Here is a 72,089-nt window from a genome sequence, read left to right on the forward strand (position 1 = left end):
AATTTCTTATTATGTTAAATTAGACCCCAAACTTTCATTTTTTTTTTATTAAAACTATGTTTTTTTTATGTTTTCAAATGTTTTTATCTTTTTTAGTCGAAACAAATCTTGGTTTTAAGTTTTTTTCGTAATCTATTGTATTTTTTCATTATTTTATTTATTCTCGTTTTTTCATCCAATTGATAATATTTTGTTTTGATATTTTTCAAAAAATGTAATGTATATGAATATATTAAAGTATATTACAACTATAGACTTTAATATTTTTTATAGTGTTATATTTTTTTTTTATAAGTTTAGTTATTTATAGTTTTTCTAATGTGATCTTTTTTTAATACAAGTAAATGGAAAAATTTTAACTTCAAGAGAATAAAAAAATATAAAAACAAAAAATTAGAAGATATATATATATATATATATATATATATATATATATATATATATATATATATATATATATATATATATATATATATATATAGGTTCAGGTTCATTTGAAACCATTCTAATTTTGTGAGACCGTGAGACCAAATTTAAAAATAATTTTAAAATGGAAAATAAATGAAAAAATTCAAAAATTCTTTTTTTTTAAATATTATTTTCGGAACTTGAATTAACTAAAAAAAATTAAAAAAAAAATCTCGTTTTTTTTAAAATACGTGAAATATTCTAAATAGAATATTACACTGACATATTCTAAAAAATAACTTTAAAATGCAAAATAAATGGAAAAAACTAAAAATTCTTTTTTTAAATATTATTTTCAGAACTTGAATTAACTAAAAAAAATAAAAATAAAAATCCTATTTTTTATTTAAATACGTGAAATATTCTAAATAGAATATTACACTGTATATATTCTAAAAATAATTTTAAAATGCAAAATAAATGGAAAAATCAAAAAAATCTTTTTTTAAATATTATTTTCGGAACTTGAATTAACTAAAAAAAAAATTTTAAATTAAAAAAAAATAAAAAAATACGTCTCACGGTCTCACAAAATTAGGCCGTTTCAAATGAATCTAACCATATATATATATATATATATATATATATATATATATATATATATATATATATATATATATATATATATATATATATATATATATATATATATATGGCTCAAATAAGTAATAAATAAATTTACATATAAATACTTATATAATTATTATTTTCGCTATAAACTTAATGTATACATGACTAAATAAAAACATAAATATAAAAATAAAATAAAATAACTTAAAACTAATTGTTTTCTTTATATTTGTTCACTCTTTTGAATTTATAAATCTTTTTCATTTACTTGAAAAAAAAAAAAAAAAAAAAAAAAAAAAAAAAAAAAAAAAAAAAAAAAAAAACCGTTAGAAACACCATAAATAACCTAAATTATAAAAAATAGAAAAAAAAAATGGCCAAATTTATAATATACTCTAACATATTTATATACTTTATATTTTTTTAGAAGGTCAAAATTTGATATCAAATTGATAAAAATTAAAACAAATACGAAAACAATTGTAACAAATTAGGAAAAAAAATTTAAAATGAAGTTTAGTTTGACAAAAAAAAGTTGGAACTAAAGAAACTTAAAAAAATTATTGTTATATATATATATATATATATATATATATATATATATATATATATATATATATATATATATATATATATATATATATATTGTCTAACTTAGTATGATTAGAATAGAGTTCATGGTCTAATTTAAGATGTTAAGTAGTTTACGGAATTTGATAATCGGTTAGGCCCGACGATGTGCTTAGGATAAAGAGGGGAAAAAAAAAAGTTTCATCGTGAAACACAATACCGTGGATGAGGGAAAAAAAATAAGGAGTGTTTATCCCTTATTTTCTCTCTTTGTGTGATTGGTCACTACTTTTTTATTTTTTTTCTTTCATTTTTTAATATTTATTAAATTATATACCTATTAAAAATTATAAAAAATATATCAATATTCATGGTTTTTAATTTCCTACAAAATGAATATAATATTTGTATGAAAAATATATAATTTAAAAAAAAAAAACGTGAAAGATTCTTCCCATAGACACTAAGTTTTTGTTATGGAAAGAAAAGTAAAGAAATACTAACGTAACAGACAAAAAATATCTCACACACATTTTCGGGTCTTATTGTAAGGGGCAAAAACGAGGCAATTCAGACTTTATGGTCTAATTTAACCTTATCACATTTTAAATAGTTTTGATACTTCGAAAGTGAGATAAGTCAAAATCCAAACATCTAAGATTAGAAATATATTAATTTTTCTGAAATTCTCTTGCTAAATAAACGAAGTGACCACTTAGTAAAATCTCTCTATTTTAATAGTAAATAATTCTCCACTTCAATAATAAAAACACTATGTAAAAGATTAAATTTATATAACTTAAAGAAAAAAAAAATTACAACATAGTAAGAAGGTAAGAATTGTATTCTATTGTGGAAATATGAGATGGGATTTAAGATTTTACTTGTAGTGGGTGGGTGCTTGTGTTTTAGGACTTTTTGGCGTCTAGGGAATTGTCTTCTACGCACCCAGCTTCAACATTGGCTGCTGTTGTGTGGCTCATTTCACAAAAGAAAGCATTAGATGATTGATAATTCCTATGCTTAGTTTTGTCTCCTTTCAATATACACACAGTGGCACACCTTTTTCTGCTCATCTTGCTTAGTCTTCTTCTTCTTCTTCTTCTACACTCGCATCCGTCAAGGTCACCTTTTGAGTTAATATTCTTGATTCAGTTGCCAGAATTGAAGAAGTATTTGAAGCAAATTCATACGATCTCAGTTCAAACTGTTTGTACCAAGCTAAGGTGACTTCAAAATTGACCAATCTTTCTTTCTCCAGATGCAAAGTTTCAAGAATCTTAAGCAAACCCTTTTGATTTCTCTTGAATTTATTTGTACCCATGATTCTCTTTTTCAAGGAAGATGCCAATTGACCATTCCTTCTCTCTCTAGACACCAAAATTTGAGAATTTAAAGCATACCCATTTGATTTCTGTTAAAAAAGATGCTATCTTGATAGATTGGTTTCCAATTTGAGCCCTTTTTCCTCAAAAGTACCAATTCATAGCCATTAGTAATCAGAATTTTGGGGAACATGAATTGAAGCTTCATGGATGCTCGTTCTGCTGTATATCTCTAAATTCTCTGTAAATTATACTGTTTTTTTAGTTTGATGAACAAATTCTTGTTGATATAGTGATAGGTATAGATCAATTTGATTCTTAGAATGTTGTTTCACAATAATACATGCGGGTCAAAACTGCTTCTAGCTTTACCCGATGATATCTTCGCGGTTGTAACTCGATCTCTCACACCCAGAGACGTGTTTAACCTCTCCATCTGTTGCCGGAGTCTGTATGCTCTTGCGAGTTCCGATAAAGTATGGTTAACACAATGCGAATTGCTTGGTGTGATCCCCCATCGAGATCTTATCGAGTGGCGAAAAGGGGTTAATTCCTACAAATCCCTTTGTAGGTTTCTCATAAATGTTCAACCAATAATCGGGATTTGGGTTCACCAAAATCCCGAACTAGGAAATGTCGTTTACGTCATGCCTGGTTTTATCTCCGTTGTCGGATGTCGAATCATCCCCCAAGAGCTCGGACCTTTAGGAATCGAAGAAGGCCCGATTTTATGGTCACCTGTATTTGAAATCCTCGGGAATGTCGATGGATCATCTGTGTTTCTTCTTCACGGAAGAGAGCGGGAAAACAATTATATATATCCAGGCTCCATGAAAACTGTAGACAGAAACTGTAATGTGTTATTGCTTGAAGTTGAACCTCGACTGCAGAAAGACGGAGGTAAATTATTCCATAGCAAGAGCTTTGCTGGAAACACAGTCGATAAGGAGTTTTCAAGAAAGATTTGTCCATCTGAACGTGGGGTTTCCAAATCCCAAAGGTTTCATGGACAAAAGCCACCTGTCCCATTCAGTAAATTAGCATTTGGTGACAGAAGGAAGCTAATTGAAATCGTTACAAGTCAAATTCGAGTCAAAGTGCCACAATCAGCAGAAGGGTTTTCATTTCCATGCTCAGAATCTGAAGATTTTAGTAGATTAACTGAAAGGCGATCAAGGGTAATGCAAATGTATAGTGATAACGGGTTGGATCCAGATCCAACCCAATCAGATTTGGGTGAAGTTAGAAAGTTTCTTGATCGATCTACCGGGTCTACCCGTGCTCAATTTCATCGAGACATATATCGGACGCAGAGTTCAAAAAAGAAATCACTCGTGGGGTATTTCCGTGATAGTTTCAAACACATCATTGGGAAATCAAGCTCCATCAATGGCAGCCATGAACATTCGAAAAGCTCCGAGAACAATAAACAAGTGCAATTTCAAGAATTTTTGAGATCTGGAGAGACAATAGGACTCACATTACATGCTTCAACAGCGCGACTATCGTCTTATCGTGCATGGCCAAACATGCACGATAGCCGATTCGCGCTGTACAAGCTGCCCCAACACGAGCCCGTGGCTGGTCAAGAGCACGCGGGCTTATGGGGCGGCACTTTCGGATGGCCGCCTGGGCGGCCATCCGAAAACAAGCCAGGAAAAGCTTTGTTTTTCCTGTTGCTTTCATATGAAGAATCACAAGGGACACGTAGTCTCATTGGGACAAAAATCTTGGAAGGAACTCATTATGTTTTGCACCCGAATGGGTCGCCTATGTTTATAGTGAACATTGATGAGCCTTCGGTTGAGCCATTCCCATGGGAGAGTGATGGGGAGTCCAATTTTCTTGATTTGAAAGAGGCATTTAGCGGTGAAGGGATTGCGAATGGATACGGGTTTAGGTATCCGGGGTCTAAACCGGGGTCGTTGTTTGTGTTTGAAGATGGGATGCTTGTGTTCATGTGGAAGGAGTCTCGGGCTGTGTTGACTTTGCAGAGGGTCAATTTGCAAGACCTTTTGAAGAAAGGCGAAAGGGTGCCTCCTCTTCCACCTATTGCCAACTTTTCGTATTTGACCAAGTCGTATTCGAATGTGTATGCGGGATTCTCAAACGCCCCGAATCACGCGTCTTCACCAAGGTATGGATTTTATCTCTTTCACCTCTTTTTATGTGTTTTTGTTCATTGGCTTTAAATGTGATATGATATGTGATGATTCAAAACATACTGAAATTCTATCAAGTTGTCTTTCATAAGCTATCTTTGAAAGATATATTTGTTTGGATGTGTGTTAGGACGTAATGGGTATGAAGTAGGCTTTTGTAACGAAGAGTAGGATGCTTGTTATAGTAAACAAGGGTAGATTTGGAATTACAAGGAAGACAAAAGTTATGGTTAGAGTAGTCTCTACATTCTTGCCCTATTGGTAGGGAGATGAGAATTCATAAGTGAGGTCTCAAGTACACTGTGAGTGGTTGTGGGACCGATTGGTGGGGGATGCTCACGGATGGCATCAACCCTTTTGAAAGATGTTAAGGGAGTTTTTCTTATGTCACTTTCTTTCTATTGGTTTAGGGGCTTTTTCGAGGAAGGGGCACAAGAGGATGGAGTTGAAGAAAGGAGAGAAGTTGTATTTACCCGAAACTCAGTGTCGGGGATCCGTATTAGAAGGGGATAGGAGTTGAGAATTCTTCAATGTTATATTTATGTGCCAAGTTATATGTAATAAAAAGTTTTTCAATGCATATCTTACATGTTGGTTACTTAGAAAGCTTGGCAAACAGTTAAACCTAGGGTTAAATGCAAGAAATAGCAATGTACGTTCATTTATTTGTGTATCATAGTATCCTATTACAGGATTTTGTTATTAATCTATTTTATATCAATACATTGTACTTTGAAAACCCTACTCTATTATAGAACTGCACATTCTGTTTTTCTTTTCTTTTCATATTGGAGCATTATGCTTTGAAAGTCTATCCAATTAACAAATCATTGAAAGTACATTTCTGTTTCTTGTATTTTACTCTTTTAGATTATAATGGTGATCCCGTGTGTACATTTTGGCAGGTAGGATCGTTCATAAGACCGATGTTGCCAGTGAACCATGTGGACACCATTGTGATGATGCTCGATCTTCTTTCCACATGGGTAGATTTTAAGGTGACCTTGTATGTATGTGTTGCATGAAGCATACTTATATATATATATATATATATATATATATATATATATATATATATATATATATATATATATATATATATATATAGCATTGAAACTATACGATATGTGACCTGATCATATGGTCCATTGATCTGAAAAATCCAAATAAACCCGAATCTTTCTATGATTATATTTTGTAGCTAAATATTGCAAGGGAACTCTTGATTCTTGCTTTGTAGTATTGTTGTATATTGTAAGAAGATCATGATCATGGTCCATTGGTGGCTTTCTATGTCAAACTGGCAATCTGTTTGTGCTTAAAAGGCCATCTTTTTAACAACATTTGTCTATGATTCTGCTGTTTGCTTTTACGCCTCTGGGCAAACACATGTCACTTAGGCATGAAGGCAATTCGGTTTAACTTGGATTTTGTCTAAAAATGAGTGGAACTGGAAATATTCGATATCTAGCCACAAAAAACCTTTTCTGGTTTTCTGGTTTCTGGGATGAGTTGGATGTGTTATCATTTTTCTTTGTTTTTTGTGTCTTCGGTTGCATAAAGATAAAATTTGAAATCGGGTACATGGACTTGTTGAAGTCTAAAATCTAGTGAAGAATGAAGATATTTTGTTTAACTACGCTTGTATAATATATAAATAGCAAAAGAACATTCTTGAAATTGATATTTATTCATATAATTCAATAGAGTGCAAGGAGAATAGATAAGTTCTAAAAAATAGTTAATCAAGTAAGAAACATGTACACGTTACAAAAATGTCTTATCATACATGTTACATCCCATACACAAGTACCAAGACTGTTTTTTTTAAGAACTTTTTCCAGTTAGTTATTTATCTTATCCGAATACACTTCTGTATGAAATTCTCTACTTGAGTACCCTAAACTACATAAATCTGATGGCATATCACTACGCTACTCTCACAACATCAAAACGCATCTACTCTAATAAATAAATATATTTTTATCGCATGTTATATTTTCATTCATTTTGATATATGTCATTTTATGGTTAATTTAAATTAATTTTCATTTCATATTTTCTTTCTAATTTCAAAATTACTTTGTTTATCTAAAGTATTTGTTTAAATTTAAAAGAAAAAAAAAACACTTTAATTTTCATAATTCAATATTTTTTTTACTGTTTTTAGAAATTCAAATTTCTCAAATGTTTAGAATTTCATATTTTTTTTTAAATAAATTCATGTAATACATGAATTTCACACCTAATATTGAAATAAATATATATATATATATATATATATATATATATATATATATATATATATATATATATATATATATATATATACACACACACACCACCATCTCTTGCATATTATATATTTTTTGCACAAAAATAAGGTAAATAGTATAGAATATGGTAGAATATTAATTTTGTTCGACCCATAACATTATTTTGAACATTGAAAAACTATATTCTATTTATATTATTTTTCTAACTTTTATAGATTTTCAAGAGCAATATTTATAGTTAGTAGTTTAATACAACTTTAGTCCATCTTTTTATTTTAATAACAATATAAATTATATTATTCGATATTCATATCAAAATAAATTATTCATATACAATTATTTATGCGTAATACTAAGACAACCCATAAAATAGGTTACTATACATAATAAATTAAATTTTATAACATATTGATTGTATGATATTATGTACTCTATATATAGATAAATGTTACACATATGTACCCTCTAGATTAAGATAAATATAAACATAACTGAGCAAGTCTAATACATCCCACAAGCTAAGGGTATTGACGTCATGTAGCTTGGACCATAGGAAGAAAATCTAAGAGTTATTGTGGTTTTGTTAAGATGTACAAGAAGACTTCCTTAAGCACTACGTCACACCTTAAAATGGGAGTTGAGGACATACACCAAGTTCATTAAGAAAGAGTCCAAGGCCTAATTTTTTTCACTATATATTTTTCTTTAAAAATAACCTTTGAAAATATTTAATTTTTCAGGCCTAGCCCCTGCATAATTCTGTCCCCTTTCATCCCAATTTTGAGAAGAAGTCTTCAAGGTGTACTCTCTGGAAGATGAGTGGTGTTCATAGGCTCGTTATAAGGCAAACAACCAGAGATCACAAGTGGTGACGTCGCTGACATGGCAGAAGGAGGCTTTGTAGATGGTTGACATAATCAATACATGAACATTTGTATCGTTTGATGTGTTTAGATGATCAACATAGATGAATAAATTGTGTCTGAGGAAGGGTTAAATCATGATCAACATACAACGAAAACTGTATCATAAAATTTAAAATTTGATGTTAACGGATAATATAATTCAATAATATAATATCATCTACCGGATTGGAAAAACTACATTACTTTTGCATTGGAGTTCTCGCTTATTTATATCGACTTGTAAAATGCAAAGTAATGCCAACAATATAAAAAAAAAGGGTTCGCTGTTTATTTAGTCCACCAAGCGTATAGACAGCGCATTTTAACCGATAATTACAATTAACATAGAATTCTTTACAAATTAGCTTTTTAATCACCTCTTAAATCCCATTTAGAACAAAAATATAGGAACACTTGCCCCCTAATACCACCATCCATATTCCACCATTCCATATATCTCAAGGAAACACGGGCAACTGCAATGGCAACACACCCCACTGATGAAGAAAGCCTTCACCAGTGCTGACTTCCAGAAACAGCAAGACAATAACCGCCAACATAGCCGCTCGACCGTTCCATGTCTCTGCACTCTTGGTCCAACCCCACTCCCAAACCGTAACTGGTGCTGGCAACTCCCTACGTTGCGAATCATACGTTGCCAAAAGCTCCTCTACACTCCCTAGTGGAACCAAAGACTGCACAAAACCATATTATAAACTTAATCTTTTTTCACAATAATATAAATGTTAGATAGGGTTTAGTTGAAATCCGCCATTTAACTATTCGTTGTGTCCACGTTTATTCCCTCTCGATTTTTTTTTTTTTTTTTTTTTTGTACATGTATGGTCCTAAAGTTTTTAGGGCTATAGCAGGTGGCTTGCCGGTCATAATGGTATAATAAAGCTATGTTTGGCGTAGTAACTGAAAGGTTAGCTGTTAGCTGAAAAGGTAGTTGATAGCTGAAAAGCTAGTTGCCTTCTTATAAGCTAGCTGATAAAAAATGAAATTTTGTAAAACAAGCTGAAAGATATAAAATGACATAAAAAGGCATTTAAGAAGGCATTTAGAAGAATATGCTTTTTATAATTAATTAAGGGTGTAGCTGGAAAAAATTTAAAAACCTCCTGAAAAACTAGTATAAGTAGCTTAAACCTTTGTTGGACAAAAATTGTAGAGTGGCCAAATGTGGAACAGCATATAGTTGATTATTAATATTATATATTTTTTGTATACTTACGAAATTATATAAGATTATATATCTATAATCTATCTAATTTTTTTTAAAAAAAATTGTATTTGAATTAGCTTTCCAACAATTGGGTAATTATTTTTTATGTATAATGTTGTAACAGGACAAAATGAAATTAAATGCCATAACAAACAAAAAAATAAATAAAAGTATATTACCATATCATGTATTTAACCTTAATTTGATAGATAAAAATATCATAATTTGCAGATAAAAAAAAAATATTCATAAATTAATAATCAACAATTGGCTGTCCACATTTGGTCTGTAGATTTATTTTGTCCATCAAAAGTCCTTAAACTCTTTTTCTTGTACAGATTATACCATTGCTATACCCAATCATAATGGTATATTTGATACTAAATTTTTTTTAAAAAAATACAAAAGAAAAAATTAATCAAAGTGTTTTACCTGTCGAGCTTCAAGATTTGATACAGCCATGGCTCCCACATACGGGAGGCTTTCAATGACTGCATCTGCTAAATCAAGAATGAAGGTGGGTTCGCATCCCAATGCAGGGACACGACCCCATTTCTCTATACCAGATTTTAACGCCAATTCTTTGTACTCCACATCAATTTCCTCCAATGTTTCAATATGTTCACTCACAAAGCTGCAACAAAAAAAATTTTAAACTCAATATATATATTTATTTAAGAAATAAAATACAATTATGTAACATGTTTGAGAATTAAGTACCTAATGGGTACAGCTAGAAGACTTTTCACCCCTTTTTCCCCAAGTTCAACGATTGTCTCATCGGTGTAGGGTTTCAACCATTCCACGGGCCCCACTCTACTCTGCATCAAATAACACAAGAAACCAACACCGTCCATTTTACGTGTTAAAACGCAAGAAATAGCAATGTACTTTCATTTAGATGTTTATTATAGCATACTTCCACTTCTTTGTTATATATAGTGTTACATTTCTTAGTAGCTCTAAGAGAAATAATTAGAAGTACCAGAAATGTAATAAAATATCAGTGAGGGGGCAATTTGGTAATTTTCCTTGTAAGTCGGTTTAGGTTAGTTTAAATACTAGTTTGTGTTGAGTTGGTCCGTATCTTTGATTGTGTTAAATAGAAGTGGAACTTTGGGAGAGACTTGCCTCTCGAAAGCAAGAACCCTTTGTATTCTTTGATTTTAGTCTATAATTTTGCAATTAAACCCTAGATTACAGCATATGGTATTGGACTTTTGAGTCATCCAAATACAAAGAAATTTTCACGGCTATAATATGGTGGAGAAGAAAACCGATAATGAAAATACAATGCTACAATAGCATATATTTTTTCAAAATGAAATGCCTTCGTAAGAATGAAATAAAAAGTATAATGTTGTAATAGAAACAAATGAAATTAAGATGCTAGAATAGACAAATAAATGGAAGTGAATTGTTATTATTACATTCACCCATTGTATAGCTTCGATCCTAACACCTTAATTTAAGGAAATAGTTCGAAGAAAAGATTTAGATTAAAAATTGAAACACTATATATGAATCACCTGATAAGCCAGAGTATACGGATTATTTATCTTTCTTCTCTGTAATTCCTCCATTATCAAATCCACACATTCTTCCATTTCTGCCTTATAAGGATCACCAGCTTCTTCAACATATGCAACTGGCACCCCATGAGCACTAAAGAAAATCATCACCTATACCCATCATATAATATATTCATATTCAATCAAAATCTTTACAACAAAAGAATATGTATCTATTAAAATACAATTATGTGGTACCTTTTCAGGGCGTTCGAATCTTATGAGTTCTTTTTGAATTAAATCAGCCATGGCTTTAATGTATCCCTCACGTTGATACCATGAAGGTATAACTGTGTGTTGCATGTTAACAAGGTATTCATCCTCCCTATGAATTCGATTAAAAAAAAATGTGATGAAGATGTTTGGAGAGGATATGTGATTTGAAGGAAACATGATGAGTTGTTTGTTCATCACCTAAAGATACTTTCAAGGAGTCTAAGGCTTGAACCACTTGTTGATATTGAGAATTGAGGATATAGAGGAAGTACAACCAGCTTGTTCACACCATCTTTTTTTATCTGGAAATAATGGAAAACAAAAGTTTAAGTGTTTATAATATACAAAGGGGGAAAAATAATTGAGATTGAATTACAACATATAGAGAAAGAAAGGGAATATGATAACAAAGATAATTCTTTAGGCATTGTTCCCTTTTCCTGTTAAGTTTTTTTTTTTTTTTTTCCTTCATTTGTGTATTGATGAAGTGGTTGAATAGGTAATGAAGTATGTATGGAAGTCTGGATAAAGTGTTGTATGCATAAGGTCTGTTTTTCTTTTTTATAGATTAAATAAACCTTCTAGATGAGACTAAATGACAACTTTACCCTTACATTTCAAAAAACAAATTTCACAATATTCATCAATTTTAATGTGACAGGAGTTGGGAGGAAAAAGAAAGAAGGGCATGTAGATAAAGGATTGGTGTCTTAATACATTAAGCCGTGCTTTTTGGCTTAACCCATTTAAGCCATTTTGTCTGGATTAAGTCAAAAAAGAAACAACCCCCAAATGTTGTCTTGAGATGATGTTTAAAGTATTTGAGAAAATGGAAGGAAAAACCAAATGTGGGCAAATTTGTAAAAACTAAAAAGTTAAAAGTGAAGAAAGTGAACCTTCTTTCCCTTAATTTTTCTATTAAGTTGTTCTTTCTCTAGTTTTATTGTAGCGTTGATAAGAGTTAACATTTTACCACATGAAAGTGAAGAAAATCTATTACATGATTTATTAGATGAATAATTGTCGGAATAGCACATAGAATGAGACACCTCTAATGAAGTTCACTTTTACATTCAACAATATCATCTTGTTAGGGTTTACAAAGATGATTCATGTAAATTCATGTCATATATCTAGATCTTGTAAAAAAAAATAGAAATGATTTTACATGAACGACCAATATCATCAAGTAGACTTTTGGAATAGATTCATGAATGCTTTTTTTTTTTTTTGTTCAAACTTCCATCAACAAAATAGACATTAAGCCAATATTTTATTCATATTTAAGTTTCATGGAGAACTATTTCCTCCTTCAATGTCAATTCCAATATAACTCTCATCTCATTTCTGAAGATCATTAGGATCATTAATCCTACTCCCTTCAACCAAAACAAAATAGTCCAAAATGCACTTAACAAAAAAGAAACATGAGACAAAAAAAAATAGAATCTTTAAATTCATATAAATGCATACCTGCTCGATTGCTTCTTCAGTGAAAGGATGCCAGTAACGCATACCTACATACACTTCTGCTGGAACATTCTTTTCATAAAGTGCTTTCCTTAACTCTTTAGCCTAAATCAACACAAAGTACCAAATAAACAAAATTACATTTTAAACAACACTAAACGTGGCTTAAATTTAGCGAACTCTTCCAATTATTAGACAAATAATGACATAAGAATATGTTTAAAACAGTGAGTATCATGCCTGATCATCGGTGATCTGGCGAAGAGGGGACCCACCACCAATTGCAGCATACCCTTCCTTGCTTTTGGGTGCTCTAGCAACTGATATAAATTGTGCCAAAGGCTTTTGAAGAAAACGAAACAATCTTGGTAGTCGAATAATATCCTGTTGTGTATTTAAATTGTCAAGATTTACACACATTTCCACAACTAGAATGTCAAAACAAATAGAGGGATAAATGCAAGAAATAGCAACATACTTCTATTTATTTGTGTGTTGTAGCATTCTTTTTTCATTTCTTTCTATTAAAGCATATTACTTCCAACTTCTTTTTACTTATTAATGCATTGTAATTGGAATAATCTACCCAATTATAGTAGTGAAATTTGTTTTGTAATCGGATGAAATTTCTATAATTGGATAGAATTCTCAAAGTAGAATGTTGTAACTGTAAGAAATAAGTGAAAATGACATAAAAACCCTTAAGTTTGCAAGTTTTTGTCGGTTTTACTTTTACCCAAAGTCGTATTTTAGGTCAATTAACGCCTCAAATTTGCAACTTTTTTTTTTTTTTTTCAATTTTAACATTTTTGCAAATTTATCCAGTAAAACTGAAAATTTCTGCCAAACTTGATGGCTTTATGAACCAGAAAACCAAACTTAAGGGTATTTATGAACCAAAAAAAGGGTACAACCGAACATTTCTGCCAAACATAAGGGTTTTAATAAACTAGAGGGTAAAATTGAAAATAAAAAAAGTTGCAAACATCCGTTTCAATAAACCTAAAATCCACAAAAGGGTAAACTCGACAAAAACTTGCAAAGTTAATGGTTTTTATGTCATTATCCCTAAAAAATAAAAGTAGAATGCTGAAATACACAAACCATGAAAGTATGTTGCTATTTCTTGCATTTACCCAAAAATTTAAAACAAAAAGCCTTCAACTTTACAATAATCTTTACAGAAAGATACTAGGGAATCAAAATGTTTACTTAATTCCTTAAGAGGTTGTCTGAAGAATAACCCTTTTACAAAAATTTGCATAAAGTGTACAAATCGGGGGAAAAAAAAAAAAAAAAAAAAAAAGAATTGTAAGAAATAGGAGTATACCGGGTCTGCAAAAAGGTTGAATAAAAAAGGTTGCACATCATCAAGAGTTTCTGGGCCTCCAAGATTGAGCAACAACACTCCTATTTTTCCACCATTGACAACAGAAGCGGATGTGTCTTGTGTGGTGGATGACAATAATGCCCTCAATGGCTTTAAATCTTTCTTGAGTGGCTGTTTTAACAAGGAACGTTTTGTTGAACACCCAAAGGCGCGTTTATGTTTTGAAGTTGTAAGAGATGAGTTGCTCGTATCAGAAGAGACCTCCATTTGCACCACAACATTGGATACAACTTCAGAAGAGCAAATTGCTCGTGGCAATATTCTGTCAAAGACAAAGAATCGATTCAATAAACTATAAATTATAATGCCCTAGGGAATACAAATATGTAGTAACGTATTTGGGAGAACAAGGAGAAAGAATAGAACCCAGATAATAAAACCCTAAATCAAGTGAATTGACGAATGTAAGAAGAAGAAGAAAATCACCCATTGAAGAAGTAAGCAAGAAATAGCTAGTTAACAGATAAAGAACAAAAAATTGAGTAAATCCCAGATAAAGGAACCGAGGAAAACAACAAATAAAACAAAACAAAAGGTGAATCTTGAGAAATGAGTATGATATAAGCAAAAGTGCAAAACCCAGATGAAAAAACCCCAAACACAACGACCCATTTCAGCAATAAGCGCAAAAACAAAAAGGTAGTAAATTATAAGTACAAAAGGGCACTTACAAAGAGGTTTTCTGATGGAATCTTGGAGGAAATGCAGAAGAAGGAGAAGGGGGGCATGGTGCCTGAATTCGGATGTTCATAGATTGATGATTCATCGTTTTTCTTGTATGTAATAGGCAAAAAAGTATATTTCTTGGACTGGTATATCTTTACTATTTATCGAGGATTTGTGGATTAGGGGTGTATGAAATTTTGTGAATTGGAATTTTGGGAGAAAAAGAATGCAAGAAAGTGGAGAGGGTGAGCTGATAATTATGGAGCTGATAATGGTATCGGCCATTAAAATCCCTACACTTTACTCACCATTGACAGTACTTGAGCATCTCAAATACTGCCACCTGTCAAAACTTATTATCCTGTTTCCCCTTGCTTCTTATTAATATCACGGCCTTTCTTAATGTTTCGGTTTCTCCATCCAAATACCCAAAAGTTTGAAGAGTGGGCAACAAAGTACAACATCAAATTGTGTCATCTCACATTCTACATAAGCAAGTGGTGTTATAACCCTCAGTGGAAAAATGGGCAACAAAATGCAACACCAAAGGAAACAAAAACAAAAAGTTGGTGTTCCCCCGTAAAAGCTTGTCGTTTCACTTCGTCACAACGCCAACGAGGTTCGCCATGACGAGATGCAATGAGTTGGGTCCCCCGTTACAACGACGTCGAGGACTGCCATCTCATCCTCGTTGCTCATTGTCGAGGCCCATACCATTCGCTCTAAGAAAAAACTACAAAAATATGTAGAGTAAATTACATGAATGGTCCTTGTGGTTTGGTGTAATTTAGATGTTTGGTCATTTATTTATTTTTTTAACTCGGACGGTCCTTGAACTTGATTTTGTTGCGTGTTTGGTCCCTAGTACTAAACATAAAAAGACAATATTGCCCTTATAATATTATTTTCCGATTTTTTATTATTTGTCTAGGCCGTTGAGTTTAAGTTATGAGTTCTGACCTGAGCTAGTCTTTCATATTAGGCAGGGAACATGAGGGACAGTTCCTTACTACCGAAATTCTCTTACAGTTCTAGAAGGTAAGAGAAGCTAGGGCTTTTGAGTTCCAGTAATCAAGCCAAACTGGAGTTCTGGAGAGAAGGCAGTGAACGGAGTTGGCGGTTTGAGTTCTTGGTAGGACGGATAGGACCCAGAGTTAACAAGTAGCTTGGCTCAACCTTCGCTTTCCTTTGACAAGGCAGCTAAGGCTCCAGCTTCGCTTTCTACTTCGTTGCCTTTCTCTAACGAGACAAGTAAAGTACCTTAATTCACTTATAGCAAGATAAGGTATTTCAAGCGGGTGAAAGTACAGAGCTACCAACCAGAGTTTAAAAAATATATTTATTAAAACAATCATATGGAACCCATCACCCTTCACCTTTATCACCGTCAATTGCCTCCCTCACCCATCTCACCATCGACTTGAATCTACTTCCTCTCCTATCCTCACCAGTGAGTTGCATCTTCTCCCTCTCCCCTCTCCTCCTCTCACTTCATCGTTGATGGAATCATGCAACCCCTAATTTACCCATTTGTGACATAAATACTTCTGCAATCTTGTGACCCATGTTGGTCGCCTCTTCCTCAATCTTCAAGACGACCACCATCGTTTGTGAATCATGACAACGACCTGTCAACCCGACCATCGCCTGCCCCATCGCTTCTACCGTCACTCTTTGATGTGTGTAAAATGCACTGGTTTTAATCCTACTTTTAAATTATAAATTTAGCACACAAAGGCAGTGAACCTGTCTTTTAGTGGTATAGTTGGATAAGTAGAGTGTCGAACTCAGGGAACGGAAATTAAACTAATAACTAATTTTAACTAAGCAAGTAATAAAAGTAAAAGTTTTTCTCTAGTTTTACAAGACTAGAAACTTAAACACACCACCTAACAAGTGATTAACTAACAACTAAAAACAAGTAAAAATTCACTAAATTTGATAAAGAGTTTTTGTTTAGGTCCAACCAATTCACTCCTATGGTTATTTGTATGATAAATTGATTGTTATTGGTTACCAACTATAGTGGTTAGATTCATGTTCACTATTACTAACCCTTAGAAAATTAATCAATTCAAGCAGTGGTCAATTGGTTAAACTAATTAACTCCCTAGTTTATTTATTTGGATTAAATAAGATTTGTAATTGGTTAATCAAGTTGGTGATTCAATTAACCTCTTGTTTGTTGGTTTCTCAAACAAGCTCACACATTAATTTACCCATTCTCTAATTAATCCTAGTTTCATGTTCATTAATTTTAGACATATGATGAAGTGTTCACATAAACATATGCGGTTAACAACTAAGAGATGTCCATGCAACTTAATTGTCTTCCAATTAACATAAAATAGTTATGGTCAATGCATAAGGTTCTTTAACAAACTTAATTTAATAAAATCACCAATAAACAATCAATAGAAGTAAGAATCAAACCATAGGAGTAACTTGGTTTTTCCTAAATAGAAACAACACGAATTTAACTCATGATTACAGTGGAAACAAGCTCAAAAACGGATTTAACTAAGCTAGAAATGATTCAATCCTAAGATTAAGTGTAAAATATAACCTAATTCGCCTTGAGTCTTCAAAAGATCAAAGGTTAGGGTTCTTCAGGTCTCCAAAGGGTTCTTCAATCGCAGGTCTATCTCCAAGAAGCCAGAAAAAGTCCCCCATTCGGATTAAGATCCAATATTTATACTTATCACAAAACAGGGGCAACTCAGCGAGTAGGTCCCCCAACTCGCCGAGTAGGCGTGTAAAATCCGTGTACGGCAAGGATTCTTGACTTTTCTTCGGGAACATTCTCATGAACTCGCTGAGTTGATCCGTGTACTCGCCGAGTAGGTGCATGTGTTTTCCTTTTTCTTCATTCTTTGGTCTCTAATTGCTTTTCCTTATTCCTTTTCACTTTCAAGCATGTCTTATGGACTGAAAACACAATTTAAGCATTATTAAGTACCTTTTGTCCACATTATGCACATAATTAGCTAAAAATGAATAAAAATCTATACTAAACATATGGCTAATTATGCAAATATCACTCTCCGTCGTCATGAAATCGTTGCATCTAATTTTCGTCATCAAGTAATCGTCGCCGAACTCCATCGTCAAATAACCGTCCACATACCTCCATCGTCTTCAGGATCCTTTCAACTGACATATCATCGATGCTCCGACAAATAGAAATTAGAAACCAAGAACACTCTCCTCTCTCCCTCTTAACTCTGGTGAACACACACCCCACTATCACACTTCTACTCTCATTCTCTATTCTCCAATCGATCTCGAAACAATATCAAAAAACATATTGTTGCATCAGGTTTGGTTCACTTTGATTTTTAATTTCATTAGGTTTGATTTAGGATTTAGTTTTGTATCGGGTTTGTCTGCCAATTTTTTCAGGTTTTTTGGTTGATGCAGGTTCATCTATGTATTTTTTTTAGTGTTTTGTTGTTCTAGGTTTGTTAAAGAAGAAAGGAAGGTGGTTGTCACAAATTTCATCGATGTAAAACACCATAGAGAGTGAAAGAGAAAGAGGGGGAAGCCTTGAAGAATCAATGTAAAACCTTGGTTTCAATGTGGGTGTTGCATGTTGGCAATGCTTCAAAGCAGTAAATCAAGGAATTTGGGGAAGGGTTTCTGGTAATGAGTTTTTATTCTAGTATGATTTATGGTTCGATTGGATTGCATGTCTGAATGAATCGATTATGGTTTTAATTTAAGATTTGATTTCCAGTTTCAAGTTTTTTATTTTATATTTTATTTTGGTTTGAATGGATTCCATGTAGTTTTTATTTTTCGATGTGAGAAATAGTGGTTATTTGCTTCGGTGGTATAGTGACGGTGATAGTTTCTTCTGGTGATTGTTTTGGCAAGAGGAAACTCGGTAAAAGAAGGATGAAGGGATGATCTGTAATTTCTTGATTAATTTATTATTATTAATTAAAAAAGAAGCACAACAATAATATAATTAAATAAGAAATAAATTAATAAGAGCATAATAGTCTTTTTAGGTCAGTGACAAAACGCGTAACAAAAATGAATAATAGGGACCTTTCCGAGTTAAAAAAATAAGCTAGGGACCAAACGTACAAATTACCCCAAACCATAAGGACCATCCGTGTAATTTACTCAAATATATAACAAAATTTCATAAATGGTTTCTTATGGTTTAAAACATATTATTAAAATTGTTTTTATTAAAAAAAAAAGTGTACAAATGGTCCTTAACTTTGCATTTTGTAATATCATCGATTTTTATGACAAACATAGTTAGTATTTTTAATATATCCAAAAGAAAATTATTTTTTCCCTCTTAGGATATTAGTAGTATCCATCAGTAACCATAAATATGATGGGTGTCACATCACTTTCATGTCATCACTACACACAACCGCTATATTCATATCATTGTATTAATCTCTAGTCCCAACAGTTTAATGATCATAAACTAATTAAGATTCAAATTAATGTAATTAGATTGGTCCTAAACGTAACTTAGCAATACACAATAAAAATCATAACTTTAACATGATAGGGAATGTAATCAATCAAACACTAATAAAAACCAAATAATAAATTTGAATCATTGAAATCAATACATAGTTTTGAGATTCATCTACTCTAAATGAAATTGAAAGGTTTTAACACCCTAATTCTAAAAGTAAAACACAAATAGAAACAATTGGAATGCTAATCATGTTCATAATAGCAAACCAAATTATTTATGTCATGAATCAGCTCTCGAATCCTTCAGATCTTCAATACATATCGACTTAATGGCTCTCTGACTGCCTCCTAGACTCTCAAAATCGCAGCTCTGTGGTTTATAATGGTATAAAACAAATGGAATTGTAAGATATTCCATTATGGATAATTTTCGGTTTAATTTATAGTTTACAGTGTCGACATGGCATGGTAATGCCTTTGCCACGTTGTCGTGGTAGGTTTTCTTGTTGCACATGATCATATAAATCGACACGAGAATTTTTTTTTTCATGATTTTTGATTCACCACGTCGTGGTAATGACTTTTCCACGGCGTGGGAACTGGAATTCGTATTTGGAACGAACACAAAAGTCATCCAAAATTTTGTCTAGTTTTCAGAACATCTTGAAACTACTTAATCAGAGTTACGAGTCATTAGATATGGTCAAAATACTGAAGAGAAGTCAATATGTGAAGCAACATCCTTTTTGTGTATTTTTTCAGCTCTGTCCAACAACATCCTTTTTGCGTATTTTTCAGTTTTCGTTCTCCCCCTTTTGCATGCTAATTCTGATTTTAACTATAATTGAACATTTCAAAGCATATTAAATATCAAATATCTTAAAATATAACATTTTATTCAAATATATTAAGATAATGACCTCAAATATATAATTAAATAAGACCATATCAAAATACCCCACACTATATTTTTTTTTGTCCCCAAGCAAAACTAGATTCGTTGTGATTTCATTTTAATACCATCACATCAAAATCTCGCTTACCAATATTACAAAGAACAATCTGAATTGAACCCACCAATTATACATCACCTCAATGCATATATTTGTGTCTAATTCCTAAATACTTTCCAAGTCCTAAATACTCACAATCCTCATAAATATTCATCACTCAATTTGAACATCATTCATTTTTGCATCCCTTCAATATATTCCCCTTTATTACCCCTTTCATTTCAAAAGTTATTGCGGAGCTCCAAGTAACACGACTTAAAAAAGAAAATAACATATATAAATATCCTAAAAATATAACTAAATTTCATTGTATCATACTATTTTTTTGGATACCCTTTCTCTTTTTTCATTTTTTTACAACTTTTTCCATTTTTTTCTTTTCTCAAATTTCAACTTCCACAAATAAACAAGCAAACAATTCTAACTTTGTTTCTATTTATAATATAGTTCGTGCCTTTCTAAGAAATTCATTGGAGTACTCAGAATCTCTTAAGCAGCTAATGGAGTCCATGACTTTCGCTGAAACTCATGTAACGACTTTCTTCCCATCCGACCCGAGCTTTTATAATTAGGTGGATAGATATAGATATCCTGCGGAGAATACTAAATGAGTCAGATTGACTCCACTCCTAAACTGTTACTAGTGTATATAACTAGACTCAAAGAAAATAAACTTGGAAATTAATGTGTTGTTTGTTTTTTCGAAGCGAAAATGTCTGAAGTCTGCGGACCACCTCTGCAACCCTCTGTAGCAGAAGAGGTGGAACAAACGGCTGCAACATTTAAAAAAAAAAAGTCCGTTTGTTTTTTAACGTCTGCAGACTGCTGCAGTAAGGTAAGGTAAGACGTGAAGAGGTTTGAAGCAACTGGTTTAGTGTTGCGCCACGCAACACACGCGCAACGGTTTTTAAGTCATAAGTCTTCTGAAAAACAAACAACTGCGAAAGACCAAGTGTTGCGTGTGTGCTGTGCGGCACAACAATAAGAGGCAAGAAGAGGTTTTTTAGAAAAACAAATAGCACCTAAATCACTCTATTTTAACAGAAAGGACTCATGTGATAAGTCTTCGACCGATAGCCTTTTTATGGGGTCTAAATATATACAAAATGCAAAACATATTATGTCCCTCAAACTACACAAGTTTGCGTTTTTGCCTCATGGTTTCACTAGATCTGGGAAGCCATAAATATACCATAACATATTGGCGCAACAAAATCTTATAAATCTCATCAAATTATCTCACATAACACTAGTAACTTAGTCCTAACGCAATAATATCAAAACAAAATTAAATTTTCTAGATTTTTATAAATTAGACAATTTTTTCAAGTCTTAATTTTCAATTTTTTAAAATCTAGCATATACTTTTAAATCTAGCATGATTGTCTTTTTTACAATCCACGTATCCCCCACACTTAAATTTTACAATGTCATCATTGTATATAACAACAATTAAAGCATATAAAATAAAATAAGGAGAAAAGAAAGGAACTCGCATTGGGTATATAGTTGCGAGAACGAAATCAAATGTAGTGGATTTCTTCGAAATGTGTGCTGAAAAGATGATGCTTTGGAATTTGCCAGAAACTGAAAATTGGATCTGCTTTTCTTTTCTGCTCATATTGGGACTTGGTACGCGAAATGATCGGCGAAAACATCATATAGTAGTACAAATATAAAATTCAAGGAACTGTGTAACCGCTTCGCGCTTTATAGTGGCCACGACACACTTTTCGAGTATCAGGAATCCTCATCACGTAAAAAGATGACACTACGTTGTGGTTGTGCACATTATACAACGTGGAAACTGAACAATAGTTTTTTTCGCGACTAAAAATCAACTCGAGTTGTGTCGGCCTAGCACTCCTCTCGTCTCTCGTATATGTTCCTCCCTCTAGTAATGGACTTTAATAAAGTCTTGATCCCTCTTTCGTGTGGGTAAGTGACCCCACATTTATGTGATGCAACACTTCTTATGACGAAATCGCACACAATCCTAATCATTGAAATCACTAAAAGCATCCAAAGTGCAAAATATTTCTACAAAGATCTAAACAACAAGAGCATCAACATGGAAAACAAAATTAAAGAATCTAAAAGTAAAAATATAATAAAAACACACTAAAATAACTAAAAAGGATATCACGATCACTCGTCTTCATTGGAATCATGCTACAATTGTTGATTAAATCCCTTTCATGCAAGAAGTGGTTTGTGAAAATAAAAACTTCCGAGACCTGCCAGGCTATTTCCTTTGGTTTCTTTGCACTATTAACTAACAAGTAGAACAAGAGTGACCCAACTAGTCAAGAGTAGAAAGAGTTCAGTATTCTGCTTAACCACCCCGATACATCTCATTATACTACGTGTGATATCCCCATTTTCATGACCAATTTAAAACCTTTTCTTTATGCTTATTTGAATTCAGAGTATTCATTAAATTGCTGAATTTGTTCCCAAAACGTAACTATGAAGTATTTCTGAAGAAATATATTTCATTGATATATAAAAACCTTGGGATATCATCATCAATACAGATATATAAGCATAAAATTGTTTTAACAGGCCTTACAACAATTTATTATACTATGACCAAACAACTCCTCAAATCACTTATCAACCATGTGCCTTCATACCGATAACTGTGATACAAAGAAATTAAATGGGTCAGGCTTGGGAGCCTGGTGAGCACATAGGGTTTTCAACCCAAAATAATTAAGTTCTTTAATGATATAATTCACATCAAATAATTCAACCGATCACCCATTCCCGTTATTGTCACGTACCGATCCTAAAATATTGATCTCAAGGGACCCATCCTAAGGATTACCATCAACAATGGGTAGATAATACTACTTGGGGGATTCCTTTAGAAATATATGTCAATAAGGCAACCGTGGGGGATAGAGTACATCAAATGAACAGATAGTTCATTAACACCTACAAGTTGCGAGCCTGCCAACATTTCCACTGGACTGTCTAGAATTGTCTATGGTCGTCATTTATACTCTGCTAGACAACTGGTTCATCAATCGTCAAGTCCATTCATCATCATCTCATCATTTTCATCACCCATCACTAACCAATGTATTTTTATATATGAAAATACATATACAATTAAATCAAGTAAAAATCACATAATTTATCTAACATGGATATCAAGGAATACATATAATAGGCACATATAGCATTTAATCATCTAGATACTTTATATCTATGTGTAAGCTGAAAGTAACTATGCACTCGCTTGTTAAAGTGGATGACTTGAAAGTTGGACAGTGCTTCGCTTCAACACTTAGCCTTTCCTTTGATGTAACCTAGGTTCAATTATCACTAAGTCTTTGTTTATTATTTCTTATGACTAATGATAATCTAGATTCCTCAACAATCCCAATGTATACAACAAGATGTATCAAGTAAGGAAGAACTAATCATGATCATATCGGAGGTAGGGTCTATTTGGTATATAGAGTATACTGTTCGGAAATCCCACTTTAAACACATCACTAAATCCAGCCTGGACATCATCCCTATAAGTAGATCAATCAGTATAATGACTTGGAATAACTGATAAATCTTATTTATAAATTCATAATAACGACTATAAATATAAATATAAGTTACATTGAAAGCAATATGAGTGTAGCTTAACTTAAATAGATTTTCCCTACAAAAGTTCGGAAATTGCACTGGCAGAATTCTTACTCGATAGATCCTAATTATTGGGATCTCAGGGACCACAGGGCTTCGCCAAATTACCTTAGATAAATTACCTTAGATACTGAGAATTTGCAGGATAAGGGTTATAAACTTGAGCTCAATGATTCAAAGCTTTGAATCTCCTATAGTGGCTCCCAGATGCACAACACACAAATCTTCGCCAAGATCTGAGATGGTTAATTAAGTTACAAGGTAATCTCTCCCTCTCTCTATATATTCTTTTGTGTCTCAAATTTCATGTGAGATGAAGAAATATGGGAAGCATGTTCCTGATTTCTCTTTCACTATATATCCAATAAATGCCTTAACTTGTGTATGATATTTGGATAGGTTAAAACTGTATCATTTAATTTCTTTAATTTATTTTATTTTTGTTCGACATTTGGATTTATTTTTCAAGATCCCACCATAAGAGATCTATCAAGGTTTTCAATGTGACAATACCAGGTGTGTACTTTTTTTCTTTTCTTCCATATTATTTTTTTTCTGTCTTTCTAACTTTGTTGAAGAGTATGTTTAACTCTAATTATTTATGTTTGTGTTTTTACTTTGTTTTAGTGGTTTCTGATGTAGGGTTTGAAAGAAATTTGATTATGTAGCGGTGTGAACCTGCTCCTTTTTAGGCACGGCTACTTTCTATTGGAAGTGGTAAACCTGAATTTCTATCCTCTTCCAACCCTTCTCACTTTCTCATTCGATCAATTTAATTATAAATTTCTTACTTTGTTTTCTTTTTTAAATTCAGTTTTTTGTGTTTTTTCTCCTGATATGCACAGTTTGCTATAAAGTAATCTGTAAATAAAGATTTGAAATCTGGGTGTAATTGTATAAGTTTTGTAATCTTTCTGAAGCAACCGAGAAACACAATGCACTAAACTATTTTGGCAACCAAGTCAAGCTACTTTGAATTCTGTTTTCTAAAGGCTTAACCTGTTTTGTATTGTTTATATATGGTTGAAACTTGATTCGTATATTTCTTTAATCAACTCTAAATTAAAATGATGCTTCAATTAATTTTTTACATGTCAAAATCTCACCCTTTACTTTTGCTCCATTCCAGCTTTTTGTTTGTGCCGAAGGAGGGAAAACTGATGTAATGAAGATCAAATTTGGTTGGTACTTAGCTGCAACTAGATCACTTTAGTGGCTAATGTTTGAAATAATTAGTAGTTAAATAGATAATTGTTGGTGAGTTGTTGGATAGTTTTCAGATTTAAGTCAAATCATAATGTTTTTTTTTTATTTATTTTTTTATTTTTTTTGTAAATTTTGGATTTTGGTTGAGTATTTATTCTTTTAGATTATCATGTATAGTAAAATAGAAGTTTAATTTTTTTTTTTTTTTTTTTATAATGAAAAGGTTTAGTTTTGTAAGTTCAATGTTAACCCATTTCTTGATTCTGTGCATTATTTTTTATTCAAAAGATAAAAAGAGATTTATGTTCGCAATTTGTTTTTATTTTTTAATTATTTTTTGGAATCTCATAGCAATGTTGGGTATTTCAAAGTAATGTTCAATATCATTTGTGATGATAAAGATTATTGTTTTTTATTAATTTAAAATTTGTTTGTTGTCCAAAAATTTAAATAGATGAAATAATGGATTTAATAGGTAACTTGATGAGAGTCAAGTTGATAAAAAAAGAGATGCAAAATACGATCAATTTTTAACGTTTAAAATTTTATGTTTAAAAAGATACTTTTAATGTGAATGTTTTTTTTTAATGTTGATCCTTTAAGGATGGGAGGGGACAAGTTGGACATGCAATTGGGCCTGAGGATATAGAGAACAAAGATGAACATGAAGATGGGTCCTAGGGGCATTCAGAAACTATGATGCTTGTACCTCTGAATTGGTATATTTGGTATATTTATTTGTAAATCTATGTGTCATTTTTTAACTTTCTACATCATTATACATTGAAACTAGAACACATTCTGATTTTCATACTTTATTTACATTTTTTATAAACTGTCTATACTTTGCTTGTAAACTAGAACTTCATAAATGAATTTTGGGTGTAGATTGGTAATATTTGAGGAATTTGAGTGGTTTGATGTGTTAGTATTTTAGGATGATTAAGATATGGTGGTTGAAACATCTGGTACAATCACTTTCAAAATCATATCAAATCTATCTCGACCAATATAGTGAAATAACATTTTATTAATTAATGTTAAGACAATTGCAAAGAAATATCAAAAAATTTCATGTGATTGCTTCAGAGCAAAAGAGTAGTAATGGTTTTGTTAAATGGTGTTAAAATATAATCCATATCTATTTGCTTTATAGAAGAAGACAAATGGTTGTGCTCCATTGTTAAATTTTGTGTGCTGATTCTTTTGAGGGTGTTAACATTAATATTCATTGAGTATATTATTCAAGTTTTTGCTATTCAATGTCAAAAGTTATAAATCGCCTATAACATCAATAATAGACGAACAAATAGTTTAAATTTTATATTTGCTTAAATACTAATATTCTAACTTTAATTATGCACATATTCAACGACAATGATAAATTTTAGACAAAATTGCAAAAATGGTCCCTGTGGTTTGCATTTTTTCAGGAAAAAAGTCCAAACCACGAGTTTTTTGGTTTTGTGGTCCTTTTGGACTGGTTTGTTTGTGAGAATGGTCCCTATACTTAACACCCGTTAAATTCCATCCGTTAACCCCCTCATGTGCCTTGCACGTGAGGGTATTTCTGTCCTTTTACTTATAGGGACCATTTTTGCATATGGAAAAATAAAACATCCTTTATATATCGTTTTCTTTTCCCAGCTTCTTCCCCAACAAATCTTCTTCCCCAACGTTCTTAATTGTTCTTCCCCAACGACTATTATCTTCCATTTCTCCTTTCCTGACTTGCAATCGAACAATGGTGGTTTGTTTTTGTGGAAAGCTTGCTTTGGTGAAAACGTCTTGGACACCACTGAATCCCGGCAGGAGGTTTTATGCTTGCCCTACTAAGGATTCTGTTTGTGGGTTTATCGGGTGGGTTGACCCACCTATTTGTGCTAGGAGTAAAACCATCATACCTGGTCTTCTAAGAAACATAAATACATTGGAGGAAAGATGTAATGGGCTGGTAAGAAGTATCAACATGTTACAGGAACAGTGTAATGGACTTTTGAGCAGGAACAACATGTTGGAGGCAAGGTGTGATGCATTGAAGGATGAAGGTTTCAAGCTGAAGATGTATTTATGTGCAAGTTGGTTTATGTTTGTGATTGTTATCTTTAGTACTTGGTCTATGTAAGGGATAGGGTTAGGCAAATGTGGGGATTTTTGTTGATCAAGTGATGCAGGGTAAAAATGGTATAATTTTGTTGTAATTTGACTTCATCATGTTTGTAATGAATTCCAAAATGTGTATCAGTTGTGTTCAAAATGTGTATCAGTTGTCAGATATAAGCACATAAATAGAACCAAAATGTAACAAAAGTACATTACCAAAATACATGTCATAAATTTACCAAAATGAACATTCCATTAACCACATGAGTGGAACCAAAAACCATTACCAAGTTAAGCATACAAGTGTCTGTGCACCATACATAACCACATCATCAAACCATAACTAAAGTTTTCAAAAACAAACAGTTTTTAACAACAAGAAACTAAATAGTCATTGCACCACAACAAATAACCACAATCACTTCTTAGATTGATTCCCTCCTTGCCCTTTACAGGTCCTAGAGTTGTGTCCTTTATTCTTGCATTTGCTACAAGTAACACTAACATGTTTCCTTGATAGCTTCTGCACTGCATCATTTCTTGGCCCTTGGGAATTTTCTCCTTGCATCTCATTGACTCCATCACCTTCACTTGCCTTCTGCCTTTTGCTTAACCTTTCACCCTCACTTTGTCTTCTTTTTTTCTTAGGCCTTCCCACCTGAGTGTGATGTGGAGGAGGGATTAGCTTTGTTGGACAATTACTTTTAGGCCACATGGGTCTCCCTTTAATTGGTTCCACCTTAAATGAATAAGCTTTTTGCCATGTCTCTAGCCAATACACCTTGTGTACCCACTTGTAAATGTCAAGCTCAGCCTCAGGGTCTTTGCTCATTTCATTCAGAGTTGCAATTGCATGCCTGCAAGGTATTCCCATTAATTCCCACTTTCTGCAAGTACAGGTTTGGTTCCTAACATCCACCACATGTTGATCTTGCAATGCTGCAGTGACTTGATACTTGTTTGCCCCATTCCACCTAGCAATATATTGTGAAGCACCTTTTTTCCTTGCATCTAGGATGTCTGTTGCTGTAGGTGTTAGTGGACCTTTAGCCTTCTTCATTGCCTTCATGACATTGCATATCCTCTTCATTAGATACTCCCTAATGAACTCTAAACATGAAATTACAGGTTTGTCCCTGCCTTTCTCTATCTTCCCATTAAACACTTCACACATGTTTGAAATCAACACATCAGAAACAGCTCTTCCTACACATTACAATAACATACAATTAATGCTGATAAATAACTGAAACACATAATCTTTACCATATGCAAACATATACAATTACCTGAGAAATGACTCCTTGCCCAATGTACAGGAGGAATTTGCTTCAACCATTGACATGCCTCCTTATCATACTCACTAAACTCTTTCATCAAATGTTCAAACTCAGGAATGGTGGTTGCTGATGCACACCTCCATAAATGGTCCCTGTACTCAGTTTGCCCCCACTTCTTTCTCATATTGTCATGAATATGTCTAATACAATACCTATGCTCAGCATTGGGAAACAATTGATCAACTGCAATTTGTAATCCCTACATGACTCAACATACAATAATTAGAATTAATTTCTTGGTAAAAAAACACAATCTAAATGATCAATTGATGAGTTTTAATTTACCTTTTGCCTGTCACTTATGAAAGTATAGTTTGAGTTGCTCCCAAGCTCCAAGTCATCCCCAAGGTTTTCTAAAAACCACTTCCAGCTAGCTGTGTTTTCAGACTCAACAATTGCATAGGCTAAGGGATAAATTCCATTGTTGGAATCTAGACCAACTGCTGTAAGAACCTGACCAGGGAATGGGCCTTTCATGAAGGCACCATCCAAACCTACTAAGTCTCTAAGACATGCTTTGAAACCTTTTTTCAGTGGACCCAAGCATACATAAATCCTTCTAAACTGCCTTGTTGGGGATGCAGGGTTGCCATTCGGACACACATCTATTTTGACTGTTGTGTCTGGGTTTGTAGCTTGAAGTTCAAGAGCATAGTCCCTCAACAACTCAAACTGTTTTGTGTAGTCCCCAGTTACATGCTTTCTTGCCATATCTTTTGCCCTAAACACCTTATCCATTAAAATACCCACCTGGTAGGTCTTTTGAAAGTGATCTTGTATGGCTCTCAAAGGAATCTTTGGATCTGCCTCAACTTGATTTATGATTTTCTTGCAGATTAAAGAAGCAGTACAAGCTCTGAGTTTTCTTGTTTGTAAGCATGTATGAGTTTGGTTTAAGGTCCTTATAAACCAATCAGATTCGGGGTTTGACCTAGATGCATGTATATACCAACCACATGTTTCTTTTTGTGTCTTTACTTCTTTGCCCTTGCTTTTTGAAGTGGTAGGTTTAGTCCCCACTTGACCTTTATTGATGACAGGTACAACTCCTCTGCACTGTGCCCTAAGCCTTTGACTGTCATTTTTTTTAAAGAATAGATTCCTTCTTGTTTCTAGTGCGTGCACATCAATTAACTCCTTTAATTCTTTTTTACTTTTAAACTTTTGCCCCACTGAGAATGACTGTATATGTACTGACCCAAGGTTGCACCTTTTTTCTTTTCCCAAATTTCTTATGAGAGCTCTTCTTTCTCTGTCTTGGTCTGATCCTTCATCCAATGATTCGAACTCCTCATTGTTGATCACTTCCATATCTTCAGGTTCATGACCATCATTAATACATGCTCCTTCAACATCACTTTCAACATTTAAAAAGAAGTCTGCCATGTCCACATCAACATCTTCTATATTGTTCTCCTCATCCATTATGTCATCCACTTTATCTTCATTTTCTGATTGTTTCCCATCATGATCATCACCTTCATCCTTTTCATACTCTTCATCACTCTCTTCAGATTCAACATCCCCTTCATACTCTTCAACATACTCATCACTTCCATTTAAATTTTCCATAAGGTTGTCAAAAAGTTCATTATATTTTTCATCATCATTAATGGGTGGGGTGTTGTAGCATCCATCAATATGGTCATTATCATGAACCCCAATCATCTCATCCCCTACATTAGCAATATTTGAAGTAACTGGATTGTAGCATCCTTCAACAACAGTTGCAGCCTCATGAACCTCCTTAACACCCTCATTAGTGTTTTCCTTCTCTTTTAAATCATCAATATCCTCTAAATTAAGCCTCTTGCTACAAGAACCTTCCTCTCTTTTTGAATTCCCAACTCTACCCCTTCTATACTCTGGAGAGAATGCATCAGTTTTACTCCCAAAAAGAATCAAAGACATGTACTCACCAATTGGTTCATCATTGACATGGTTCATATTTCTCAATGGAGATTCTACATGAACTTCAGCCTCATATTTAGCCCCTTGATCATCATTTTCTGGTAATTCCTCAATGAAAACTTTACCCTTTGCATTTGGAGACATGAAGTATGTGAGTAGATTTGTCTTCCCATGTTCTGTGTACACTTCAATCAACTTGTTATTTTGAATAAATTTAGAAAGATTGATAACATCCTGATCATTCCCTAAAGCTCTAAGACCAAATTGAAAGTCACCATTGGGTATCCTGAAATGGTAGTATATCACTGGGGATTCAACACTCAATTCAATCATCCGTGGGTCTGGGTAACCTAGGTCAAGCATTATGGCATCAAGTTCATGTACAGAAAACTCATCTATGTCCACATAATCAACATAACGCACTTCACCTCCAGTATACTTTATGTCAGGTAACTTAGTAAACTTCCCACCATGATGAAGCTTAATACTAAACCATGTGGGTGCACCCGCTACAAGTCAAAATTGTACATGATAACAAAGTCAAAATTTGGCGGATTTTAGTATAAATCAAGGGTAAAATGAAAAATAGGAATGTTTAAGAAAACAGAGCAACTTACCATATAAGGATGATACGTCGACAACTTCATTTTTTGGTCTGATCTGCCACATTACGTACACCATTTCGACTTTAAAGTATGACCTTGTCTCCTTTTGCTTCGATTAGGTTCTTTCGATAACGACTTTTTTTTTTTTTTGCAGGTTTAATGGAGCAGAAGGAAGAAGGAGGGAGGTGGGGAGTTGACGGGTGTTTGGGATTGTAAATGAGGGATAAAAGGTAGAAAGGAAGTGTTGACACTGTAAGTAAAAGGACAGAAATACCCTCACGTGCAAGGCACATGAGGGGGTTAACGGATGGAATTTAACGGGTGTTAAGTATAGGGACCATTCTCACAAACAAACCAGTCCAAAAGGACCACAAAACCAAAAAACTCGTGGTTTGGACTTTTTTCCTGAAAAAATGCAAACCACAGGGACCATTTTTGCAATTTTGTCTAAATTTTAAATAAGATAAACATGAGTGTTATAATTTGTGGTTCATCCGTAATTACCTCGGCTACTAGCGAAGCGGTTAGTCTCCCTAAAAAATGTAATCGAAGAAACGAAACAATGCGCCGGAAGAACATAACCGGAGAAAAGAACATAATCGCCGAAACAAATCAACTTGCCGAAAAAACTATTATCCGCCGCCGCATTGCGCGGGTACACTACTAGTATATATATAATACATATATAACTAGAAGATGAAAAGTTTTAAGACCAAATCTTAAAAATAAGGAGGTTGCATTTTGACCTTTAGATGTAACTTGAATGGTCAAGATATGTGAAAAAAGGTTTAAACAAACAAAGATACTCTTTCGTTATACTCCCTTCGTCTCAATATTATTGTCCACAGACAAAAAACACATAGATTAAGAAAATCATTAATTACCACTAACTTTATATAATAAAATGATAGTTTTGCCTTTACTTTGCATTTAATGTTGCATTAAATGCTTAGTTTGTTAAGTAATAATGAGGGGTATTTTGGTAAAAATGTTATTTATTTTTAAAAGTGGACTATTATTTTGGGACAAACCAAAAAGGCAAGGTGGACTATAATTTTGGGACGGAGGGAATATAAAGTATTGATACTATAACTATTCGTATGTTTTATCTCTTTAGAAAATGCTCTCTCATCCCTTTGTCTAAAATGTAAAAACCCTAGCCGGCTCTTACATCTGCAAACCCTAATAACTCTCACTTCCTCTCTCTCTACAAACCCTAACCCCTTCTTGCACCTGCAACACCACCACATGCTGTCATTTTCAAGCCACCATATTCCTTTGCCCTTTGAAGAAAATGGCATAATCCCTACCATCGGACAACCACAACAGCCATCATTTGAGCCTTCAACTAACATTCTTTTGCCTTCTTCCACTCAAATATGCTCTCCTAACCATTTTTTAAACCTTAGATCTAAAAATCGTTTACAGCCACACTCAACAACCTTCCTTCTAATTACCGTTACATAGACCTTCACCACTCACATAAAAACCACCACCACTCTCACCACATCATTAATCCCATTTAGATATGAGAAAACGAAGGAAATAGAGAGAGACAAAGATGAGAATAAGTATGGGAGATATACTTTACCAAACATTAATCTTACTTTTTCTGTTGATAAATTTTAATTATGTCGTGTAAATGTTGAATATGTAATAGTTATGTTTAGATATGTAAATATTCGTGTTGATAAAGAAAATCACAGTGAAGAAGCGTCAAATTTGAGTTCTTTAGTAAAAAAGGTTTATGTATTATGATATTTATTGTATTTGTTTGGGTATTGTGTAAAAGCTTTTTTAGATTTATGTAGTATTTGTATTAGATGTTGAGGAAAATCTCTTATCAGTATCTCTATCTCTAGTCTCCGGTTTCTAATCTTAAGAAAAGACTCCTACACTAACCACCTGTCATCTTTTAAGCATTGCTTTATGCCACGTGTCATTCTACCATCATTCTACTATGTTATCTTTTAAGTATTGCTTTATGCCCCGTGTCATTCTACCATCATTCTCCTCTTTCATTTTCCCGCCCATTGCACCATCATCCATCCACATTCATTTTCAATCCCTAAATATTAGCAGTTCGGTTGTATCATCAATTGACTCAAAATCAGTTTCCATATTCTATTTTATACCCATAATTCATTCCTACAAATAAGGAATTTTGAACCAGTAATATTTATGGCGTGATTTTTTTTTTTTTTTGGTATATTTACAACGTGAATGGAGGGTTTCAAAATTAGAAATTTGAATACCCCGTCTTCCATAACTATACCATGCGTTTCATCATCTGATTATCTCGCTGTATTAGTAGCTTCATGGTAGAAACGTTATCCACTGGAAGAGCTATTCCGCTATATTTGATTTTTTTCCTATAAAAACCCTAGCCATCGCCGCTAATTGTCTTTATTATTGAACAAATCGTCATACCTTCTTCTTGTATGCAAAAATCAACAAAGGTTAGTCAGATATCTCTTTTTTCTATTTGAGCACTAAAATATCCATATTTATGTTGATGGTTGTTTATTTTTTGTCTAACGCTTTGGAGGAACACAATAGGCAGGTGCAATCTGCTGTCTTTCTCCTTTGCATCATTGGAAACTCTCATTGTCCAGGTGCTAATTAAACTTGATCTTTTTATAGTTTTTTTTTAAAGAACACAATAGGTAAATCTTTGTTTGAGTACTATAAAAGTTTCTTCATGATGTATGTTCATATGATTACTGTGAACAATATTGTTTTTTTACATCAATTAGAATACTAATCTTTACGTAAATGTTCATTTCAATTATCTAATGATATCTTCATGATGTTTTGGCCTTCTTTGTGTGTTATTCTGATATTTAATTGCTTTGTTTGTTCTTATTGGTGTAGGCGTGACAAGACTAATCCAAGATTTCCATTTAATTTCATTTTGTTATTCAGGTTCATATAGAAGAGAAACAAAGTTAGGCAATATTAAATAGCTACTCTCCATAGATTCAATTCAAAATATACATGTTTAATCTAACTAATTTTTCCGATTTTACAATCCAAGAAGTAATGAAATTGATATCAAATTCCATTATCATGTTTAATTTTGTTGAAGATACAGAACAACTCATTCAAAACATTTTTTTTTTTTTATGTACAATTAGAAAACTGAATGATACTTTAGTTTCTTGCCTATTTGTATTGATACTTTAGTTTTCTATAAAACTATATATCGAATATAAAATCTACTATTTTCTATAAAAACATATACATATATATGAAAGGTAATATGTTTTATAGACCATGTTTAAAATGATGTTAAAATATTAAAAAACAAGTCTTGACCATTTTGCCCCTTCATCATTTTTCTGGCTTGGTGTTGTTTTTGTGCATTCTACTTGAAAGTATCTGTTGATGTTCTTTTATCTTCGTTTACTCTAGCATTTTTTGTTTTCATGGCTGTTGATGGAGTGTTTTAGTGATTTGACCATTTTACCCATTTGTTGAGAGCGAAAGATTCATTTCATATATATAATTACTAATGGAAATCTTGGTGATGTTAAACTAGAGGCTTTTTATATTTAGTCTAGAAGTTTTTTTCAAGTTGGGGCATTGATGGGATTTTTTATTGTCTTCTTATTTTCCTGCTAAAACCAAAAAACTATTTTAATTTTCATTTTTCTGTACTATAGTGTTTTGTTTATATTTGCTTTAAATAATGGGAGTTGCTAATGTTGGCTGCGATTCAAAGTACATTGCTATAGCAGGGTAGACAAGGTTGGTTTGCTCCTTACAATTCAATGTTACCAATATCATTTTTATAAGGTTTATTTTCGTGTGTTGTAAATTGTTGTAGTTTTAAACTCTTTGTATCTATATATAATTATTATAATAATATATTTATTGTAATTATGTTAAGCATATAATGAAAGTGAAGCACTTAACGAAATGATTATAAAATTAGAGAATAATGTTTTACTTAAACTCCATATATGTGACCTGTTTAGCATGCATTAAAAGTTTTTTTTTTTTTGGTTAGTATCTGGTCGTTACTTATATAATCTTCATTTGTTATTATTTAAAACCTTTAAAGCATCTGAATTTTTTCAGTCATTTGTTAGTGACCTCCTAAGTACGCAAGCATAAAAAATATACAAATATATGATTTGAGAGAAATTTATACTATTTTATTATATTTTAAGGACCATTTCTAAAACTTTCTCTTATATTATAATAATGTACTTTGATAGGGAGGGAAATTTTGATCTTTTTTTTTCAAACTTTTTTTCAACAAAATAGTAGAGAAAAATAATATTACATGCATTAAAACTTTTTTTCAACAAAATAGTAACAGAGAAATAAATATTATCCACTTGTCAATTTTTGAAATAATTTTTTTTTCAAACTTTTTTTCAACAAAATAATATTACATTACAGTATTGTATTTTTGAAAACTCTTATATTTGTGATGAAAATATTGGACATTGATCATTTATGTAACTGTGTATTACTTTTACTATTTTTAATTAAGTCCTTAATCAGTTATGAACAAGTGCTTTTAAATTTATGATTAAATACTAGGTTTTTCATAATTATATATTTTTGTAGATTTGGCAACCCTATATAGTACACGGATTATAACCTAGTATTTTTATATATTGCTTCATTTATATATTTTGCTCATCCTTTGTTTGCTTGATTTTCTTAGGTTTTCGTAGTGTTGTAGGATTTGAAGAGAAAGTATTTTGAAATTCAAAAAATAAAACCTAGAGTTGTTATGATTCGTATTAATGAATAAGAATGTTGTTCGTAATTCGTATTTATTGTTTTGGTTTCCCATTTACGATTATTGATTAGCTGTATTTTCTTAATATTTAAGAAGTTTGATAGTTTTTACATATATTTTATTATAAGTTACTTTTGACATTTTTTTTTAATTTATTACTTTAGTATCTATATTATGTTGTGTATATAAAATAAAACAATATAATCTTCGAAACTGATATAATTTAACAAATTAAATAATACATAAACTATGTGGGAGTGAAAGTGATTATATCTTGTTTGAGAAAATAAGTGTCAAATGGATTGAGCTTTAAATTGTGTTGTACCTAGAATGTCTTAATTGTCAGGGAAATGATCTTTTATTTAAAAGGAATAAGAAAAACCTGAAAAGTTAAATTGCAAAAATGGTCCCTGTGGTATGCAAAATTTTGGGGTTTTAGTCCAAACCACGAGTTTTTTGGAACCATAGTCCTTTTGGAGTGGTTTCTATGTGGTTTTGGTCCCTGGACTTAACTCCCGTTAAGTTGGAACTGTTAAGCCCCCTCACGTGCCTCACACGTGAGGGTAATTTCGTCATTTCATGTCAGGGACCATTTTTGCATAAACGGTTTTTTGGATTAATTGACATTTACCCCTCATTTACTTTCCCCAACACTTGTCAACTCCCCAACTCCCTCCTTCTTGCTTCTGCTCCATTGAACCTGCAAAAAACCCTCGTTGCTTATCTAAACAAGATAATCGACACTACACATATAAGGGCATACGTTTAATAGGAAATGGTGTTCGTAATGTGGCATATCAGACCAAAACACGAAGTTGTTGATGTATCAACTATATATGGTAAGCTGCTCTGTTTTCTTTAACTTTTATACTTTGCATTTTCTTATTGATTTAGAACAAAAAAATGCAAAATTTTAACTTTGTTAATATGTATAATTTTGATTTTTAGCTGGTGCACCCACATGGTTTAGTATTAAGCTTCATCACGGTGGGAAATTTACTAAATTACCTGATATAAAGTACATTGGAGGTGAAGTGCGTTATGTTGATTATGTGGACATTGATGAGTTTTCTGTGCATGAACTTGATGCCATAATGCTTGACCTAGGTTACCCAGACCCACGGAATTCTGAATTCGTTGATCAATCCCCAGTTATATACTACCATTTTAGGATACCCAATGGTGACTTTCAATTTGGTCTTAGAGCTTTAGGGAATGATCAGGATGTGATCAAGATTTCTAAATATATTGCACATAACAAGCTGATTGAGGTGTACACAGAGCATGGAAAGACAAATTTATTGACTTACTTCATGTCACCAAATGCAAAGGGTAAAGTTGTCATTGAGGAATTACCAGAAAATGATGATCAAGGGGCTAAAGTTGAGGGTCAAGTTCATGCAGATTCTCCAATGAAAAATGTGAACCATGGTAATGGTGAGCCTATTGGTGAGTTCATGTCTCTGATTCTTTTTGGGAGTGAGAATGATAGTTTCTCACCAGAGTATAGAAGGGGTAGGGTTGGGAATTTCAAAATAGGTGAAAGTTCTTGTAGCAAGAGGCTTAATTTAGATTATATTGATGAGGTTGTTCACATTTCAAAGGAAAAGAATGATGATCCGGATGGTTCAACTAATGTTCAGGAGGCAGCAACTTGTGTTCATATTGATGAGATGGATGGTGTTAGGGAGGCTGCAAATGTTGTTCAAGAGGCATCAACTTTTGATGAAGAAGGCTACAACACCCCCCTGTTAATAATGCTGATGAACAATTGAATGAGTTATTTGATAACCTTATGGAAAATTTGATTGGGAGTGATGATGATAATGCAGAGTATGAAGGGGATGGAGAATCTGAAGAGGGTAATCAAGAGTATGAAGAGGATGATGAATCTCAAGAAAGTGATCCAAATTTTGAAGAGTATGATGAATCTAAAAATAGTGATCCAGAGTATGAAGAAGATGAGAGACAAATAGAAGATGAAGATCATATGGATGACATAATGGATGTTGACAACAATATACAGGATGTGGATGTGGACATGGGAGATTTCACTCTCAATGTTGAAAGTGATGTGGAAGGTTCTTGTATAAATGTTGTTCATGGGAATGAACCTGAAGATATGGAAGTGATTAACAATGAGGAATTTGAATCTTTGGATGAAGGATCCGACCAAGACAGAGAGAGAAGAGCTCTTATCAAGAATTTGAGAAAAGAAAAAAGGTGCAGTCTTGGGGTAGTACATAAACAATCTTTTTTAGTTGGAGATAAATTTAATAGTAAAAAAGAATTAAAGGAGGCAATTGATCTGCATGCACTAGAATCAAGAAGGAATCTTTTCTTTAAAAAAAATGACAATGTAAGGCTTAGGGCACAGTGTAGAGGTGTTGTACCTGTCACCAATAAAGGCCAAGTGGGTAGTCAAGCTACCACTTCAAAAAGAAAGGGTAAAGAATTAAAGACACAAAAAGTAACATGTGGTTGGTACATTCATGCATCTAGGTCAAATCCTGAATCCGACTGGTTTATAAGGACCTTAAACCAAACTCACACATGTTTGCAAACAAGGAAACTCAGGGCTTGTACTGCTTCTTTAATCAACAAGAAAATCTTTGATCAAGTTGAGGCGAATCCAGATATACCTTTGAGAGCCATACAAGATCACTTTCAAAAGACCTACCAAGTGGGTGTTAGTATGGACAAGGTGTTCAGGGCAAAGGATAAGGCAAGAAAGCATATAACTGGTGACTACACAAATCAGTATGAACTGTTGAGGGACTATGTTCTTGAACTTCAAGCCACCAACCCAGACACCACAGTGAAAATAGATGTATGTTCTGAGCCTAACCCTGATTCCCCAACTAGATAGTTTAGAAGAATTTATGTGTGCTTGGGTCCACTGAAAAAAGGGTTCAAGGCATGCCTTAGGGACTTATTAGGTTTTGATGGTGCCTTCATGAAAGGACCATTCCCTGGGCAAGTCCTTTCAGCAGTTGGTCTTGATTCCAATAATGGAATTTACCCATTAGCATATGGGATTATTGAGTCTGAAAACACAGAAAGCTGGAAATGGTTTTTAGATAACCTTGGGGATGACTTGGACCTTGGAAGAAACTCAAATTTTACTTTCATAAGTGACAGGCAAAAGGTAAAGTTGGAAGTAGTTTTTATACATTTGGTCATTTAAAGTGTGGTTGCAAGTTAATTCTAATGATTGACAATTAATTTTTGCAGGGTTTACATACTGCAGTTGAGCAAATTTTTCCCAATGCTGAGCATAGATATTGTATCAGACATATTCATGACAATATGAGGAAAAGATGGAGGCAAACAGAGTACAGGGACCACTTATGGAGGTGTGCATCAGCTACCACCATTCCTGAGTTTGAACATTTGATGAAGGAGTTTAGTCAGTATGATAAGGAGGCATGTGAATGGTTGAAGCAAATTCTTCCTAAACATTGGGCAAGGAGTCATTTTTCAGGTAAATCTATATATTCCAATTTGATCCTTATGTCTTTCACTTAGTGAACTGTTTTACTTGTATGTGAATTGTATTAAATGTTTTTTAATGGTAATTTACACACAGGAAGAGCAGTTTCTGATGTGTTGATATCAAACATGTGTGAAGTGTTTAATGGGAAGATAGAGAAAGGAAGGGATAAACCTGTCATTGGATGTTTAGAATTCATAAGGGAGTATCTAATGAAGAGGATATGCAATGTCATGAAGGAAATGAAAAAGGCTATAGGTCCACTAACACCCACAGCAACAGACATCCTAACTGCAAGAAAAACAGTTGCTTCACAATACATTGGTAGGTGGAATGGGGGAGACAAGTATCAAGTCACAGGAGCTTTGCAGGATCAACATGTGGTTGATGTTAGGAACAAAACATGCACTTGCAGAAAATGGGAATTAATTGGAATTCCATGTAGACATGCAATTGCAACTCTGAATGAGATGAGTAAAGACCCAGAGGCTGAGCTTGACATTTACAAATGGGTTCACAAGGTGTATTTTCTAGAGACATGGAAAAAGGCTTATTCTTTTAAGGTGGAGCCAATTAAGGGTAGATCCATGTGGCCCAAAAGTGAATGTCCCACAAAGCTAATCCCTCCTCCACATCGCACTCAGGTGGGAAGGCCTAAGAAAAAGAGAAGACAAAGTGGGGGTGAAAGGTTAAGCAAAAAGCAGAAGGCAAGTCAAGGTGATGGAGTGAATGCTGCACAAGAAGGAGGTTCCCAAAAACCAACAAATGATGGAGTGCAGAAGCTATCAAGGAAGCATATCAGTGTTACTTGTAGCAAATGCAAGAACAAGGGACACAACTCTAGGACCTGTAAAGGGCAAGGTGGTAATCAATCCAAGAAGTAATGTGTCATGCATGCATGGAGTTTTTTGTGATTTTGGTTGGTTATGAAAACTTGGTTGTTATATTTACAATATTTTGTTGATAATTTTTGGTTGGTTGTTATGAAAACTTGGTTGTTATCTTAGGTATGGTAATGTGTCCCTTTTGGTAATGTTTAGAATCTTTGGTTGTTATGTTTAGAAACTTTGGTTGTTATATTACAAATCTTAATGAAATATGCATTTTGGTTATGTACAATTGGTTCTAATATATATATATATATATTTTGGTAACACATTCATACCATTTCTATTCATATGTTAATTCTTATACATTCATACCATTTTGGTAAAACATTCATTACACTTGCATCATAAAATTGTACATATATCATTATCATCATAAGTCACTACAAACTTGATCACATAAAATTACAAAAAAAAAATGACCAAAACACCCTTCAAAGTATACCCCTACACAAACCAAATATAAAAGAATACAATCACAAAGAAAAACCAACTTCCAAACATGTACATTTTCAGCTTCAAATTATCATCCTTCAATGCTCTGACATTTGCCACCAAAATGTTGTTCTTGCATATCAGTCCATTGCATTGATCTTGTAGCATGTTCATACCTCTAACCAACTCATTGCACCGTTCCTGCACGGAATTCAAATTTCTTAGCAGACCAGGTATGATGGCTTTAGACCTAGCACACATTGGGGGATCAATCCACCCAATAAACCCACAAACAGAATCATTCATAGGGCATGCAAAAAATCTCCTTCCTAGATTTAGAGGGGTCCAAGACGTTTTCACCACAGCAACTTTTCCACAAAAACATAGCACCATTTTTGTTGTAGCAGAGCTCAAGAAGAAGAAGGGTAGAAGAAAAGAGACGTTGGGGAAGAAGACTGCAGGAAGTGGGGGTATTTAAAAGGAATTAATCCAAAAAACCGTTTATGCAAAAATGGTCCCTGACATGAAATGACGAAATTACCCTCACGTGTGAGGCACGTGAGGGGGCTTAACAGTTCCAACTTAACGAGAGAAGTCCAGGGACCAAAACCACATAGAAACCACTCCAAAAGGACTATGGTTCCAAAAAACTCGTGGTTTGGACTAAAACCCCAAAATTTTGCATACCACAGGGACCATTTTTGCAATTTTGTCTACATTTAAACTAATATATTGTCCTTTTCGATTTTGTTGCATCGCTGTTATTTTTATATTTTTTTTTATTTAATTTATCATACAAAAATATTTATGGTTTATGATTTGGTATAATTCTCCCAACTATATTACATCTATCAAATAATACTCCAGAGAAAACTAATAAATAAATATTACAATCAAAATAATTCAAATAAATAAACGTTAAAAGTCAAATAAAAAGATGATTTCAAGTACATAATATGGCTAATAATCTTATGCAATATATTGATATGAAAAACAAAGAAAATGTTATATTTGAATAAATAAAAAATAATAATAATAATATTGTTGAATTTTCAGACGCATGGTTTAAAGGAGAGTTCATAAATAATAGTAAAATACAATTTCAAGTGTTTAAGTGTATTATGTTAGATAAAAAAAAAAATGAAATGTTAACAATATTCACATAGTTTTGTGAAAAAATATAAATCGCTAATAAGTTATTTTGTTAAATATATACGAGACTAAACATTAGAATCACAATGTAATTTGTAAAACTATTGAAAATAGATCATTATAACAATAACTAGGTGTGATATTATACGGATTGATTTAAAAAAAGATTAAACATTAAATTAAAATGTAAACATAAAATATTTTTTAATGTACAACTTTTAAAATAAAAAAGGAAGAAAACGTATTTATTGTAAGGGATAATGACTTGAAAGGGTAACGGAATTTCGACTTTTGTCACATTTAGTCACTAAACATTTTTTCGTTATCTATTTGCCATTGAACTATTGAAACTGTTTACATTTTACCCTTATGACCGGCTGTTGCCGGTCATAAGGGTAAAATGTGAACAGTTTCAATAGTTCAATGACAAATAGATAACATAAAAAAAGTTTAGTGACTAAATATGAACAAAATCGAAAATTCGTTTCCCTCTAAAAAGTTCAATGACTAAATGTGAACAACTTCCTCTTGTATTATGTTTTAGCAAATTATTTATTTTTGTTAAATTGTAGCAACATTTGTTGATGAAGAAATCTATGGAAAAAAACAAAACAAAACCCTGAAAATATATTTTAAAAAAAAAAACAAAACCGAAATAAAAAACCAATGGTTTGACATTTTTCAAAATAAAAAATCAAAATTTCCAATCTGATCTTGGTTTTACAAAAAAAATGAACCATTCTCACTAATGTGAATTATGACCATTGGTTTGGCATGCGAAATTTGTGACATCCCATGAATATGTAGTTACAACATCGTCTGAACTCGTAATTCATAGTAAGGGTTAGAGTATCATCGCATGAATACGTAGTTACAACATCGCCTGAACTCGTAATTCATCACCTACAGGTTATGGGTATGTTGGTGTTTACATTGGGTTGTCTAGAATGGTCTGTGGTCGTCATTTATACTCTGGTAGATGACTACATCGCCACATTGTTGGTTAAGGTTATGGTATCTCCTTTCATCCTACATCACGTATTCATCATCTATTTACCTAATTATCATCACCTTTCTATCATCACCTATCTCTCATCATTTTATTTCATCACACACCAACTATTTCATCTACCCATGTTTCATTCGCAACATATTTGTAGATATAAAATAAATATACCGTTTAAATCTTTTAAAACATGTATAAAATCGTTCATCCAGCATAGACAACAAGTATTCAAATAATATGCATACACAACACATAATTTATATAAAATACTTCATATCTATGTGTAAGATGAAAGTAACTATATATACCATAAAAATCCCATAAATGCTTCCTAATTTCGAACCCCAAGGTTTTTACTCTACTAAAGCTTCATATTCTCGGCTCTCTGGACCTAGAAGGGTCCAGATCTATCACACCAAAAAGCTCAAGATAGCTCTTCCTCTCACTCTACACACTCAAGCTCGCTAGGGTTCTCACTTATGGAAAAGGTAGTCGCAATTAAAGGCCATAAGTGCCTTTAAATATGGCTCGGGCCTAAAGATTTAGGGTTTCTGCCAACAGCGCGGACTCGTCGAGTCGCCTCACCGACTCGTCGAGTCCATTCATTAATCCGAGTCATCAGTCGCAACCTTACTCGACGAGTTGAGGCGTCAACTCGTCGAGTCTCTCTTCTTAACTCAAAAGAAAAATACTTAAATTATGATACCTGGAAATCCGGATGTTACATTTTGTTTTTTTATTGGGATAATGACTTGAAAGGGTAACGAACTTTCAACTTTTGTTACATTTAGTCACTAAACTTTTTTTTGTTATCTATTTGCCATTGAACTATTGAAACTGTTTACATTGTACCCTTATGACCGGTAACAGCCGGTCATAAGGGTAAAATGTGAACAGTTTCAATAGTTCAATGGCAAATAGATAACGAAAAAAAATTTAGTGACTAAATGTGATAAAAGTCGAAAGTTCGTTACCCTTTCAACTCATTATCCCTTATTGTAATTCAATATCATATATATGATATTTAATACTTTACATATATAATTATTTGACTTTAATTTTAAAAATTGAAACAAATCAAAAATTGGCAAGTGAATAATATTTATTTCAAAAATACTTTAAAATGACAAGTATCAAAACTAATGAGAAATTAAGATGTATCAAAAAAAAACTTTCATTTATTAAGGAGGATAACCGTTACTATTGAAAGTTTCTTTGTATGATGGTATTTTAGATTTTTTTTTTTTTTTTTTTTTTTTTTTTTTTTTTTTTTTTTTCATTCTTTATATTGCTTACATCTTTAATTTTGGTTATTGAAGGAATTTAATATAAGTTATACAAAGTTAACCGTAAGCAAAAAAACAATTTTATAACCGATTACTTTTATCAGTTTTATTAACCAATTATAAAACAATAAAATATGATGGATCAGGAAAATAGAAATCGATATTGTACTTCAATTTTAATCAAATGAAAAAACTAATTTATATATATTAAAGAGAACTAAAAATGTTAAATTTGTAAAACTGATTTAGACATGCTAATGAAAAATTAAATTTAAATAATAAGAAAAATAACTAAATTCATTTTTTAAATCGTAATGGATGTCACACTTGAGCATGGTGTTTTACCGGTTGTAGGCGCAGCTTTGGTTTAAAAGGATTTTTAGATTTTATAGGGAAGATAAATGATGAGATCAACAACATATTCAAATATTTGTGACTTGGGCCTATAAAGCTATAAGTCTATAACACTCATGCTTAACATCCAACAATCAATATCTTATTTTAACTTTATATTAATGTTATATCTTTTAATTACCTAAACTAATGATAATAGTAGAAGTTATAAAACAACAAGTTAATGAAAAAAACTTACATTAGATATAATTCCAAGACATTTGTATGGTTTTAAAAAGTAATTTATTAAAAATAATTAATTAGTGTCTCTTAGATCTTAACTTTTGTTTGTTACTATTTATATAACATCCCAAAATTCAAAACCAAATTTTCATTTTTAATTAAGTTATTATAAAACCATTTAGTATAATACCATCCATAATAACATCCCATGTCAAACTGCAAGATGTAAATAATCAAATCATGTCAATATAAAACAATATCAGAGTATAATCCCAAATATCTCATGTGCAGAAAACATAGTGTGATGCGCTGCGATCGAGCCAGCTCATTTCCAATGAAAACGAAGTACCTGAAACCAAAACTATAAACCGTAAACACGAAGCTTAGTGAATTCCCCCATCATACCACATACCATACATAACACACACTGCCAGACATATCTGAGTGGCCGACCTACCCTGCTGAGCATACCGGGGTGCTCAACCTACCCCACTGTCAGGCATACCGGGGTGCTCGACCTACCCCATGTGAGACATATATGGGTGCCCGACCTACCCCTTCGGTATCTTTCAACCGGTAACCAGGAGCTTGCCTCCCCTTCGATATCTTTCAACCGATAACCGGGGACTATTTCACCCCTACCACTACCACATAAAAGCATAGCATAAATTACATACTGATTAGTATATCTGGGTGCTGGCCTACCCCTTCGGTCCTCTCGACCGACAACTGGGGACTACTTCACCCCTACTACTACCACATAATATCATATCACATATATCATAATCTGTCTAGCATAGTTGGGTACTAATCTACCCCTTCAGTCTTATCGACCGGTAACCGAGGACTATTTCACCCCCTACTACCGCTATCACATAACATCATATAATGCTAGCACATAAACATAACAGGTAGTAGCAAACATAGACAATTATCACAAAGACAATCATCTAACAACAACTCCTACTGGTGGGTCGACATTGTAGACGTAGACCCACCCCTACTGGAAGGTAACTTATCTCACACTGCTGAAGTCCTGTAGACACAATCCCAACTGTTGGTTGACAGATTCCCGAACTGTCAATATCAAAACATCACCCAATTAATAACTAGGTTCCAACACATAACCATAAATACATACTTGGGGGTAAACGCTACTTTACCCCTAACGTAGCTTTATTCAAGCGCAAGGCCCAATCCAAAGGCCCAAAAGTCAACTATGAGTCAAAGCCTAACATATGGACCAATTTTCCAAATTGGGCCCAAACCTATATATGGTCTTATCTTGAGGCCCAACCAATTAGTCCAGTCCAAACACTTGACAATTCTAATAGCCCAATATCATATAATCATTAAGGCCCAAACTATGGCCCATTTATGGCCTAATTTTCCAAATTGGGCCCACACCCTCATATGGGCCTTACCTTAAAGCCCATTAATTATTCTAGTCCATTTGCTTGATCTTGGATGGCGCATTAATTACCCAATCATCAAGGCCCAATAGAAAGGCCGAACAATAAACCCAAGTGAAATTAGGGTTTTCACATAAAATGATGATTAGGGTTAAGTGTTCCTCACTTAACCCATTAAGGACTTAATCCATTAAGTCCAATATGGCCTTAGGTGAATTACACTTGGTTATTAATTTATATATTAATTTAGTAAATGATTTTAGTGTGGGTCCAGATCAATCCAAAGCCCGTATATCCTATATTAGGGTTTTCTATACCCTAATTAGGGTTTCCAACCCCATCTTAGCCCAATAGTCCCAATAGTTAGGTCCTTTGACCAATTAGGGTTTATTAGGCCCATTATGATTCCATTAGGCCCGTTAGGGTTTCACTAAGCCCATTAGTCACATGTTTGGGCTTTTGGGTCCATTAAGCTTCATTGGGCCCATTAGGGTTTATTAGACCTATTAGGGTTTTAGTCCCTTGTCCAAACATCCAAAACGAGTCACCATACAACGAGGCACACCGCCACCCGACACGACGGCCAGTAGCGGCAAGAGGTGGCAGCCACCACCTCATGGTGGTGGTTAGGGTTTCTTTCTCATTATTCTTTTTTTGTTACAATTTACAATGGAAAAACCAAAAGTAACACACACAGACATAACCACCTTGTGGTGGCTGGCGGTGGCGCATGGTGGCAGCCACCACCGCACGGTGGTGGCTGTGGGGTCTATCTTTAGATCTCCAGACAAGAATGCTCATGTAGCCTCATAACATCACAACCAATGAGCACAAACACCACAACTCGCCCATAATCACCTTTCATGGTGGCTTGTGGTGGCAGAAAAAACATTCTCGGCAACAGCCACCATGGTTGGCTGCCATGGTGGTCCTCTTGTGTCTTCCAGCCAATAATTTACCACACACGACTTGCAAATCGGAATCTAGATGCAACAACCCACTGGTGGTGCGCGCTGACGACAACAATAACAATAGCGGCCATAACGGTGGCTAGCGGGAAGAAACGAAGAAGATGATGACGTAACAGCAATGAACGACGACAACGAAGATGGAGGTGAAATGGATGAAGTGAACGGCAGCAACAACAACTATAGAGGAGGGCATCCGCTCGACCTTAGCTGACGGCACAGGAGCAACCGTCGTCGCTGGAAATGGCAGGTGCGGCGTCCGACGGTGGCTTTGTCTTCTTCATAGTGGCGGTGCAACGACGACATAACTCCTGTCTTCTTAACTCGTACATTGTTGATCCATGGTGGTTTCCTTCGCCAACAACAATGGTTCACCGGTTGCTTGGTTGGTCGGAGAAATAAGGGAGTAACGGCCGCTAATGGGAGATATAAGGGTGACGGCTGTCTCTCTTTAGGGTTAGGGTTTGAAGTGGGAGGCATCATGGGTTATATACCTCGATCCCCCAAACTTACCTCCATAATGATGAGTTTAGCCCCTCCCTTCCCTTTTTCTTTTAATCTGAATCCAATATTTACCCTTTAGCCCTTGATCCCATAATTTCCTTTCATAATAAGTCCTGAAATTACCAACCAACCCCTAAGTCGTCAAATCTTTTCAATTTATGTCCATTAATTACCAAACACACCCTAATTTCTGAATTCATTCTCAAATTAAATCCAGAACTTACACTTTTAACCCCCAACTTCTAAAATTATGACAATTAGCCCTTCGAGACCATCCTTTGATATATAATTATTTATTTTAGGGCTACTATTTGTTCATTAATTTATTTATTAATCTAATAAAAAAACGGGGTGTTACAACTCTCACCCACTTAAATTAGACTTCGTCCTCGAAATCATTCCTTACCATTTCTTATGCGCCAAACCACTTAAGTAACATAGTCACCATCCTGGGCATACCCTAGCCTTTGCCGGCAACAATGGTTCACCGGTTGCTTGGTTGGTCGGAGAAACAAGGGAGTAGCGGTCGATGATGGGAAATATAAGGGTGGCGACTGTCTCTCTTTAGGGTTAGGGTTTGAAGCGGGAGGGGTCATGGGTTATATACCCCAATCCCCCAAACTTAACTCCATAATGACGAGTTTAGCCCCTCCATTCCCTTCTTCTTTTAATCTCAATCCAATATTTACCATTTAGCCCTTGATCCCATAATTTCCTTTCATAATAAGTCCCAAAATTACCTACCAGCCTCTAAGCCATCAAATCTTTGCAATTTATGTCCATTAATTAATTACCAAACGCACCCTAATTTCTGAATTCCTTCTCAAATTAAATCCAAAACTTACACTTTTAACCCCCAACTTCTAAAATTATGACATTTAGCCCTTCGAGACCATCCTTTGATATATAATTATTTATTTTAGGGCTACTATTCGTTCATTAATTTATTTATTAATCTACTAAAAAAATGGGGTGTTACAACTCTCCCCCACTTAAATTAGATTTCATCCTCGAAATCATTCCTTAACATTTCTTATGCGCCAAACCACTTAGGTAACATGCTCACCATCCTGGGCATACCCTAGCCGTCCCAGGGTAACCATGACCAACCTTCGCAAGGCCCCAAAATCTGCAGGTGAACGAATTTCCTTGCAACAAGATCACATCTACTCCGTCTGAAATATGTTGTTTTGAGATAGTCTGAATCCCTGACAGACCACTCATACTAAATCATTATCATGGAATCCATTCCATTTATCCCTCAACTTACCACTCAACTTTTGATAACTCGAGGTTCGCACTATAAAACAGGATCACAAACCCAAATATCCCTGCAGATCACTTACACTTGGCCAAGACTCAAATAATCCCGATGTGAGTGACTTAGCACAACCCAATCAACTAGCTATTCTGTTAGTATTTGCAACCCAAAACACTAATACTAATACTGACCAAACGCCGAAACTGCTTGAATACTGACTGCCTGAAGCAGTATGTTGCCACATGGCTACTTTCCGAAATCTAACGAGACCTCCCTAGTCTCAATTCGTTCACCAATCATTTGAAATACCGGGTTCCAACCCGAATATGGAGACAAAGGCTCACACATAGTCATTCTACACGACTTTTGAATGAAATCCTTCTCCGGAACTTGTTGTCACTAGCTATCCTACCACTGTGACTCTAGTAACCTTCTAATCTAACTGACCGGGTCCATGCATCAAATCCTGACGTCACCAAATCTAAGGATAAAAGTGATTGCTACATGACCAACGGTAGTCTTATATCATAAATGACCCTAAGCAGTCCACTGCTTCCTTGCTTTCATAGTTGAAGTGGTGTTCCTACATCCTTATTACTGGTGCAACCAGATCAACTCCATCTGGGTAATTCCGAAATCTGATCCGTGGATCTCGATATCCTCACTGCTGCACAAGAGCTGGTGGGTACTACTGTTGGATATAGTATCTAAGTTCATAACTATATTTGGTATGTACTTGACCCGACCCGGCATGGTCCATTTGGGTTGCACTTCACCCGAACAATTTATGGATAATATTTGAGAATAGTACAAGTTATGATTTATTAATATATTATAAGTTCTAATATATTAATATAAGATCATATTATTTAATTAGTAGTGATCTATAATTAATCTAGGATTAATTTAGAGATCAAAGATATTACTAATTAAATATGGGCTTCTATATTTATATAGTGTGGGTTAAAGCTTATTTGGAATGGGTTGGGCTTGCATGGAAAAGTCCATGGATACTCCATGGAGCTTTAACCCATGGATCTCATGGAAATGAAGAGACATGGGTTTTAGGGATGTAAGCCTAATCCTCCACACTATATAAAGGAGGCTTTGGTTCTTGAAATGACACTAGTTGACACTTGTTGAGGTGAGGGAAAATTTCAAGATAGTAGTGACTATTCTCTCAAAGTTCCAAGTTTGTGGTGATTTGTGATTTCCACTTGAGGCATCCACACTATTGGTGCTAGGCTCAAAAACTCCAAGCAATCAACTACAACTTCAAGGTAAGTATTTCTCCTAGCTTTATTTGATTCATGTTCCCCATGCCATGCTAGCTAGGATATAAACCTTGGAAAAATTAATTATATGCATGTATCTTAGACAAACACAGATCCAAGGTTTATTAGGGTTGCATGTACACTTAGGAAGTGTTAGAGTGCTCAAAACCCAACAGTGGTATTAGAGCCTAGGCTTGTTTGTTTGATACTTGATACAATATAGTTGAAAAAGTCGAAAAAACTTGTTGTCTGACTGCTGGACTCGTTGAGTCCATGGGGGGACTCGTCGAGTTCACTTGTATCTTCAACCTACTCGTCAAGTAGGTTTATGCACTCGACGAGTAGGGTCGACAGAGTGCAGATTTTCGACTTTAGTTGCTGGAAATGGATTAGAAACATTACCCTAAACTGTTTTGGTACTTGAAAACTTGTTTTAGATGGTGTAATGTCATTCCTAATTCATTACAACAACTAGTTATCAAAATTACAAAGTTTAAGTGTGATTTTGATTCATGAAAGTGTTCATATTCATGTTCTTGTTCTTATGATGTTTAGATGATCATAGGAATTATTTGTAACCTATGTGGTAGATTAATTTTGATCATAATGTGTTTTAATGGAGTCCATAACTTATCCTCAAGTTATGGAAAACCAAAAGTCACTTGGATTAAAAACCATTAAAAGAACACAAGAGTTAGAAAAATGAAGAGTCTTCATTTTATTACTCTATTAAACTCATAAGTTACAAGAAATGAAAAGTTTTGAAAGTTTACAAAACTTGCCCTCAAGTTTTGGAACAAGTAAAGTCTTATTAAAAACTTTAGTTCCAACCCTTAGAATTTTAAAAGTTAAAATTCAACCCTTATACTTATATTATTATGATTTAATAATTATATATATATATATATATATATATATATATATATATATATATATATATATATATATATATATATATATATATATATATAAGAACAAAGTCGTCTTACCGCTAGTACGCCTCATTCATGAAGCCGGTCTATAAGGTGGGTATAAGGTTGTTGCCTATAAAATGGCAACTTAATGGGTGTCCACTCTCACCCACCGCTTGCTTGACCGGTGGAGGGTCGTTAGCCGAACGGGTAAGACAAGGACTTATAAATTCTCATTAAAAGTATGATGAATATTATAAAGTAACTAAATGTTTTATAAATTCCCAATCTTAGTTACTTTAGGAAAAATGTGAATAAGGTGCTAATCCATGAAATTACACTTTACACTTTGTCTAAGTCGTTAGTGGAGCGTGTGTGGTTAACCGGCACACTAACTTGGACTTAACAAGGTAGGTAAAGGGTGACTTAATATTTATCATAGTATCGATGGAGCATGTGTGGTTAACCGGCACATCGATTGAGGGGTAATTTATTAAGGGTACCAAGTAGTTTGCATGGTTACTTCACACCTCGTTTTGTGATCCTCGGCATCCCAGTCACAAAACTTGGAGGGCACACTCGAGATTGAAACATGCCTTTGAAAAGTTCATTGAATCTCAAAAGAATCTAGGAATTTCTAAGTACCAAATCAAAACTTAATATTTACTATTTCGTTTTTTGGTGGAAATTGGTGAATCGTCATTCACTTACCTTTCAAATATGTTATTACTTAGACTACGGCATACCTCTTCTAAGTTATAATATATTGTGATTGGATCCTAGCCTTAATACTACATTTGGGTGTTTTATTAAGGACTATCTCTATATCTAAACTAAAACCTTCTTCATTTACAGATGTCTGCAAACACTAATGCTTCTGGCTCTAATCCCAATGGCTCATTTACTCTTATAAACTTATGTGGGAAAGTCACTTTTGATGGATCCAACTTTAATGAATGGATCAGAAACATCAGAATGATTACTCGCTACGAGGACAAGGAATATGTCCTCGATAAGGAGCTTAAGGAGATTGATGAGGCAGTTGCTACTCCTCAAGAGATCGCTGAGTTTAGGGCACATGAAAGGGATGTCACCAAAGTGGCATGCATCATGATGGCCACTATGATCGTGGATCTCCAAAAATCCTATGAAGATTTCTACCCTTATGAGTGATGGGTATTGAGCATTCTAACACTTCCTAAGTGTACATGCAACCCTAATAACCTTGGATCTATGTTTGTCCAATTTGTCATGCAAAGTTGAATTCCAAGGTTATATTCCTATCTAGCATACATGGGGAACAATTTTAACATAAAGCATAGATAAAATAACTTACCTTGTTGTTGCTTGTGTTCCTTGAAACCTTGTGAGCCTAGCACCCCAAGTGTGATGCCTCAAATGCTTCACACAACACCAAATGCTCTTGGAAGAACTTATGAGAGAATACTCACTTCTTCAAAATCGACCAAGCCCTCTTGTTTCTTAGTGTAACCGATTTTGGGTGGAGAATATGTTACTTATATAGTGTTGACACATCTAGGGTTAAACCCTAATGTGTCATGACTCTTCATTTCCATGACCCATGGGTTTGTAACTCCCATGGAGCATCCATGGAGCATCCTATGGGTGGAACCCAACTTGATGGTCCATGGAGCCCTTTAGCCCACTATACAAGATATGGATGATTTACATAATCAACCCATATATTTAATTAGTTATCTTTTGATCACTTAATTAATTCTAAATTAATTCTTGATCAAACTAATCAAATAATATTATTAATATATTAGAACTTATAATATATTAATAATCTCCAAGTGTTATTTCTCTCATTTAGTCTATCCAATTGCATGGTGCCATGCAACCCAAATGGACCATGCCGGGTCGGGTCAAGTACATACCAGAAATAGTTATGGACTTAGACACCTTATCCAACAGTCTCCCACTTGGATAAGTCTAATAACTATTACTGCAAGTATGACTTCAGGAACCGATCGGCAATCGTAGCTCTTTACAAGGTTTCTCGAAACTGAGAAAATGATGGTACGCCATTTAAGATAAGTGATCATATAATCCTCTGTTCTAGATATCAGTCGGACAAATACATGGAACAATGTCTTACTTATTGTCCAACATTTGTTTCCCGATTTCCGATTTGTTTGACAAAGAACTTCATTGAACACATCAATTTAGTTCTGACCGGGCCCGGTACATAGGTCAAAACAAAATCATCGAGGGGCCCAGATATCAGCTTCTAATCCAAGAAGGAACAGATAAACTTCGACTCATATGTTTGTTCTACTACTCATTGAATTACGCATAAGAGCGCGATTTTATAACATCGAGTTACCAATGCGTTTTTCGTACAATCAATGCATAACCAACTTGTAAGTAACAAATCATATCTCTAGGTTTAAAGATTTATATGATATTACCGTCTCACGATCACTCGAGATAGAATTCCATGAAGTGATTCCAGTGAGCGTGGGTTGAGTCCAATGCTCAGAACTTATGAGCACTCATGATTGCTGTAGCCTTGTCCCAGACCTCTACAACCAACCATGACAGTCTTGATTCATACCTACTTCCGACATATGACCGACTGTGGAGGTTTGAATAATATGTTATACCAAACAAAATTATTATGGAAGTCAAAACATGCAAAAGAAATATAGTAAACGATCGACAAGAGATAGCAACACTTTACTCATAAATAAAACACTTTTATTCATCATCAAATGTCAATTACACTTTACAAATTTCGAGATTATCTAACTACTAAATCTAATATCATCCTTCAGCCCTATGCTCCGAGCATGCTGGAGATGCTTAATCCGAGTCAGTCCCTTCGTGAGGGGATCTGCCGGATTCTCATCTGATGATACCCTCTTTGCCACGAGGAGTCCTTCTTCGATCCGATGTCTGATGAAATGGTATTTTCTGTCGATGTGTCTGGATCTCCCGTGATCCCTTGGTTCCTTGGCTAAGGCAACAGCGCTTTCACTATCACAGAAAATTTCCATTGGCTCTTTAATAGCTGGTACAACTCCAAGGTCTCCAATGAAGTTCCTCAGCCATAAAGCCTCCTTTGCCGCTTCGCTAGCTGCAATATACTCTGATTCACAAGTAGAATCTGCCACTGTCTCTTGCTTGGAACTCTTCCAAGAAATTGCTCCTCCATTTAGGGTAAAGACCCAGCCCGACTGAGAGCGGAAGTTATCCCTATCAGTCTGGAAGCTAGCATCACTATACCCTACAACTCTCAAGTCATCACTCCCACCGAGGGTAAGGACCCAGTCCTTAGTCCTTCGTAGGTACTTGAGAATATTCTTTACCGCAATCCAGTGTGCCTTGCCAGGGTTCCCCTGAAACCTGCTAACCATGCTCAAAGCAAAAGCTACATCAGGTCGAGTACACGTCATAGCATACATGATCGATCCTACAGCCGAAGCATAAGGTACTCGACTCATTTCTGCTATCTCAGCCTCAGTGCTAGGGCTTTGTGTCTTACTCAACTTGGCGCTACTCTGTATGGGCAACTCTCCTTTCTTGGAGTCTTGCATTCTGAATCTCTTCAGAACCTTCTCCATGTAGGTACTTTGACTAAGTCCAATTAGTCTTTTACTCCGATCTCTCAAGATCCTTATCCCCAAAATATAGGTAGCTTCACCAAGGTCCTTCATAGCGAAACACTTTCCAAGCCAGGACTTTACTTCCTGCAGGGTTGGAATGTCGTTTCCTATGAGTAGTATGTCATCCACATACAATACCAAAAATCTAACTATACTCCCACTAGCCTTGACATATACACAAGATTCATATTCACTCCTAGAAAAGCCAAATTCCTTGACCTTTTCATCAAAGCAAAGATTCCATCTGCGAGGTGCTTGCTTTAATCCATAAATGGACTTCTCAAGCTTACACACTCTATTAGGGTACTCGTTGCTGACAAAACCCTCTGGCTGACTCATGTAAACATCTTCAGCCAACTTTCCATTAAGGAAAGCGGTTTTGACATCCATTTGCCAAATTTCATAGTCATGAAATGCGGCTATGGCTAACAGAACCCGAATAGACTTAATCTTGGCTACCGGAGAAAAGGTCTCATCATAATCCACTCCAGGAATTTGAGAGAAGCCCTTTGCAACCAGTCTAGCCTTATAAGTGTGTACTTTACCATCCATGTCGGTCTTCTTCTTGAAGACCCATTTGCACCCTACAGTCTTTCGACCTGGTACATTCTCAACCAAGTTCCAAACTTGATTGTCATACATGGATTGTATCTCGCTATCCATAGCCTCTTTCCATTTAGCAGACTCGGGGCCTGCCATGGCTTCCTCGTAGCTGTTAGGGTCATCTTGACTTACTAGTGTCTCATCACTAATAAGTGTCTCACCTTCTGCAGTAATATGGAATCCATAGTAATGCTCAGGTGCACTCCTAACTCTCGTGGAACGCCTCAGAGGTACAGATTCGTCAACTGGCTCAACAGGAGTTTCCTCCTCAAGTTAAGGGCTAGAGTTTGAAGTTCCTTCACCACTTGACTCTTGAATTTCTTCAAGATCAACTTGCCTCCCACTGTCTCCTTGGCTTATAAACTCTCTTTCTCGAAAGACTCCTCTTCTTGCTACAAAGACCACATTGTCACTAGGTCTGTAGAAGAGGTAACCAAAGGATTGCTGTGGGTAGCCGATGAAAATACACCTCTCGCTTCGGGGTTCGAGCTTATCATGAGTCTCGCGTCTCACGAAAGCCTCGCATCCCCAAATCTTGATGTGGTCTAGTTTAGGTACTTTACCAGTCCACATCTCGTGAGGAGTTTTGGCAACTTTCTTTGTAGGGACTAGATTAAGGATATGGGCGGCAGTCTCTAAGGCATACCCCCAGAATGAGATTGGTAGCGAAGCTCGACTCATCATGGAACGAACCATGTCCAACAAGGTTCGATTACGCCTCTCAGCCACACCATTCAACTGCGGTGTCCTGGGAGGTGTCAATTGTGAGACAATCCCACATTCCCTTAGATAGTCGAGGAACTCTGAACTAAGATACTCACCACCCCGATCGGATCGAAGCATCTTAATGTTCCTGCCCAATTGATTCTCGACTTCCTGTTTAAATTCCTTAAACTTCTCGAAAGTCTCTGACTTATGCTTGATTAAGTAGACATATCCATATCTACTGTAATCATCGGTAAAAGTCAAATAATAACGATTAGCATCCCTTGTGGCATGTTTGAACGGTCCACACACATCCGTGTGTATAAGGTCCAACAAACCTTCACCCCTTTCACACGAGCCTGTGAAGGGTGATTTTGTCATTTTTCCAAGTAAGCATGATTCGCAACTATCATTTGACTTTAGGTCAAATGACTCCAAGACTCCATCATTTTGGAGTTGGCCTATGCGTTTCTTGCTTATATGTCCAAGACGACAATGCCATAATGATGCTTTATCCAAGTTATTATTATTAGTAGAATCAATACACAAAACATTATTTCCTAAGTTATCTACAATAGATACAGCTTCATACACACCATCACAAGGTAATTCTTTAAAATAAAGAACATTATTAAAGAAAGCATTAATCGAACCAACTTCATTATCAAACGAAAAGGTGAAACCTTGTTTGTACAAAGCATGAAAGGAAATAATATTTCTTGCCATTTCTGGCGAATAACAACATTTATTCAAATCTAAATTTAACCCACTACTTAGCGATAAAGTATAAACTCCAATCTTGGTGACAGGTGTAACTTTCCTATTCCCCATGATTAAGTTTATTCTTCCTTGCTCCACATTCTCACTTCTTCCTAGTCCCTGCAAGTCACAACAAATATGAATACCGCAACCGGTATCAAGGACCCAAGATTTCGAATGGGGTGTGTTATTAGAAATGATAGTGTAAATACCTGCATGGTTGGGTTTGACTTTCCCATCCTTCACATCTTGCTGGTACTTTGGGCAGTTCCGCTTCCAATGAGCTTTTTCATGGCAATAGAAGCATTCAGCCTCTTTTGGGTCAGAAGAAGGAGTAATGAAACCTTTCTTGGTTCCACTTGAAGAAGAGCCATCAAGGGTCCGAGCCTTGGTACCCTTTGAAGATCTCTTTCTTTTCCTCCCTCCACTTTGCCCGATTGCCAAGACTGGAGTTGTGTCTGGAGTAGGAGTGATAGCAACCGACTTCCCCTTAAGACCTGTTTCTGCGGTCTTGAGAAGTCCCTGAAGTTTGCTGAGGGTGACCTCTTCCTTGTTCATGTGATATGTCATGCGGAATTGATCATAACACGATGGTAAGGAGTGCAAAATGATATCTATTGCAAGCTCCTCAGGGAAGTTCACATTGAGCTTCAGCAAACGATCCACATACCTTTGCATTTTCTGCATGTGGCTCGTGACGGACTCTCCGTCCTTCATCATGGTTGTTATCATGGGGTAGATGACTTCGTACCTCTCTTGTCGTGCACTTTGATGGTATCTTTCCATCAAATCTTGGTGCATTTCCTAAGGGTAGAAGTCTTCATAAGACTTTTGGAGTTCAGCTGTCATGGTGGCCAACATGATGCAAGCCACCTTGGTTGCATCTCTTTCATGAGTATGAAAGTCAGCGATCTCCTGGGGAGTTGCAGTGGACTCGTCAATTTCCTTAAGCTCCTTGTCAAGGACATATTCTTTGTCCTCGTAGCGGGTAATCATCCTGATGTTTCTGATCCATTTATTGAAGTTGGATCCATCAAAGGTGACTTTCCCGCACAAACTCATAAGAGTAAAGGAGCCATTAGGATTCGAGCCAGTAGCATTGTTTGAAGACATCTGAAAGAGAAGAACAAGTTTAGTTTAGATTTAAGAGAGTCCTTAATAAAACACCCAAATGTAATATTAAGGCTAGGATCCAATCACAATATAATATAACTTAGAAGAGGTATGCCGTAATCTAAGCTATACCATATTTGAAAGGTAGGTGAATGACGATTCACCAATTTCCACCACGAAAACCGAAATATTAGATATTTAGTTTTTATTGGTTTTAGAAATTCCTAGATTCTTTGAGATCCAATGAACTTTTCAAAGGCATGTTTCAATCTCGGAAGTGCCCTCCAGGTTTTGTGACTGGGATGCCGAGGATCACAAAACGAGGTGTGAAGTAACCATGCAAATCACTTGGTACCCTTAAAGTTTATCACTCAATCGATGTGCCGGTAAACCACACACGCTCCACCGATACTATAATAAACCTTAAGTCACCCTTTACCTACCTTGTTAAGTCCAAGTTAGTGTGCCGGTTAACCACACACGCTCCACCAACAACTTAGACAAAGTGTAAAGTGTAATTTCATGGATTAGCACCTTATTCACATTTTCTTAAAGTAACTAAGATTGGGAATTTAATAAACATTTAGTTACTTTATTATATTCATCATACTTTGAATGAGAATTTATAAGTCCTTGTCTTACCCGTTCGGCTAACGACCCTCCACCAGTCAAGCAAGCGGTGGGTGAGAATATTCACCCATTAAGTCACCATTTTATAGGCAACAACCTTATACCCACCTTATAGACCGGCTTCGTGAATGAGGCGTACTAGCGGTAAGACGACTTTATTCTTATACATATATATATATATATATATATATATATATATATATATATATATATATAATTATTAAATCATCATAATATAAGTATAAGGGTTGAATTTTAACTTTTAAAATTCTAGGGGTTGGAACTTAAAGTTTTAACTTAACTTTACTTGTTCCAAAACTTGAGGGCAAGTTTTGTAACTTTCAAAACTTTTCATTTCTTGTAACTTATGAGTTTAATAGAGTAATAAAATGAAGACTCTTCATTTTTCTAACTCTTGTATTTGTTTTAATGGTTTTAACTCAAGTGTGACTCTTGGTTTTCCATAACTTAAGGATAAGTTATGGACTCCATTAAAATACATTATGATCAAGAATTAATCTACCAAATAGGTTACAAATAATTCCTATGATCATCTAAAACATCATAAGAACAAGAACATGAATATGAACACAATCAAAAAATTACATAAAACTTTGTAATTTTGATAACTAGTTGTTGTAAATGAATTAGCAAAGACATTACACCACCAAAAACAAGTTTTTCAATTATCAAAACAGTTTAGGGTAATGTTTCTAATTCATTTTCCAGCAACTGAATCGAAATTCTGCACTCATTCGACCCTACTCGCCGAGTGCATAAACTGACTCGCCGAGTTGGTTGAAGATACTCATGGACTCGACGAGTCCCCCCTATAGACTCGACGAGTCCATTCGCAGACAGCAAAATTTCCGATTCTGTTTTTCAACTTTTAAGCACAAATAAGAACAAACAAACCTGGCTCTGATACCACTGATGGGTTTTGAGCATTCTAACACTTCCTAAGTGTACATGCAACCCTAATAACCTTGGATCTATGTTTGTCTAATTTGTCATGCAAAGTTGAATTCCAAGGTTATATTCCTATCTAGCATACATGGGGAACAATTTTAACATAAAGCATAGATAAAATAACTTACCTTGTTGTTGCTTGTGTTCCTTGAAACCTTGTGAGCCTAGCACCCCAAGTGTGATGCCTCAAATGCTTCACACAACACCAAATGCTCTTGGAAGAACTTATGAGAGAATACTCACTTCTTCAAAATTGACCAAGCCCTCTTGTTTCTTAGTGTAACCGATTTTGGGTGGAGAATATGTTACTTATATAGTGTTGACACATCTAGGGTTAAACCCTAATGTGTCATGACTCTTCATTTCCATGACCCATGGGTTTGTAACTCCCATGGAGCATCCATGGAGCATCCTATGGGTGGAACCCAACTTGATGGTCCATGGAGCCCTTTAGCCCACTATACAAGATATGGATGATTTACATAATCAACCCATATATTTAATTAGTTATCTTTTGATCACTTAATTAATTCTAAATTAATTCTTGATCAAACTAATCAAATAATATTATTAATATATTAGAACTTATAATATATTAATAATCTCCAAGTGTTATTTCTCTCATTTAGTCTATCCAATTGCATGGTGCCATGCAACCCAAATGGACCATGCCGGGTCGGGTCAAGTACATACCAGAAATAGTTATGGACTTAGACACCTTATCCAACAATGAGATGCACCAAGACTTGATGGAAAGATACCATCAAAGTGCTCGTCAAGAGAGGTATGAAATCATCTCCTCCATGATAACAACTCGCATGAAGGATGGTGAACCCATCACGGGCCACATGCAGAAAATGCAAAGATTTTTGGACCGTTTGCTAAAGCTAAATGTGAACTTCCCTGAGGAGCTTGCAATAGATATCATTTTGCACTCCTTACCTTCATGTTATGATCAATTCCACATGACATACCACATGAACAAGGAAGAGGTCACACTCAGCAAACTTCAAGGACTCTTAAAGACCGCGGAAAGTGGTCTTAAGGGTAAGGCGGTTGTTACTACTCCTACTTCTACAAACCCCGCCCCTGTCTTGGCAATCGGGAAAGGACGAGGGAAGAAGAGAAAGAGTTCTTCGAAGGGTACCAAGGTTAGGACCCTTGATGGCTCTTCTTCAAATGGAACCAAGAAAGGTTTCATCACTCCTTTTTCTGACCCAAAAGAGGCTGAATGCTTCTATTGCCATGAAAAGGCACATTGGAAGCGAAACTGCCCAAAGTACCAGCAAGATGTAAAGGATGGGAAAGTTAAACCCAACCATGCAGGTGTTTACGCTATCATTTCTAATAACTCATCCCATTCTAAATCTTGGGTCCTTGATACCGGTTGTGGTATTCATATTTGTTGTGACTTGCAGGGACTAAGAAGAAGTGAGAATGTGGAGCAAGGAAGAATAAACTTAATCATGGGGAATAGGAAAGTTACACCTGTCACCAAGATTGGAGTTTATACTTTGTCGCTAAGTAGTGGGTTTAGTTTAGATTTGAATAAATGTTGTTATTCGCCAGAAATGGCAAGAAATATTATTTCCTTTCAGGCATTGTATAAACAAGGTTTTACCTTTTCATTTAATAATGAAGTTGGTTCTATTGATGCTTTCTTTAATAATGTTCTTTATTTTAAAGCATTACCTTGTGATGGCGTGTATGAAACAGTATCTGTGGTTGATAACTTAGGAAATAATGTGATGAGTATTGATTCTATTAATAATAATAACTTGGATAAAGCATCGTTATGGTATTGTCGACTTGGACATATAAGCAAGAAGCGCATAGGCCAACTCCAAAGAGATGGAGTCTTGGAGTCGTTTGACCTAAAGTCAAATGATAGTTGCGAATCATGCTTACTTGGAGAAATGACAAAGTCACCCTTCACAGGTTCTTGTGAGAGAGGTGAAGGTTTGTTGGACCTTGTACACACGGATGTGTGTGGACCATTCAAACATGCCACAAGGGATGCTAATCATTATTATTTGACTTTTATTGATGATCACAGTAGATATGGATATGTCTACTTAATCAAGCATAAGTCAGAGACTTTCGAGAGGTTTAAGGAATTTAAACAGGAAGTCGAGAATCAATTGGGCAGGAACATTAAGATGCTTCGATACGATCGTGGTGGTGAGTATCTTAGTTCAGAGTTCCTCGACTATCTAAGGGAATGTGCGATTGTCTCACAATTGACACCTCCCAGGACACCGCAGTTGAATGGTGTGGCTGAGAGGCGTAATCGAACCTTGTTAGACATGGTTCATTCCATGATGAGTCGAGCTTCGCTACCAATCTCATTCTGGGGGTATGCCTTAGAGACTGCCGCCCATATCCTTAATCTAGTCCCCACAAAGAAAGTTGCCAAAACTCCTCAAATTCCTGGAGTGGACTATGATGAGACCTTTTCTCCAGTAGCCAAGATTAAGTCTATTCGGGTTCTGTTAGCCATAGCTGCATTTCATGACTATGAAATATGGCAAATGGATGTCAAAACTGCTTTCCTTAATGGAAAGTTGGCTGAAGATGTTTACATGAGTCAACCAGAAGGTTTTGTTAGCAACGAGTACCCTAATAGAGTGTGTAAGCTTGAGAAATCCATTTATGGATTGAAGCAAGCATCTCGCAGATGGAATCTTTGCTTTGATGAAAAGGTCAGGAAATTTGGCTTTTCTAGGAGTGAAGATGAATCTTGTGTTTATGTCAAGGCTAGTGGGAGTATAGTCAGCTTCTTGGTATTGTATGTGGATGACATACTACTCATAGGAAATGACATCCCAACTTTGCAGGAAGTAAAGTCCTGGCTTGGGAAGTGTTTCACTATGAAGGACCTTGGTGAAGCTGCCTATATCCTAGGGATAAGGATCTTAAGAGACCGGAGTAAAAGACTAATTGGACTTAGTCAAAGCACCTATGTGGACAAAGTGTTGAAAAGATTCAACATGCATAACTCCAAGAAAGGTGAGTTACCCATTCGGAGTAATGCCAGATTGAGTAAGACACAAAGCCCTAGTACTGAGGCTGAGATAGCAGAAATGAGTCGACTACCTTATGCTTCTGCTGTAGGATCGATCATCTATGCTATGACGTGTACTCGACCTGATGTAGCTTTTGCTTTGAGCATGGTTAGCAGGTATCAGGGGAACCATGGCAAGGAACACTGGACTGCGGTAAAGAATATCCTCAAGTACCTGCGAAGGATTAAGGACTGGGTCCTTACCTTCGGTGGGAGTGATGACTTGAGATTTGTAGGGTATAGTGATGCTAGATTCCAGACTGATAGGGATAATTTCCGCTCTCAGTCGGGCTGGGTCTTTACCTTAAACGGAGGAGCAATCACTTGGAAGAGTTCCAAGCAGGAGACAGTGGCTGATTCCACTTGTGAATCAGAGTATATAGCAGCAAGCGAGGCATCAAAGGAGGCTATATGGCTAAAGAACTTCATCGGAGACCTTGGAGTTGTACCAGCTATAAAAGAGCCGATGGAGATTTTCTGTGACAACAATAGTGTGGTTGCCTTAGCCAAGGAACCAAGAGATCATGGGAGATCCAGACACATTGACAGAAAATATCACTTCATCAGACATCGAATAGAAGAAGGAATCCTCGTGGACAAGAGGGTATCATCGGATGAGAACCCAGCAGATCCCCTCACGAAGGGACTGAGTAGGGTTAAGCATCTCCAGCATGCTCAGAGCATAGGGCTGAAGGATGATATAAGTCTTAGTAGTTAGATAAATTATGGAATTTGTAAAGTGTAATTGACATTTGATGATGAATAAAAGGTGTTTTATTTATGAGTAAAGTGTTGCTATCTCTTGTCAATCGTTTACTTTATTTCTTTTTGCATGTTTTGACTTCCAGAATAATTATGTTTGGTATATCATATTATTCAAACCTCCACAGTCGGTCATATGTCGGAAGTAGGTATGAATCAAGACTGTCATGATTGGTTGCAGAGGTCTAAGGTGTTGGACATGGCTACAACAATCATGAGTGCTCATAAGTTCTGAGCATTGGACTCAACCCACGCTCACTGGAATCACTTCATGGAATTCTATCTCGAGTGATCGTGAGACGGTAATATCATATAAGTCTTCAAATCTAGAGATATGATTTGTTACTTACAAGTTGGTTATGCATTGATTGTACGAAAACGCATTGGTAACTCAATGTTATAAAACATGCCTTTGTGTGTAATTCAATGAGTGGTAGAACAAACATATGAGTCGAATTTATCTGTTCCTTCTTGGATTAGAAGTTGATATCTGGGCCCCTCGATGATTATGTTTTGAGCTATGTACCGGGCCCGGTCAGAACTAAATTGATGTGTTCAGTTAAGTTCTATGTCAAACAAATCGGAAATTGGGAAACAAATGCTGGACAATAAGCAAGACCATGTTCCATGTATTTGTCCGACTGATATCTAGAACAGAGGATTATATGATCACTTATCTTAAATGGCGCGTTCTAGTTCAACAGAGTTAAAGAGCTACGATTGCTGATCGGTTCCTGAAGTCATACTTGCAACTATAGTTATTAGACTTATCCAAGTGGGAGACTGTTGGATATAGTGTCTAAGTTCATAACTATATTTGGTATGTACTTGACCCTACCCGGCATGGTCCATTTGGGTTGCACTTTTATGGATAATATTTGAGAATAGTACAAGTTATGATTTATTAATATATTATAAGTTCTAATATATTAATATAAGATCATATTATTTAATTAGTAGTGATCTATAATTAATCTAGGATTAATTTAGAGATCAAAGATATTACTAATTAAATATGGGCTTCTATATTTATATAGTGTGGGCTAAAGCTTATTTGGAATGGGCTAGGCTTGCATGGAAAAGTCCATGGATACTCCATGGAGCTTTAACCCATGGATCTCATGGAAATGAAGAGACATGGGTCTTAGGGATGTAACCCTAATCCTCCACACTATATAAAGGAGGCTTTGGTTCTTGAAATGACACTAGTTGACACTTGTTGAGGTGAGGGCAAATTTCAAGATAGTAATGACTATTCTCTCAAAGTTCCAAGTTTGTGGTGATTTGTGATTTCCACTTGAGGCATCCACACTATTGGTGCTAGGCTCAAAAACTCCAAGCAATCAACTACAACTTCAAGGTAAGTATTTCTCCTAGCTTTATTTGATTCATGTTCCCCATACCATGCTAGCTAGGATATAAACCTTGGAAAAATTAATTATATGCATGTATCTTAGACAAACATAGATCCAAGGTTTATTAGGGTTGCTAAACACCTCCTACAATCCATACAAGGTAAACCCTAAGTCTACCCTCTAAAAATAGAAATTTTACCAAAAAGTCAATCCATGCCAAAAATCAATTGTCAAAGTTAAGGTCAACAACCAGTAATGTCAACCAATGATCCTCACATCGTGACCAAGCCTTGGTCACGTCATGAGAGTACACTCAATTCGATTCCAAATCGACTTGCTCTAACTCGACCAACTCAGTTACAAACAATCCTTTAGGCTGACCTTACGATGTGAACATCCATCTATCACATCGTGAGCGCCAAAAGACTCAGCAGAAACGAGTTCTATCATGGCCACATCGTGACTATAGTCTGAAACAAAATTCCAAATATTTTGAGTGCTTAATCCATTAAGTCTTTCACTCTAACTTTTCCAAAAGCTAAAGGGGACTCCAAAGGTGCATAAAAATGATTACTTAATGGACGTGCATGCCTAATGTATGTCCTTCATGCATTCTAGGTCAAAATGAAGAGATTATACCCAAAATTGAAACGACCCAAAAATACGACCCAAAAATTTTTGTTTTTCAATATAATCAAAACCATAATATAAGTATCATAACATAAAACATACGCGATGTATCCCCAAAACATAATAAAATATTGTGCGGAAAACTGTATCATACTACATCAAATCCAAAACATCAAAAAGACATCCCCAGGATAAAAGCTATGCTGTGGTGTGTGCGATGCTGTCACCCCGAGCTCTTCCCTTTGCTTGCGGAAGTACCTGAAACCAAAACTGAAACTGTAAGCACGAAGCTTAGTGAGCTCCCCCAAAATACCACATACCATACAATAACATATAAACACATATTGGGCCCCGCCCACTGCATCGGGCCGAAACCCGGAAACTGCATCGGACCGAAGTCCGGAACTGACTGGGACCTTGTCCCCTGCATCGGACCAAAGTCCGGAACTAACTGCATCGGACCAAAGTCCGGAACTAACTGCATCGGACCGAAGTCCGGAACTAACTGGGACCTTGTCCCCTGCATCAGACTGAAGTCCGGAACTAACTGAACATAGCATAGCATATCAACTAGCATGAACAAATATACTGCATACTGCATCGGGCCGTAGCCCGGAACACATAACATATAACACATAACACATAGATCCTGTCTGAGCCACGAAGGCCTCAAACATGCCAACTACTACATCGGACCGAAGTCCGGAAACTACTGCTAACTGGATGGGCCGGCATTGTGGCCTTAGACCCGTCCCTACTGGAAGGAAACTCACCTCATAAGCTAGCTGATGAGTGTGTGGCTCGGGAAGCTAACGGCTGCTGCTCCTTAATCTCCTCGGCTACAAGTCCATAAACACACTCAATCAAATACTAACACTGCACTTGGGGTAAAATGACTCTTTTACCCTTGGTCAAAGTCAACTCTCTTTGGGCTGACTCGCCGAGTTGGGCTACCCAACTCGCCGAGTCCTAGTCTCACTTCTCAGTTCTACACGCTGCTACTCGTCGAGTGTGGCATCGACTCGACGAGTACTCTCTTGATCCAAGAACTCAGACAATCTTCATCCGACTTGCCGAGCCGTAAGAACAGACTCGACGAGTTTTTCTTGATCCTAAGAAGATTGCCTTGGACTCGCCGAGTTGTATGAACAAACTCGCCGAGTCCTTCCATCACTGAGTCTACTCTCAACTCGCTGAGTCCACTCCCTAACTCACCTCGTCCACTCGACACTGATAAAACTGAAGGACTCGGGACTCGCGACCCAACTCGTCGAGTCGTTCTTCCCGACTCGTCGAGTTGCCGCCATGCAACTGATTTTTACTCGATTTTGTTTGAATCCAATACATACAATTGATAGATCTGAGTCCAATAAGCTGTTTTACCACGTAAAGTTTCCAACTTTACGTGCACAACCTCATGAATAAGGGAAATAAGGCTAAAAGATGCATAAAATGGGTAGATCTATGGTTAACATGCAATATAACTCCAAAAAGACAGTAGATCTGGGCTCTACAACACCCCAACATTCAGATCCAAAGATATTTCGACTTATTAAGACGTTCATGCAAGTGTAAGGCTTGGAACAAGCATCAACTAGCTCTTAGGAGAGCTCTAATGGAAGTTTAAAGCATATAACAAGAAGGAAATACGAAAATACCTCAATTAACTCAGATTTTCCCTTGGATCTTTGCACTGCAACACTTCTCCTTGCTTCTTTCTTCTTCTCCTTCCTCACACCTTCACAAAGTGGCACCAAAACACATATAAGCTCTCAAGGGAGGATTAGGGTTCTTTCACTGTGTTCTCAGGGTGAGGGAGGCGAGAATGGGGGCTATAAGGTGGTATAAATAGTGGGCAACCCGGGGATTTAGGGTTTCACCCAGACGGATGGACTCGCCGAGTCCATGATATAGACTCGCCGAGTCCCCGGCTCACGCGTGCCCGCAGACGCGACCCTACTCGGCGAGTCAGGCTATGAACTCGCCGAGTCCCTCTTGTAAAACTCACTATAATTACCAATAAATCAACATACCGGGAACAGGTCGTTACAATTCTCCTCCACTTGTCTCAGACTTCGTCCTCGAAGTCTGCTACGGCTAGATCTGCAAATAACTCCGGGTAGTGCGCTCTAATTTCCTCTTCAGCCTCCCACGTCCATTCAGACCCCTTCCGGTGCTGCCACTGCACCTTCACTAGCTGAATTACCTTGTTCCTCAAGGTCTTGGTCTTCCGTTCTAGAATCGCGACCGGCTTCTCGATATAATTCAGGCCGCTATCAACCTGAATATCCTCTAAGGGAACGAATGCTGTCTCATCCACCAAACACTTCCTCAACTGCGACACGTGGAAGGTGTTGTGTATCAGACTAAGCTCCTCAGGAAGATCTAACCGATAAGCAACCCGACCCACCCGGGCCAAAACCCTGAAAGGACCAATAAATCTGGGGCCCAATTTGCCCCTCTTCCGGAACCTGATGACACCTTTCCAAGGTGAGACTTTCAGAAGAACCATATCTCCCACCTGGAACTCCAAGTCCGAACGCCTCCTGTCGGCGTAGCTCTTCTACCGACTCTGCACAGTCTGCAGCCTACTATGGACCTGCTGGATCAATTCCGTCGTCTTGAGCACCACTTCGGTGCTCCCCATGACTCGCTGACCGACCTCGCCCCAACAAATCGGGGTCCTGCACTTCCTGCCATATAACATCTCAAAAGGAGGTCGATCAATGCTCGCATGATAACTGTTGTTATACGAGAATTCCGCTAACGGAAGATACGTATCCCTACTGCTCCCAAAATCTAGAACACATGCCCTAAGCATGTCCTCGAGAGTCTGAATCGTCCTCTCGCTCTGCCCGTCAGTCTGAGGATGAAAAGCGGTGCTGAAATGGAGACGAGTACCCATCTCATCGTGGAATCGCTTCCAAAATCTGGACGTGAAACGAACATCTCGGTCCGACACCACCGATATCGGCACTCCATGACGTGCCACAATCTCTCGCACATAGATATTGGCTAACTTTTCCGCCGATATACTGTCCTGAATCGGAATAAAATGGGCACTCTTCGTCAACCGATCCACTACTACCCATATCGAGTCCACTCCACGTGCGGTCCTGGGAGTTTGGTGACAAAATCCATGGTGATATCCTCCCATTTCCACACGGGAATGTCTAACGGCTGCATCTTGCCGTGAGGTCTCTGGTGCTTCGCTTTGACCTTTCGGCAGGTCAAACATCTCTCAACATACCAAGCAACGTCTCGCTTCATGCAGGGCCACCAATAATCAGATCGAAGATCTCGATACATCTTCGTCGCTCCTGGGTGGATAGAAAATCGAGACTTATGAGCCTCGTCCATCAATACCTGCCATACCCCACCCCAGTACGGTACCCACACCCTACCATGAAGCGTCAACAAACCCAGACTGTCGTAATGAAACGAAGCTACTCGGCCTACTATCCTCTCGCACTTCTGCCTCTCCTCCTTGAGGCCCTCCATCTGAGCCTCCTTGATCCGCTCCAACAAGGGAGTGATCAATGTCATCCTCATACACAGATCTCTGATAGGGGCCGCCGACACCTTACGGCTTAGGGCGTCGGCCACCACGTTGGCCTTCCCTGGATGATAAAGGATCTCACAGTCATAGTCCTTCAGCACGTCCAACCGTCTCCTCTGCCTCATGTTCAAACTCGGCTGATCCATAAGATATCACAAACTCTTGTGATCCGTGTAAATAGTACAGCGGACCCCATAAAGGTAATGTCTCCAAATCTTGAGGGCAAATACAACTGCCCCCAGCTCCAAGTCGTGGGTAGGATAATTAGCCTCGTGAGGCTTCAACTGTCTCGAGGCATAAGCTACCACATGGCCTCGCTGCATCAACACTGCTCCCATACCTGTGATCGAAGCATCACAATAGACTACGAAATCCTCTACTCCCTCTGGCAAGGTAAGGATCGGAGCCTCGCACAATCTCTGCCTGAGAGTCTCGAACGCCGCCTGCTGCTCAGGCCCCCAACGAAAAACCACCGACTTCTTGGTTAGTCGGGTGAGCGGTACTGCTATCTTGGAGAAGTCCTGGATAAATCTTCGATAATACCCTGCCAATCCTAGGAAGCTCCGAATCTCAGATGGAGACCTCGGGACCTCCCACTGCATCACGGCCTCAATCTTGGCCAGATCTACCAAAATACCCTTCTGGTTGACGAGATGCCCAAGAAACTGCACCTCGCGCAACCAGAACTCGCACTTGGAGAACTTGGCGAAAAGTCTCTCCCTCCTCAAAGTCTCCAACACCTCCCGCAGGTGCTCCTCATGCTGCCCCTGTGTCTTGGAATATACCAAGATGTCATCTATGAACACTATCACCGACCGATCCAGCATCGGTCTGCACACGCGGTTCATGAGATCCATGAACGCGGCTGGGGCATTGGTGAGCCCAAATGGCATCACCACGAACTCATAATGACCATACCGGGTCCTGAAAGCAGTCTTCTGTACATCCTTATCCCTAACCCTCATCTGATGGTAACCGGAGCGTAGATCGATCTTGGAGAACCAAGATGCTCCCTGAAGCTGATCAAACAAGTCATCTATCCTCGGAAGTGGGTAACGGTTCTTCACCATTACTTTGTTCAACTCCCGATAATCTATACACATCCGATGCGACCCATCCTTCTTCCTCACAAATAAGATCGGCGCTCCCCAAGGCGAACTGCTCGGCCGAATGAAACCCTTGTCTAACAGCTCCTGAAGCTGTGTAGACAACTCCTGCATCTCAGGGGGAGCAAGTTGTAACGCCCGCAGATCCGGGCTAGTCAATTTAGAGGCAATATGGGTTGAAAATGACTTTTCGACAAAAGATTATTTAGAATAAATAATCTTAACCAAATTGTAGAATATGTCACAAGGTTTCCGTACATATAAAGAACGCCGAAATCCGAGTTATAACGAAGAAGTTATGGCCTGTCGAAGTTTTACGGCAAAACCGGCACGACACCGGGAAGCGTAAATAGTGAATTTACGATAGAGCGAGATTTATCCTTAGCAATCTAAACCAAAGTCGTAGAATATGTTAAACTAAGAGCTTCGATAAAAAGAACACCCAAATCTGACTTCGTATGAGGAAGTTATGATTTTTCTAAGATTCGGCTTAGCAGTGCACGACCCGAAACTCGAATTTTAGTTCGAGCGGTTTTTGGCTTACGTGACCTAAATGAGAGTTCAAGATCTCATTAATAGGAACTCAACGGTAAAAATACAGACGAAAACGGAGTCGGTATGAAGGAGTTACGAATTCTTCGCGGTCATTTAACAGTCTAAACGCCTCGTACTGTTAAATTTAAGATCGGTCGAGAATTAGCCGACGGAGTCAAAATGAAAGTTGTAGATATTATTTTTACCTACGCGTGGATATAAAGAACGTCAAAAACAGAGGTCGTATGTGAAAGTTACGGATTTTACAAGTCGGAAGTGTGCTATGCGAAAATGGGTGATGTGGCACAATCTTGGCCATTGCTTTGTCCCCAAGTCTTGCCACTAGATGGTGACATGTGGCACCAAGTTCAGCCATTTTCACCCTATAAATACCACCTCTCCCACCCTCATTTTCTTCACACCTTTCCCATTCTTTCTTCTCTTTACTCTCTCTCTAGAACCTCTCTCTAGCCCCGAAATCCCCCGAAAAGCCTAGGGAACCTCCCTAGCACGAGGCGGAAGCCCCGGAGTGCTCGACGGCTCCGAGAAGAAGAGCTTTTCGGCTCGGAAACGCTGCTCCAAGCAAAGCCTGGTTTTCTATAAAACCCGTTGTAAGTGAGCTATGCCTACGCTATTTTTAATATAGTTTTTATTTAATTATATTAACGTTATTAAGAACATATAATAAATACTTGGGCTATTATTATGGGTTATATAAGTATTTTTTTAACGCTTATATAATAGTAATAATAGCTAGACTATTAATTAGTCTCGGCGAATAATAGACTAAAATCTATTGGTGATAATACTAGGTTTCGTCGAAAGAAATTATTTTAAAGTAAACGAAGCGCTGTCCGAGTACCGAGTCACCACCTTCTCAGGTGAGTGCATGGTCCCTTTCATCTTACACATAGATATGAAGTATTTATTATATAATTTACGTGTTGTGAGTGCATAGTCTCTTTCATCTTACACATAGATATGAAGTATTTTATATAAACTACGTGCTATGTGTGCATATTATCTGAATACTTGCTGTCTATGCTGGATGAACGTTTTATACATGTTTTAAAGGATTTAAACTGTATACGTATTTTATATATACGAATATGTTGGGTATGATGATGGGTAGATAAATGATGATAGATAGAAGATGATGTGAGTATACATTCGCAGCTATAGACTTAGTGCCTATGGGACAAACACCGGTAGCTATGGACTTAGTACCTGTTAGACGTTGGTAGCTATGGATTTAGTACCTTTTGAACATTGGTAGCTATGGACTTAGTACCTATTAGATAAAGACTGGTAGCTATGGATTTAGTACCCGATGAATAGACTATAGCAGCTATGGAATTAGTGCTTTATGAACGAACATTGGCAGCTATGGATTTAGTGCCAGTCCTAGAACCCTGGAAGTAAGGGACTTCGGAATAAACGAATGAAGAATAGATGACTCTTAGGATAAATCCTTAAAGAGTAAAAAAAAAGATAACGGGGATGGGTAATTGGGTTGATTCTTTGATTGAACATAATAATTATATTATTGTGGGTTGAAAACCCTATGTACTCACCAGGTTTCCCAACCTGACCCACTCAGTTTATTTATATCACAGGTGTTGATACGAAGTCACTTTACACTGAGAGAT

General features: G+C 35.8%; 6 protein-coding genes across 7 annotated transcripts; 3 read left to right on the forward strand and 3 right to left on the reverse strand.

Moving 5' to 3' along the window:
* The first annotated feature begins 2,542 nt into the window (after positions 1-2,542).
* Positions 2,543-6,436, forward strand: LOC145031142 (F-box family protein). 2 transcript variants are annotated; one of them, XM_078979647.1, is made up of 2 exons: positions 2,543-5,070; positions 5,506-5,834. In XM_078979647.1, the coding sequence occupies exons 1-2, from the start codon at positions 3,257-3,259 to the stop codon at positions 5,606-5,608; spliced, it is 1,917 nt and encodes a 638-aa protein (XP_078835773.1). In that variant the 5' UTR covers positions 2,543-3,256; the 3' UTR covers positions 5,609-5,834. The 2 variants fall into 2 exon arrangements, with proteins under 2 accessions (XP_078835773.1, XP_078835775.1); XM_078979649.1 differs by lacking the exon at positions 5,506-5,834 and adding an exon at positions 6,001-6,436 and having other exon boundaries at positions 2,544-5,070.
* A 2,107-nt stretch (positions 6,437-8,543) lies between these two features.
* On the reverse strand, positions 8,544-15,155 carry LOC145031143 (ferrochelatase 2). Its single transcript, XM_078979650.1, has 10 exons — positions 14,823-15,155; positions 14,092-14,413; positions 13,002-13,145; positions 12,765-12,866; positions 11,490-11,593; positions 11,274-11,400; positions 11,034-11,186; positions 10,225-10,325; positions 9,937-10,138; positions 8,544-8,971 (listed from the first exon to the last, which is right to left on the reverse strand). Exons 1-10 carry the CDS (start codon positions 14,915-14,917, stop codon positions 8,735-8,737), a joined length of 1,587 nt encoding a protein of 528 aa, XP_078835776.1. The 5' UTR covers positions 14,918-15,155; the 3' UTR covers positions 8,544-8,734.
* Positions 15,156-27,451: 12,296 nt separating this feature from the next.
* Positions 27,452-29,312, reverse strand: LOC145031144 (protein FAR1-RELATED SEQUENCE 12-like). The gene is made up of 3 exons (XM_078979651.1): positions 28,865-29,312; positions 28,529-28,778; positions 27,452-28,445 (listed from the first exon to the last, which is right to left on the reverse strand). Exons 1-3 carry the CDS (start codon positions 29,288-29,290, stop codon positions 27,658-27,660), a joined length of 1,464 nt encoding a protein of 487 aa, XP_078835777.1. The 5' UTR covers positions 29,291-29,312; the 3' UTR covers positions 27,452-27,657.
* LOC145029850 (uncharacterized) lies at positions 29,301-31,548 on the reverse strand. Its single transcript, XM_078978305.1, has 3 exons — positions 31,108-31,548; positions 29,413-30,999; positions 29,301-29,308 (listed from the first exon to the last, which is right to left on the reverse strand). The coding sequence occupies exons 1-3, from the start codon at positions 31,169-31,171 to the stop codon at positions 29,301-29,303; spliced, it is 1,659 nt and encodes a 552-aa protein (XP_078834431.1). The 5' UTR covers positions 31,172-31,548.
* Positions 31,549-36,384: 4,836 nt separating this feature from the next.
* Positions 36,385-37,629, forward strand: LOC145029851 (uncharacterized). The gene is made up of 2 exons (XM_078978306.1): positions 36,385-36,693; positions 36,803-37,629. The coding sequence occupies exons 1-2, from the start codon at positions 36,630-36,632 to the stop codon at positions 37,627-37,629; spliced, it is 891 nt and encodes a 296-aa protein (XP_078834432.1). The 5' UTR covers positions 36,385-36,629.
* Positions 37,630-38,776: 1,147 nt separating this feature from the next.
* LOC145028939 (uncharacterized) lies at positions 38,777-40,265 on the forward strand. Its single transcript, XM_078977622.1, has 3 exons — positions 38,777-39,002; positions 39,089-39,338; positions 39,444-40,265. The coding sequence occupies exons 1-3, from the start codon at positions 38,811-38,813 to the stop codon at positions 40,229-40,231; spliced, it is 1,230 nt and encodes a 409-aa protein (XP_078833748.1). The 5' UTR covers positions 38,777-38,810; the 3' UTR covers positions 40,232-40,265.
* The last annotated feature ends 31,824 nt before the right edge of the window (positions 40,266-72,089 follow it).

This window comes from Lactuca saligna, chromosome 2, assembly GCF_052625555.1.
Source record: "Lactuca saligna cultivar CGN05327 chromosome 2, ASM5262555v1, whole genome shotgun sequence".
NCBI classification, from domain to species: Eukaryota; Viridiplantae; Streptophyta; class Magnoliopsida; order Asterales; family Asteraceae; genus Lactuca; species Lactuca saligna.

Coding starts and splice junctions, on each gene's coding strand:
- LOC145029850 (XM_078978305.1), bottom strand. CDS start 31,171: ATGGTGTACGTAATGTGGCAGATCAGACCAAAAAATGAAGTTGTCGAC. Junction 31,000..31,107: donor CGACGTATCATCCTTATATG/GTAAGTTGCTCT, acceptor TTTGACTTGTAG/CGGGTGCACCCACATGGTTT.
- LOC145031144 (XM_078979651.1), bottom strand. CDS start 29,290: ATGGCAAGAAAGCATGTAACTGGGGACTACACAAAACAGTTTGAGTTG. Junction 28,779..28,864: donor TCATAAGTGACAGGCAAAAG/GTAAATTAAAAC, acceptor TGAGTCATGTAG/GGATTACAAATTGCAGTTGA. Junction 28,446..28,528: donor GGCAAGGAGTCATTTCTCAG/GTAATTGTATAT, acceptor TGTAATGTGTAG/GAAGAGCTGTTTCTGATGTG.
- LOC145029851 (XM_078978306.1), top strand. CDS start 36,630: ATGGTGTTCGTAATGTGGCATATCAGACCAAAACACGAAGTTGTTGAT. Junction 36,694..36,802: donor TGATGTATCAACTATATATG/GTAAGCTGCTCT, acceptor TTTGATTTTTAG/CTGGTGCACCCACATGGTTT.
- LOC145028939 (XM_078977622.1), top strand. CDS start 38,811: ATGAAAGGACCATTCCCTGGGCAAGTCCTTTCAGCAGTTGGTCTTGAT. Junction 39,003..39,088: donor TCATAAGTGACAGGCAAAAG/GTAAAGTTGGAA, acceptor TAATTTTTGCAG/GGTTTACATACTGCAGTTGA. Junction 39,339..39,443: donor GGCAAGGAGTCATTTTTCAG/GTAAATCTATAT, acceptor ATTTACACACAG/GAAGAGCAGTTTCTGATGTG.
- LOC145031143 (XM_078979650.1), bottom strand. CDS start 14,917: ATGAATCATCAATCTATGAACATCCGAATTCAGGCACCATGCCCCCCT. Junction 12,867..13,001: donor GCCAGATCACCGATGATCAG/GCATGATACTCA, acceptor GTGTTGATTTAG/GCTAAAGAGTTAAGGAAAGC. Junction 10,326..11,033: donor CGTATACTCTGGCTTATCAG/GTGATTCATATA, acceptor TATTTGATGCAG/AGTAGAGTGGGGCCCGTGGA.
- LOC145031142 (XM_078979647.1), top strand. CDS start 3,257: ATGTTGTTTCACAATAATACATGCGGGTCAAAACTGCTTCTAGCTTTA. Junction 5,071..5,505: donor AATCACGCGTCTTCACCAAG/GTATGGATTTTA, acceptor CTATTGGTTTAG/GGGCTTTTTCGAGGAAGGGG.